At 35.5% G+C, this 56,013-nt stretch overlaps 1 protein-coding gene across 1 annotated transcript; it reads right to left on the reverse strand.

Annotated features, from left to right (window-relative positions):
- Positions 1-2,254: 2,254 nt before the first annotated feature.
- LOC132133243 (OTU domain-containing protein 7A-like) lies at positions 2,255-38,565 on the reverse strand. The gene is made up of 12 exons (XM_059546037.1): positions 38,430-38,565; positions 34,046-34,176; positions 25,626-25,808; positions 25,182-25,400; positions 24,268-24,369; positions 23,968-24,095; positions 21,136-21,248; positions 15,800-15,927; positions 15,100-15,249; positions 7,093-7,207; positions 6,301-6,385; positions 2,255-6,001 (listed from the first exon to the last, which is right to left on the reverse strand). The coding sequence occupies exons 2-12, from the start codon at positions 34,128-34,130 to the stop codon at positions 4,484-4,486; spliced, it is 2,826 nt and encodes a 941-aa protein (XP_059402020.1). The 5' UTR covers positions 34,131-34,176; positions 38,430-38,565; the 3' UTR covers positions 2,255-4,483.
- Between the last annotated feature and the right edge of the window lie 17,448 nt (positions 38,566-56,013).

Consider the following 56,013-nt stretch of genomic DNA (forward strand, 5'->3'; position numbering starts at 1 on the left):
TTTATAGTATCAACAATCGGGAGAGTCAAGATGTTAAAGTGTGGACTGTGTACAAAAGTACACTATCACTGACTTGTGCTGTTATGTACTGTAAGGCACAATAAAGCATTGACTGCTATATCACAAGACCTCTTAACATTCAATCTTATAAATGCATGACAGCATGCCATGCCCCAGCTAAGCACAATGCACTTTCTCCTTCCTGTCCACCAATGCAGGAAAGACATGGATCACAAACAACACTGTACCAAAGCACTGTGTGACCTTATACTGTCTCTCTCTCCGGTTTTATTTTTCTTCTCACATTTTTCACATTCTTTTGAGAAACTGTAAGCCGGCAAACAGAAAGTCGGATTATTGATGAGAGACTTCTGAGAAAAGAAATGTATGAAGTTTTGAAGAGGGCTGCACACAAACACAAACTAGGTCATGGGAGAGCCGTACAGGGGCCGCTCTGCTGATTGATAGATAGCAATGTGTCTTTCTCTCTCTGTGCATGCTGTCTTGAAAGGAGATGAGTTCACATGCCTTCTTGAAAAGAAAAACATCTTTCTCCTTCTATACTTACCCCTCGACAGGTCAAAGCACTACACGTATATCAGTAGTATTTTGGTTTTCACATTCAGAACATAGAATTAGCAAAGTACTAGAAATCTCAATGTGTTCTTGAAAGTTTCAGAAGACATCTCAAATTATGCTTGGGTCTGCCAAGTTTCCAATCAAACGCCAGAGATTTTAATATGAGCTCAAATACTTCTCCTGGTTTTACGTGGCAAGTTCTAACAACTGGGAGGTGGGGGCAAGTTCCAACGATCGGGTGGTTTTGATAATCATAACAGAAAGCAGTGCTACACTACACAACTGTATGACCTGGCGAATTCCGACAGCAATCCCATGAACTGTAATGATTGTCATGACAGGCCAGGAAAAACATTACAATTACTGAACAAAAGATTCGAAAGCTCATGGATTGGTTTTCACTATCTTCAACAACTGACAGACTGGAAGTCATCCATTTACAATGGAGGTACATGGAATTCCGATCATACTGTAAGCGTAAGTGGAAATTTTGGATCTGCTTTAGACACATTGCAATGTTTTATATTTTCTGGCTTGACCATATGAGACTTCAAGACTGGCTGTGATTCTAATTGTTGGAGATAGTGTAAATGCGGCTTTAGGGTATGCGATAGCAGTCAGTGTTGGTGTTGTATGCCAATGCTTCTGTATGATTAATGTGAAATAAGGGCAAAGAATCTCACTGTTGAAACTACCACAGTGCCAGCCCACCCTAAGACCACCATGCCTAAATAAAACATAAATTAGATCACTATTTTTACTTAATTTAAATAAGTGTAATACTTGATACTGTTAAGTATCTCTTTGAAATCCACTTATTATACTATAGTGAACAGATTGTGAAGTCATTTTAAATCTTTATGACAGCCGAGACATGGTTCAGTCCTAAAGCAAGTGCCCTCGTTTCTGCATCAGCAGCATTATATCTTCTGTACCATGTGCTCTTAAACCAGCTCTCAGTTAAATGTGTGGGTGTGTCTGTGATCCTTTTGCAAAAAAATTTAGACTATCCTGTTTCATCTCACACATGATGCAAATGACATTTGTCGATAACGGATAAGCCATCCTCATGTTTTCCAATTCAATATATTTTGCAGTCTCAAAGGGAGAGGGACTTAAAATATGCATGACTAAAATCATAATTATTTACCTCCCAATCTTTAAAGTGACCTGATTTGTGTTTTAACTCTCAGGCCTCTATAAAAATCTTTTGTGTGCAGTATGCAAAGAATGTCTGTCTTAAGTGAACATACTGTACAACACAACAGAGAGTTCACTGTTAGGGCGAGACTTTTCTGGCAGATGTTAAACAGGTGACCTGTAGGGCAGCTGTTTGGTGCTGTTTTTCATGCTAATGCCATGGTCCACGACTGACAGCGACTACTGCAGGGATATAGAAGCTGAAAAGCACTAGATGCAAAGATTTACACCTAAAACTACACCTAGATGCAAAGTTTTACGACTCTATTCCAGTTTTGCGGGCTCAATCATACGAGAAGTCAGACATTCTAATGTGGGTGTTTAATACTGTAGACTGAAACAACAGCCTGAGGCCCTGCTCAAATTACAGAACTTTGAGGAAAAACACACACACACAGACACGCAAGTCTGCTACCACACAGGCACACACCTTTCTTCCACAGAAACAATTTAAAGAACCACACAGACACCATAGTTAACAATAAACTAATCTTATTTTGTATCTTTTTCTCCTGCTATTTACATTGGTAACTAATGTGAAAATTAATAATTTAAAGTAGTGTAAAACTCTCAAATGAATACAAAATCATATTTTACAATTCTAAAACGGTGAGAGTCCATGAGCTTGTCGAATATAAAGGAGGCCGAGGAAAAGCAGGAAGTTGGGAAGTGAAGCGTGGGAAGAGAACAAAGCAGTGGACATCCTTGGCCAGGAAATACAAAACACTTATAGAGACACACAGTTTGTTACCTGGACACCACCACACAACAAAACACAACAAGCGCTGCTCTTATAGTAATCTTGTCCATGTAGAGGAAAAGCACTTGATTTGGCCTTTGCTTAGCAGAGGCACACAAAGTAGCTAACATGCTAGTCACACTAGTTGAATTGATTGGTGCAGTCATCTTTAACATCCTGATTTTCTAAGCACACAATGAGAATTAGCGCTTCAAACAGTTGAACAGGTGTATGTTAGTTAGTCAGTTAGTCGATAAGCATGTTGTTGTCTGTGATGGTTTTTGCACTGCTGTGATCAATATAAAAAAATAATAATAATAAAATTAAAAAAACAAGTAGGGTTGTACCACAAAATGTAAAATTTTACATTTAGAGATTTGGTTTGGCAATGTGTCCTAACCAGTCGTGATACAAACTGCCACAGAATAAATTAATGAGAGATTTGGTGCAAACTAAAAACGTATTAAATTTTTGTCCATCGCTTGGTTTCACTGGGTTGCTTCACCCACCGTACAATCTCACAGGTCTATTAAACATAAAATATGTTCTGATTGGCAGTGAATTTGTTGTCACTGAATTTTCGTTTTCATTGTACACATGAAAATTTCAGCTACTAACATTCCACATTGCACCTAGTTAGGACATTATTTTGCACTGCTATGTAATCTATGAGTCACAAAAGTAACATGCTTTCAAGAGGTAGATTTGTAGGTTTTAAATATCCAATTTTACATTTATAGATTTAGATGCTTCTACAGTATGTATATGATAATCACAAATTGGGGGTTAAGAGTAAATTTTCCTGAGGACAAACGAAATGGAGGTGAAGGACCATTTTTGGTACATTAGAGGCTAGCATGGCAGTGAGTGTTAAAGAATGTTGATGAGCAGTTGCCAATTTCTTATAGCCAAGCTGTGCCATCAGTGATAAAACAGTTGACAAACACAGTTTCATAAGCTTTCCAACTTTAGTCCACCGCAGAAGCATATAAGGGTTTGCATTTCATACATACATCCTAAGGTAAGGTGGTTCTTGTAATTTAGCATTCGCTAGCATGACTGTGTTATATATTGCAATTACAGAAAGCAATGAATGGAAGTCAAATGCTTACTGTTTTGGATGTCACGTTTAAGTAGCACACAATAGTGAGGTTTCATTTGATATCATGATGGAATGCAAACCCTCCTATGAAGAGGCTTTATATTACAATATAGTACATGATAGAAAGTCAGTGTTTACACTGTATATACACACTCTGATATTCCACAAATTTAATACTTTCCACTATTATAATCCCTGTACAGCAGACCTCTTACAATCTTATCTATATCCCATAGAATCATATGGGGAAAAGTAGAATATGGCTGACGTCATGAATGCATAGATAAAAGGGGGAGGGTTGGTGGTTGTTACCAAACTTATTGCTTTCAAAAAAATAACAAATAAAATCAGAGTGCTGAACAGTGCATCTCCCTCCCATTGAAATTATTTGCAATGCACAGCAAAATCAATGTTATTGGATATTAAGATTCCAAAGAGCTATGCTGTGAAGTATTGCATTATAATGACCTCTAAACAGAGTTTTCTCTTACATGATTTGGGAAGCTTTACATCTCTTTCTGCAGGTACAAGGAGCTTTACGACAGACTGAGCAAAATTCACAGACAAGAGCTTTTACTCTAAAACAAGTAAAAGTATGAATTAAATTGGACATAGGACAAACAATAACACAATCTCTGGCCAAAGCTGTAAACTGATTCTGGTTGCACTTCCTGTCATTGTCAAGCAGTGTTTGTTCGCTATTGAGAGTAAAGTAACAAGAATACAAGGAGGCTGATCTTAAATATAGTAGGAAAATGTTATGCTAGTTCTTTGTATCGCTTGCGAAGTGCAAAAAGGTGGTGCTGTTGCTGTTGGTTTCACACACATTGGGGGTGGCTATATATGTGTGCGCATTTGCAGGTCTATCCTGGTCGGTGCACCTTTATCTCTCGTTCCCTGCGTTTCAGCTCCTCTCTATAACAGTATGAGCAAAAGTTCTCTGTCTCAGGTCGGCCATAGAAGGTGCAGTTGTCCCTCCTGCAACGTTTCTGCTGAAAACAGTACATTGGGCAAACACCACTTTGCCCTTTGGTTTTGTCCTGCCCCAGCCAGGCATGGGGCGCTGGGTCCTCATCTGCAAACTCCAGACAGTCCCGGATATCACCAGTGTTGAAGCCATTGGTATAAGTGTGGGACTTTTGTTCCCCAGGCATGTTGTACGGGAGGCTGTCTATGGTATTAATGGTACGGATGCCAGACATGCGGGCTGGGCTGTAGCTCTGAGAGGACAATGAGCGGTTTTGCTGGGGGTAGGTGGCACAAGTTTTGAGAGTGCTGACCATTGGCTTGTAGGACTCCTCTTGGTAGCTGGATGACTGCACATTGACATCCCTGAGATGGATGACACTGTGCCTCTGGATAGGTGGCGTATGGCTATAGTGAGCTGAAACAGGGACTGGTCCAGGTTTCTTAGCACCGTTACTAGGGGAGGAGAAAGGGACAGGGGACATGGAGGATCCTGGGATGGACGCTGGGATGGGTATCGGGATAGGGGAAGCAGCCAGCTTTGGGCTTCCCCTTTCTTGGACCTTCACACCCTGGGAAGAGTTATGGCTAGTTAGCAATACTGGTGAGCAGCTCTCAGGTGGAGAGCTATCTGAATGCTCCCTTTGGAAAGCACTCTCCTGTTCAGGCTTCTTTAGTGCCACTCCATTGGCCTGAGGCTTCTTCTCAGTCTCAGACTTTCTCTTCTGTTCCTGCTCAGAACTGAAGCGTTCTTGGGCACTGCTCAGGTAGAAACTGATCATCTCTTCATGGAACTGGTGTCGGTGGCTGGTGAGCAGCAACCCAGCAAAGATGAATTTGCGCTCACCCTGCATGGCTGCCCGAAGTATGTTAAGGCTGAGTTTAACATCTGTGCTGTACTTCCAGTTGTCCAGTGTCCGATCACCCGAGTTTTTGCCTGATCCTGGCGGTCTCTCAACAGGTGAGCTACCAGAAGCACGGTCTGTAGGAGAGGGACTAGTTGTCTTTTCTGAGGATGATGTGCTGGCCGACTGGCCTGACTCCTCTTTGCTCCCTTTTCGTGTTTTTGAGTCCTTTTTCTTGGATTTCTGCTCTCCGTTCTCTACCGTTCTACCATTTGTTAAAGTGGACTTGCTGATCTTACCATGAACAAGTCCTCCAAGGCCACCCATATTCTTCTTAAGTTTGATACCCAGAGTCTTGCTGAAGCTGCCCAGTTTGTTGGCTACTGAGTCTGCCCTTGTTTTGTCTTTGTCCTTTCGCTGCTTGTCCTTGTCCTTCTCTTTACTCGACTTGCTGTTATTGATGTTGGAGTTACTGCAAACAGACTCCCGGTCTGAGTCCATGGATTCTGCCAGAGACTGTACATCCTCACCTGCAGAGGCAGTGGGCGACTCGGGCTGAGCCAAGGGAGCCTGTAATACAAAGATAAGCCATGAGGACTCAGAACTGTAGTCACCTTTAGCTAATACTGTTCTCAAAAAACAAACAAAAGGGAAACAACCATGCTCCTGGAGGGCTACCATCTTACAGAGTTTAGTGCCAACCTTAATTAAACAAACCTAAACCAGCTAGTTAATGTCTTCAGTATTACTTGATATAATACTTGACATAGCCAGGTGTATTGTAACAGAGTTGGAAATTAAGTCTGCAGGAAAGACCCCAGGAGTAGGGTTTACAACCCCTGTCAAACAATAAATGGACAACCACTTACCCTTGTTTCAGAAGGAATTCTAATCCATGTTACATTCATGTAGTTGTGCAGAAGGTTTAGTTTAGCTTCCAGTGATAGAATAAGACTAGTGAGAGAGGAGAATATAGTCAAACATCTCTTCTAAAACCAAATTTGTAGCTCAAAAGGTTTATCAGCTCGAATGAGGCATTGAATATTCTTGTCCTCTCTTATGTGCCAGTGAAGGAATGGAAGAAATTACAAACCATTTGAAGCATGCAACTAGGAACTCAAATCAGTGCATAAATCTAGTCACCAGAGAATGACAGCTTGTAGTCATCAGTCCATAATGAAGCCAATGAACTGGGGGCCAAATCATTACTGTTACTTCAGTGCAGATGTTTGTTTTGGGTCTCTGTTCTTATTTATTTATATGCTTTAAATGCCTGACCTCCACAAAGTTACTCAGATTTGAAAACATTCTGCACAAGTCATCTTAACCATAAGACTAAACGCAAGAATATGCAACTGCTAAAAGTTCGGAATATGTACAGGCTTTAATGACCGAATGAGGATTAAAGACATGTTAATCAAGAGCCGATCGACCTCTATGAGGATAATGTGGCTTGGCGCCATGTGCTGAGTCCTTCTGGAATGATTTAGATCCCTCATATGGTAAATATAACTTATAGATAGAGGCTCTTGTTTGGCCTCAATTTACCTTTATTTTAATTACCCCTCATTTAGAGTGCCTGATTACACGTTATTAATTTAATTTTGCTAAGCTTGCTGTGGGGTAGATGGAGGATGAGAGAGAGACAAAAAAGGTCTTACTTTGCCAGCTTAGCATTGTCATTGTCATCCCTCCCCCACTCCCAGTCCCTCCCAGGGTCCACTGCGAAGTGCAGTGCTAGCAGCTTGTGCTCAGAGTCCGTCAGTGGGATGACGGCTGAAAGAGAGGGACAAAAAGACGAGAAGAAAGATTTTGATGTGATGTTCAAAACCAGGTTGCAACCAGTTTCCAAACAGATTGAAACAAACAGTGGGTCTAGTTTTAACTGGATACTAAGACTAGGGAAGAGGTGTTCTTGTTTAAATTACACTGCTTAGCTACTTTTAAAGGAATAGTATACCCAAAAATTAAGGGTATGACATTGTTTGATTTTACTTATTGGTCTATTTCTTTTAAAGAATCATCAGTTTCTCCTTCACTACAAGGTATGACAAAACTGCAAAAATGTAAGAGGAACAAAAATCATACTTCCATGATTCCAACACCCATATGACAGGAAAAACATTTCAACATTAATCAAGTGGTATGTTAACCATAAGTTAAAAGGCCTGGGTGCGGCACTGTTTCCTAAAAAGAAAACATCACAACTAATTCGCTTTTCCCATCACTGTATTTGTCATTGTACCTGACTAGACTTTTCAAAGTACAAGCACCAGACAGAATGGAAGGGAAAACAGAAAGTGGGTTTAAAGAAGAGAGATAAAGAGAGCGATTCAGTTCTAGTGACTGTTGGAAAATATAGCATGTTTGAACAGAGGACTTTTCAATCCCTTCTGTCACAACCATACAGTCATGAACCTGCACACACTGATAGAACAAACTGTCTTCTCTCCTCATGAACAGCCTGCCATTTGGCAGGTAACTGCTGGGTAGAACTCACAGTGTACCAATGATGAACATACTACTCTTCGATGATTCATTTAAATGACACTATGCAGAGTAGGAGTGAGAGACATCGAGTCACAGTAATGAATAAATGTGTGTGTGAAAGAAAGAAAAGGTCAAGGAGAGATAAAGGGTTTGTAGTAGGGCTGATCAAAAGTAGGAAAAATTTAATCATGATATGGTTATAAAAGATTATTATACCACAAAATTTACAATCAATATTTAGGCTTATGTTCAAGATACACATTTTTTATAACACTTTACACATTTTAAAAATGACATGATCTCACACACACACAAAAAGCAAATGATACCAGATATATGGATTGAGGAACATTTTAAAACCTATTATTAAAAAACAAAAACAAAAAAAAAACATAGCAGTTCAAATCACAATATGTCAAAAATAGTCACTTTTTTTTATTATGTAACCCTAGTGTGTAGAAAAGTGTACCATTTAGCCATTTTCCACAGTAAGACATGAGCATTCTTGAAGAACACTTCCTCCCTGTTGAATTTTCAATCAATGCACGACTTTGCTTCCCACCCGCGTCTTTTAATTCACAATCCTGGCAACAAGAAGCGTCAAAAATGTCCAGCTGCTCTACTGAACATTCATGCAATCCAGTCCACGCTCTAAGATTTTCCAACTTTAATTCACTTCTAGCACATTTTGTCTTGAATATGTACATTTCATTCAGTTTGTGAAAGTAAAAAAAAAACAAAAAACAAAAAAACAAAAACAAAGGAATTATCATCAACAATGGAACAACCAATTACAGCTATGGAATTACAATCTGTATTGTATCATGGTACCAGCACAGAACATTTCTGCAAGGATTTTGGGAGGATGACAATAGTTGACAACTACGAACAATTTCTCCAATAGAGCTCAACCAGCAGAAAGATGAATCATCACAATTCAAACTTTGATTTGAAGAAACAAATTGAAAATGGTGAGGTACAAAAAGGCCAAATGAAAGATTTCGATGTAACCTTCAAAAGCAGAATGCATTTACTGCAAACAAGGTTGTAACCGTTTTCAAATCAGAATGAAGCAAACAGATGCTTACATCAGACAATTTTAGGCTTGGTACTAATGCTGTTTACACACCTGGCTCATTTGCCGTATTTGTTTTGGAACCTGGCACTTTTTCTCCCTTAGTACGATTGCTTTAGGCATATATGAACATATATGAATATATGGCATATAGTCTGTCCTCAGTATTATGGGTAGTGTAGTTCTACAATAGGAATTTGGCAAATAAAAAACATTTAAAAAATGTTTTTTAAATAAAGCCAATATAACACTAACCAAAAATAAATCATTGCTTTGCAATCTCAAATCTCATATACACTATTTTTCTTAAATGGGAATTTTGTTCCAAGACCTACAAAAGTTGATCCAAGAAAACATCTAAGCTGCCAGAATCATTTACTCCAACTATGACGTTCTTTTCACTGTTACTGAAACATAAACTGCTGGCACAATTGAGGCTATGAGGTTTTTTTCCAGCATTTTGTGGGTCAAATTCTTGGGGAGTCACACCAGGACAAGAAAGAGCATCCAAAGTCCAAACTGAAAGAAATGAAGGTGGAATTCCCAAAGCAGAGCACATACTGTACTGTTCAGAATAACACACAAAATCGTACACGTGGGCATGCACTCATACATAAACTTAACCAACAAGTACCCCATTGTGTTCGCCATCACACACAGATACAGTTTCCCACCAGAGCGGGGTCAGACGGTGAAAGCTGGAGCTATGTGGGGTTGTGTCCTGACTCCTACATGCAGCTGTCCTCCTTTCTTTGGCCCAGCATACACACTCACATGCTTCAGCTCGCACTGTTGTTACTATTTGGGCCAGTTCCAGGTCCAAACACCATCACTGCCAGTTCTACCCCGAGGGTCTAAAGCATAACGTATTTTGTATCCCTTCTGGCAGTTGTGCAGATCTGTCCTTGACTGACCTGCCTCACATATGTTCAAAACTGTGAAGTCGAGGCCCCTCTCTCAAGGAATAAGGGGTGTCGATTCCTAGAGTATTTGTTGGTATTTGGTACCCCTGCATTGTCTGTCTGTTGTTTTATCCAAAATACTTTGACTGGATAAACATGCAAGTGATAATGGAGGAGTAATCAGGAGATAACGAGACTGTAAATTAGGTCTTTCGCTGAGCGCTGAGATGATAATACACACAGAAGTTGTTGACAGACAACATTGCTCGTGTATTCTGACATGCTACATTACAAGAGCATTACATGCAGAGCTTATTCCATTGGCATGAGGGGGAGGTTGATGTATGCCGAGTGGGTCTGGCTGCACGGCATGGCACCGCCTCAGGAAAGTTAGCCAATGAGCGGGAATAACTGTCATGTGAGGGATGTGTGATATAATCCTTTTGAGAGTGACTCCCAAGGCATTATTTGCCGGGATCGTTGTGGTTTTCTTGACTCTCCCCCCTCTGGTGGGTGATATCAATCACTGCAGTTGCGCCCACTGAGGAAAACAATTAGTCCGCTTTAGTCACGCAAACCGTGCTTGTGCTTGATGAGGTGTGAATTCAGGAGTTATCAATCCCAGTTGTGTTTTTTACAGCTACTGTGAACAATAATCACGCAGATAAACAAAGCTTCGTTGAGGATCTCCATAACATGCGTGGGAATGTGATTGCCTACATATTTTCCAGAGCCACATAAAACACGCAAACTGTATACGGAAAGATCCGTAGGCCTCCTGATGCTTACGGCTGATTACGATGTGAAGAATCTGGATGTTTTTAACCCAAGCTTGGCGTGAGAGTTGGTCATGGCACAAGAAGGTTTTTCATTCTTTCAAGATGAAAATGTAAAAGCTGGCTGCTGAATGCCAAAGAAAACAGAAGTATTCGTAAAGCTGGGCAGGCGTGTCTTAAAATAGCAACGCACGTTTCCTATTGGTTGACTGCTGTCATAATAAGTGTAACCACAGAAAAATGAAGGTGCATTAAAGCAATACTAGCATGGCACGTCACAGGGAAACCATTCAGTATGTCTGCAATGTGCAGGAAAATCTTGTGGAAAAACCTTCAAAAGGGCCTTAAATCACCAAAAGAGTTTAAAATCAGTGACATATTACAATTACCCTGTGGTTAAAGAAAGATTACAAGTGGAAAAAGAGAAAAGTTGATGAAAGATATTTGACCACATTTTGTTCTCCTTCACAAATACTTTTAGCTAATCTTAAAAAACAGGGAAAGGTTTTGCTATCTGTATAGTGACCAACGGATGATTTCATGAAAACAGCTTAATAAAGGGGCTAAATAACATTTTATTTACAAAAAAGGCAAAAATGATCCTGTAAGCTGTAGAGTCACAGTTTAGCAACTGCAATTAGCTTAATAAAATCAATGTAAAGTCCCTGCAATTATATAATACTAAATGTGTGTGCAAGCGTGAATAAAAGTCTAGAAAGATTCATTCTTTTTTAAGAATGACAAGAATAATGAGAGCCCAACGTAATGTAAACTCATGTAAAGATACCATGAATTTTCTCCTGTGTTGGCACATTTCCTATTTAAACAGGAAGTCTGAGCTAGACATACTGAAAGGCTTGTCCCTTTTATTTATATTTTTAAAAAGTTTGAATTCATGTCAAAGCTGTTGCTGATGCTATTTACTATTGCTAGTCAGAAGAATGTGGTATTAAGGTGTGGGGCATTTTCATTCTAAAGGATGAGAAAAAAGAAAAAAGAAAAGAAAAAAGAGACCCGCCCACAAGTGCAGTATGAGTCACCAATATTTTTGGAGACAAAATAGAATGTGCATATATGCTAAAAACAACTTATTCTAAACTTTATACTTACTTTCCTAAATACACTAATATATAGATGTTTGCTTCAAAGCTAGCATACATCGAAAGCCACAAGAGAAAAATTTCACAGGTCTTTTGACACAACTCTCTCTCTCCCAAACACACACACACAAGAGTCTCAGTGTTCTCGGGAAACCGCTGACACCTGAACACACACTGGGCAGACGGGCACTCCCTGGCAGACCCCAGCGGAAGATCCGGGGAGGAGGGGTATCACCCTCCAAGACAGCCACACAGAGACAGACTCTCCGTCGGGAAGTGGAAGAAGGGAGCTAAGGGTTTAGGAGGAGCAGATTAGGGCCTAAACCACATGTAGTGGGTGGCTTGGACTGATCTGCCCTAAATGGCAGAGGCCAAGCGGTTCTTTAGGAATAGAGAGAGAGAGAGAGAAAGAGAGAGCGAGAGAGAGGGGGTAAGTATAGAATCAGGGGAAATGATTCAGACGGAGATGCCCTGTTGTGTGAGTGTGTGCACTTGTGTAAAGGAGTGGCAAATGTGTATTTGAGGCCACATGGCGCTAACAGTCTCCAGACATGCAGCTACAAATGACCTCATTTGGCTCTGAAGAAACTAAGGCAAGCGCTCCTTCACCTCAGTGTAGCATGAGCTTTGATTCAGAAATATAGGTACTTTTGGAAGATTTAGATTTTGGGTCCTGACATTATAAAGTTGTTAAGAGTTTAAAAAAAAAATAATAATAATAATTGTTCAAACTTCTCATTTTTCTTCAATGATTTTTCTTTCCATTTAAGAAAAGAAATAACTAAATAGTATGTGCACAGTACGTTGTCAGTTTGTGTGGATCTATACAACTTGTGTGTGATTTTCATACTTGTTAAACTTCAATGATAGTTTAATTTTACCATACAAAACTGCAAATAACTTTTATAAATTAATTTTCCATTAGGTCATTCTAAAGGAAAGTTTCTAACCTGTCAAAACTTATCAGTCAAAGTAGCTCAGGTCGCCGGTGGTGTGTTTAGTTTAAAATGTACTAAATGTAATGTCACTTTTATACTGTATAATATATAAATGACACACTTCAAAAAAAGATTGTAATCGCCCTGTTTCCTGTATAGATAAATTACACACTTCACAAAAAGGTGGAGGTATTCCAGACGGGAGTGTGCAAGGTGTTTTTCTTTTATTTTCCGAGTAGCCATTCATTCATATCCTGGAGAAATATGACTATAGTCAAGGCCTCTAATCTGTCAACAACCCACTGCTTTAAACCGACCACATGCTTTTGGGGTCAATGGGTACGTGAGGGTATGCGAGGAGGTTCCTGTGGCTAACAGAGGGACAGCGCGCCATCTAGCGGGATAAACACTCAACCAATGGTTCTCTATGTCACCCAGACATGTTATTTACATAAACTACAGACAATGCTGTCTATATTCATTTTATAGTACAAAATATGGCAGGTCGATTAAGTTCTTTAGAGAGTTATTTATTGTCAAACTAACATTCAACTGAGGCTAGTTGTCAAACTTGTTTTTTTCAAATGAATATTTCTCAAGGTTGGTTCATTTCTGAAAGTGAAATTCAGTTTTGACTGTAAAAAAATAAATAAAATAAAAATAAATTAAGATTTTCCACCGTTATTACAGAGCATGTTTTCACAATATATGGGGCAAGTTGTCATAATGGAACCTGCCAAAAATAGACTATTATATGATTTGGTATAACAAATATTAAACATTATAAAAAAAAAATATATAAAATATATATATAAAATGTACCCCAATGAAAATTAGATGCCTTCCTGGAAAAAGTGGATAAAATTCACAAAAAATATTCAGATTTCAAATGTTTTTTAACTATATATTTGAAAACACTTCTAGAGAAAACACACATTTGAGTAATTTCATTTTTCAAAAATCGAATTATTCAATATGACAACTAGCCCCGGTGTCCCCTGCAATATTCATTTGATTTTTTTTGTGTTGTCTAAAGCCACAGACAAGGTTTTGCCCATCCTTGGCAGTTGGTGTGAGTTTGTTCCTGGCAAATGGCCTGACTGTGAGACAACTGAAGTGTGTGTGTGTGTGTGTGTGTGTGTGTGTGTGAAAAGAACAGCTTGTACTGTACTAACAGCTTCAATGAGTCAGTGAAACGAGGCTTGGAGAGAGAAAGAGAGAGAAATACACATGCATGGATCTCTGCCTGCATTCCCATTCAGCCCTAGACAACATCAGCATGTTGTGTGTTGTTTTACGCTCAAACTGGCACCACTACAGACTTCTAAGGGGGCGAAGCACATTATAGTGCACATAACACTACACTGCACAGATCACAAGATAGACCATAATGGTCTAATTCAGACAGGCAGCTAATAATGTCCTTAACTGGGAGCCAGACTCCCTGGGAGAGTCTGAAACACTATATTAAACAGTATAATTCCTTATTTTTTTCTTCCTCTGTCTCAATCTCTGATCGACTGGAGTCTACGAAATGTGCTTTTAATAATTGATCAAAGGTAATTAGATCAGATGCAGGTCTGCATTATTCATTTAGCACGAGATGGATTCAAGTCCATTCTTTGCCTTAAATTTCTAGCTAATTTTAATGGAATGAATGAATCCGCAAACAAAATAATTACACTTCAGGGTAATACACTTATCTTACATTCAGAACTGCATACCAATATGCTTTTCATACTAATTCTACAGTATACAAAATGTGCATATTATGCAAATTTTCAGCTTGTATGGATTTCAAGAGGGACGAATGAACTTGAAGTAATACTATGTGGGAATTTCAACATAAATTTTTTTTAACAAAGACATTTTATTATTAAATGTAAAAAATTGTCACCTTAATCTAATCAAATATATTAAATGCTACAGATGCATTAAGTTACCACATCACAACATTATAATGCACATTATAAAAATGGTTATTCTTTTTTTTTTAGTTTCTAAGGTTTACATTTAACAGTGTTATTATTCATGAGTATTAGATGAGGGCAAAGGTAATCAAAATGTAAAAATATGTGAAAATAAGCATGCACAATTAAATATCCAGTATCAATACTGATACAGTTTCTCCATATGTGTCCATTTAATTGTCTCAGACTTGACTAAGTGGCTTGTATTTACTTCTCAACAATATCTACAACAGATTTTAAATTCACTAAATGATTGACTGTAAAACTATTTCATCTACTTAGCATTCCAGCCCTAAAGCATCCGACTGGAATTAACTGTAAAACCATTCGAGTCTAGATTGGATTTTATATCAGTTAGACCCTGGCTGTATCATCTCATTATGTCATTGTTTGATTCAGTCTGCTGTGATTGTCTACCTTGCTCTCTCTGCTGGTCTCTCTGCTCCATGGACACCAGGGCGGAGAAGTGGGCCTGGTCGTAGGCCAGGACCAGCGGGGAACAGTGACAGCGGTTGGGAGGCACCTCCAACGGCAGGTACAGCCCTCCAAAGGGAATGGGTGCAAAAGCTGCAAGAAAGCACAAAAAAAGGATCTGTGAGTTAAATGCATCAGTCCGAATTTGCATCAGTTTTTAATTGATTCACTGAAAAGATCTGACTGAAAGATTAGTTTGTTCATTAAACTACTTCTCTCATGAGCAATACAAGGGGAACTATAGGGCAGACAACTTACATTTCAAACTGTTTCTCACATAATTCTTTCATATGAATTCAGACAACTGGCAATTTAGGGCTCAACTCTAAAAATTTTGAAGTTTGTAACAAAATCATGGTTTGGAATGACATTAGGGTGAGTAAATGGCAGAGTTTTATACTAATCCTTTAAAAGTATTCAAGTATGTTATTACAGGCACACAAAGTTGAGTTATCGGGTGTGTAATAACACCTAATAACTGATTTAATTGGTTTTTAACTAATAAATGAATTTGTTTTCCATTGAAACAGGTTTTAAATAGAAAACACTATAAGGCCCCCTAGGGGTATGAATAAAAAACTACACATATTCTAGCTGGAAAAGCTAACGTGGTTGAACAGAGCTGTTGGATTGGGAGTCTTACCTTCGCCTCCAGAGTCTCTGAGCATGGTGTCAGCGATCACCACGATAGGTCTTCTCAGAACATGGGCCAGTACAAACACATGGAACTCCTCCAAGCTCTCGTAAACTGGGTCTTCTGAGTTATCCACACTACAGGAGACACATACACATACAGTGACATATTTGACAAAAAACAATAGAATTCTTTGTTTATTGGTGCAAGTACGAAAATTAAACCAAGGTACAGCAGCTTCCAATTCACCATATTTTTACCTCTAATGGTCCACAATGAATATACAACCCGAATTCCGGAAAAGTTGGGACGTTTTTTTAAATTTTAATAAAATGAAAACTAAAGGAATTTCAAATCACATGAGCCAATATTTTATTCACAATAGAACATAGATAACGTAGCAAATGTTTAAACTGAGAAATTTTACACTTTTATCCACTTAATTAGCTCATTTAAAATTTAATGCCTGCTACAGGTCTCAAAAAAGTTGGCACGGGGGCAACAAATGGCTAAAAAAGCAAGCAGTTTTGAAAAGATTCAGCTGGGAGAACATCTAGTGATTAATTAAGTTAATTGATATCAGGTCTGTAACATGATTAGCTATAAAAGCTTTGTCTTAGAGAAGCAGAGTCTCTCAGAAGTAAAGATCGGCAGAGGCTCTCCAATCTGTGAAAGACTGCGTAAAAAAATTGTGGAAAACTTTAAAAACAATGTTCCTCAACGTCAAATTGCAAAGGCTTTGCAAATCTCATCATCTACAGTGCATAACATCATCAAAAGATTCAGAGAAACTGGAGAAATCTCTGTGCGTAAGGGACAAGGCCGGAAACCTTTATTGGATGCCCGTGGTCTTCGGGCTCTCAGACGACACTGCATCACTCATCGGCATGATTGTGTCAATGACATTACTAAATGGGCCCAGGAATACTTTCAGAAACCACTGTCGGTAAACACAATCCGCCGTGCCATCAGCAGATGCCAACTAAAGCTCTATCATGCAAAAAGGAAGCCATATGTGAACATGGTCCAGAAGCGCCGTCGTGTCCTGTGGGCCAAGGCTCATTTAAAATGGACTATTTCAAAGTGGAATAGTGTTTTATGGTCAGACGAGTCCAAATTTGACATTCTTGTTGGAAATCACGGACGCCGTGTCCTCCTGGCTAAAGAGGAGGGAGACCTTACAGCATGTTATCAGCGTTCAGTTCAAAAGCCAACATCTCTGATGGTATGGGGGTGCATAAGTGCATACGGTATGGGCAGCTTGCATGTTTTGGAAGGCTCTGTGAATGCTGAAAGGTATATAAAGGTTTTAGAGCAACATATGCTTCCCTCCAAACAACGTCTATTTCAGGGAAGACCTTGTTTATTTCAGCAGGACAATGCAAAACCACATACTGCAGCTATAACAACAGCATGGCTTCGTCGTAGAAGAGTCCGGGTGCTAACCTGGCCTGCCTGCAGTCCAGATCTTTCACCTATAGAGAACATTTGGCGCATCATTAAACGAAAAATACGTCAAAGACGACCACGAACTCTTCAGCAGCTGGAAATCTATATAAGGAAAGAATGGGACCAAATTCCAACAGCAAAACTCCAGCAACTCATAGCCTCAATGGCCAGACGTCTTCAAACTGTTTTGAAAAGAAAAGGAGATGCTACACCATGGTAAACATGCCCCGTCCCAACTATTTTGAGACCTGTAGCAGAAATCAAAATTGAAATGAGCTCATTTTGTGCATAAAATTGTAAACTTTCTCAGTTTAAACATTTGCTATGTTATCTATGTTCTATTGTGAATAAAATATTGGCTCATGTGATTTGAAAGTCTTTTAGTTTTCATTTTATTAAAATTTAAAAAACGTCCCAACTTTTCCGGAATTCGGGTTGTAAGTAAGCTTTTAGACTTCACCTAGCAGACTACATACAACTAACTACATTAGATACTGAAGGCAAAATTTTGGATAATCATATTTTCTAAATCCTTTATAATGAACTACGCCTGCATTCAGAATGGACTACAAACTATATAAGAATTTGAAAGAAATTTTGGATAATCGTATTTTCTAAATAAACTGAAAGGAACTATGTTCAGAATGGACAACTTGCATACTTCAAATGTGTACTGCACATGCCTTATTTAAAAAAAAATACTATGCAAAGCATGTATAGCATGTGAAATATGCTGTTTTTATAAAACAGAATGACAGAAATGGAACTGTATGTTGAAAAAAATAAAAAATTATTTGAGCACTTATCAGTACTAACCTCGAAACCACACACACACACACGAAACATCTATGCTGCTTTCAGAAAACAACCAACAAAGTCACACACAAACACACACACACACACACACACACACATAACAATATAAAATATTGCACCTAATTATGTCACGAAAAACATTTTAAAAGTATCAAATTAAAATCTATCACAAAGTATTGATATAAGTTAAAAAGAAAGCATCTGTTCTAAACATTCTTGTCATATTGTGAGAGTCCGACATAATAAAAACCTTTCTTTTTCCATTGTGCTTTCCAAAGCTTTTAACAGGCAAACCTCTCCAACTAATATCCTTCATGCACAGTACCATCACTAACTGGATTATTTATCATCAAGAAGAGTTATTTATTAATGCATCCCTCAAGTTACACTGTCTTTTGAAACTGTACTAGACTTTAAAATACTGCATCAGACTTACTAAACATTGCATATTACATTTATTAGCTGAATAAACTGACAGTTCAATCTTTCGGTTCTTTTACACAAGTCAAAAAAGGAGCCGGTTCATATATAGCTCACTATTGTGAGAGCACACAAAACCGTGATCGCTCTGAGAAAAACAGGAAGCTATATTTTTCAGAAGACTCTGTCTGAGGCATGACCTGAGACCTGGCGGTTGATGCTTTCACTTCCAGTCAGTGTGACTTCAGAAGGCAGATTAAAGGTAAGGGGTAAGTTTCCTCCTGAAGCAAGATTTGGTCGAAACTCTTTCAACCGCAGTGCTTCAGTTGACACTACTGAGAGGAGAAACCAAACCAAACTGCTGTCTGCCAGCGCAGAGTTTCCACTACGCTGATCTGTGACCTGAGATCAACTGATACACGCTCAGTTAAAGGAGAAATAACTTCTGCAGCACCAGCATCACCAAATGGAACTGCAAAAATATGGACTGTTTTCAAACAGGTTACCCGAACATTCATCTTGTCTGCCATTGGTCGAACAAACACTCCAAATCAATGCTACTGGCTGAGCTAGTGTTGCTATGCTTGGCTGGTCGGAATACTCAAACAACAAAGAAATGTTTTGAAAACATTTCCCTTTTGAGAGGAATCAGGAATATATTTGTCTCTGCATGTGAAGTTGAGAAAGAAAAAAAAAATATGTTAACAGTGAAAAAATACACATTTCATATTTAAGGTGTGTTTCTAGTTCCATGGTTATAGAAATACAGGACAAAAAAACAAAAACAAAATGTGAATCGTATTTTCTAAATCCACTACAAATCTTACAGAACTAGTGCTATTCAGAAAGGAACTAGCATAATATTTCTACACTACATTACACAGTATATACTGGATATTACTTTAGAAATAAAAACAGCATACAATAACAAGAAGGATAAATGCTTCAAACATTAGCATGCTACTTTGTTGTTATCCTTTTGGAAAATAAATGGATAGTTCACCCTTTCCTCACTCTCAAGTTGTTCCAAACCTCTATGAGTTTCTTTCTTCTGCTGAACACAAATGAAGATATTCTGAAGAGTGTTGAGGTGCAAATACATTAGGACAATGCTGCTATCATTGACTAAAACAAAATATGTTTGTTAATTGAAAAGCTAATGTTGGATTAAAAAAAAAATAATAATAGTAGAAATGTTGCCTGGAAGAGGCTGAAGAATTTAAACTAGTACAGTAAATAAAACAAAAAAAAACTAAAGCTCAACTAAAAATACAAAAAAAAACTAATAAAAATCACTACAGCATATACATTTTTTCTAACATGAATTAAACCAAATGAAAATTAATATATATATATATATATATATATATATATATATATATATATATATATATATATATATATATATATATAAACTATAATAGTACATAAATAATATTAAAGTAGAATTGCGTTGGACACTGATTTTCATTGTACGGGCAAAAAACATTTTTCGAAATATATTTGTTTGTGTTCTGTAAAGGAGAAAGTCACACAGGTTTGGAAAGAAATGATAACATTATTATTATTATTATTATTATTACATTTTATTTTTATTTAGAATTTTAAACAATTTATATTTAAAACAAAAATCCAAATAGTGTAAAATATTTTTTGCAGCGTGATTTATATAATATTATATATGAAATATTATATATATATATATTAAAAAAAAAAAAAAAAAAAAAAAAATATATATATATATATATATATATATATATATATATATATATATATATATATATATATATATATATATACATCGGCATATTACTTTTTGTTTATTTCTCCCACTGGAAATGGGAGGTCATGTCAAGCACATTGCATTGTGGGATACAGTGTTTCACACAGTTGCTTCATAATGCACAATTTGGCCACTCTTTCGGACACAGAATTCAGAAATTGTGCATACTGTGCACACACTTACCGTACTGCAGAAAGAGTAGCAGTGTGGCAGTTTGCTATTCTGAATGAAGCCAAATATAAAGTAACACTAGGTGGCAGTGTCACACTTTTAAATGAATACCAAGCGATTTTTCAACTATAAAATGAGCTCAACTCACTGCATTCTTCTCCATGCATTATAACAGTCCCCCGTATTGAAAAAGGTTCTTGATGGGTTCTTTGTGTGTTGTTTAATGGCATAGTGTCCATCTAAAGATCATGTGCTAAGTGAGGATACTGGATGGAGTTGATCTCTAGCCTCTTATGGCAGTCTGAATGCAGTGTGAGTGGATCTGTGCTGAAAACTGTAACTGGGACATCCCATAGTTTGCTATCAATCTGATTGCATTTATTTGTATTTTTTTTAAACTTTGAACTTGGAAGTGGAAATTATTTCACATCACCTGTGACATACTGCCTTGCAAAAATTTATATACATAGTAACGTGTATACCGTATGTGTGTTATGATGGGTAAACGTGTGTAGGAAGCTGATATGAAGGGTTTTTTATTATTCTGTAGCATAGCATTCGATGTAAACCTATTGTTGTACATGCTTACACAATTTGCATAGGTTGAAGTGTTTGTTAAACGTCTATACAGTAGGTGGGAATGGAAAGATGTGACATAACAAGATGTAACTGTTTGTTTGTAAGTGTGTGTGTGGGTGAGCATTACCCTCCACTGGAGTTGCCGTTCTTGCTTAAGTGTGTGCGCGGCTCACTGGAGGCCAGCTTCAGCAATTCGTTCCACTCTCTCTCCCATTCCTCCTCAGTGTACACCAGCCCCGACTAAAGAGAGAGAGAAAATATCGCTGATTTACAGCGTTTCCCACAACATTACTTGATATTACACCACAGATGTCCTATTTTATATCCATCACACCCATCTAAAACCGCCAGAGCTCTTATTATAAATTAATATTCTTGTTTATTTAAAACCCATTAAGCTCAAGAAATAACCAAAAATTAACAATAACAATAACAAATAATAATAATTTAATACAAAAATAATTAATACGCTTTTAATATTTTTTGTATGCACATTATATAGAGATATTTGTATTTATACTGTGTCTCAGGTAGAAAGACAAATTACTGCTATGTATTAAATGTTCTTTTTAAAAACAGGCAATTTATATACAATCTTATACTTTTATAATCTTAATTAAATTGTGTACATATAAGTATTGTTTTATTTTTAATATATAATTCATATTTATTGAGTAATTTATATTATGGAAAATATTTAGAAAATATTTTTAAAACATATTGGGAATTTTAGATGTGATTTTTAAATATCCTATTTTACATATTTTCTATTACTAACACTAGACAAAAATACTAAATGCTACTTCATACAATAAATGTGTGATTAAATCAAATACAGTTATCGGTCATCTGCTAATATTTTCTGTCAGTGGTGATTGAGCAAAAAAAAAAAAACAGTTTAATAACTGTCTATAGTCTCATTGCTAAATTTCCCATTATCTGGTAGTACACGTAATTTTTGTATTTGACGGTGCTGACACACTTAAATAGAAAAGCAGGAGGTTACATAAATGTAAGCGAAAACCGTATTGACGTATTGAACAAATTTAAATATTTTCCTCTGCACAAGCACCTTTTTCAGTTGTATAGACTGTTTTATATCAATATGCACAAGTTCTTTAGGAAACATACCCACTCGTTCACTCTCCTCCACCTCTCACACAAACATTTCCACCACATCCACACCCACTTGTTTTATACGACTTTAAACATTGATACTTGTTCAGCAGAAGCTGATTCAAGAGCTTCAGGCCTTCAGGACAATGAATACAGTGCAGCTAATAAAGAATTCAAGGATTTGCTATCGATCACAATGCTGATTTCCTGTCCTCCAGTATGCTGTTACAGAAACAAGCTCTTACGCTAAAAGCTGTGCAGGAAATACACAAGCTAATCTGCAGAGGTGTTTATGGGGAGAGCCATAATGAACCACAGGCTAATGTTTACGGATTCTTACCAAACTGCTTAAAAGAAGTGCATGTATTGTGCTTGTAATATCTAAGTAGGCACCTAAGGAAAGAAATGGAGGACTTAAAAGAAATATGCCTGTGTAAACATGTGCCTGTGTAGCAATACATTTTTGCATGGTTTATAAGGACAGTTTGCGATTTATTTACATATTTAATAAATCAAAACAGTATGTTTGAGAACCTGTGTAAAAGATGCTAACATGGTAGCAAAAAGTTAGCAGGCAAGTTAAAAAATTGAAAAACAACAACAATAATAATAAAATAAAAAGTAGCTCAAACCTTTTTAATTGCGTTTAAGTGGGCAGCTAAGAAAACAAAACATGGACTAAACATGCATAAATGTGAACCAATAAATACAGTATTAGCAGTGAGGAAATAGGCAGTTTATATATGAAAAAAAAATACTTAGTGGTAAGTTTATGTTTTGAAGTTTAAATATATCATAACAGTATTTTTGGTAATGTTTGAGTAGTTGTGTAACAGATGCTAACATACTGACCCCCGCACATGACATGCAAGAAAATATAAATAACGATTTACTAATTCGTTCCCTCAATGTACTAAAATGTGCACAAGATTACTATTTCGTTCACTCGATTTGCTAAATTGTGTGCACAATTTACTAGTTCATTTTCTCGATTTATAAATTGTGTGCACGACTTAGCAAATTGAGAGAACGAATTAGTAAATTGTGCGCACAATTTACAAATCGAGGGAACGAACTAGTAAATCGTGCACACGATTTTGCCTGCAATTTTTTTCCTGCATGCCATGTGCGAGGCTTTGTACTAACATGCTAAAAAAACAGATGCTAAAACTAAGTAGGGTAGATACAAAATGTAAAAAAAAAATTATGTCAGGGAAGTTGATTAAGCTTTCATCTTCTGATCATAACAGAAATGTGAGCGATTTAGAACAGAAGAAATTTATAATAGTAATAGTAAACAATGATTAGTATACGACATGGATTTTTTACTATTTTTTTAAAGCCCAAAGTGTATGTTAGGTTATATGTAGAGTGTGTGTGATATAAATGTAATCATCAGCATAGTTTATGCGTACTGTACATGGCAACCCAGATTTTTCTCGCACATGCAACTTGATTTTTTCCCCCGCACCATTACCATACTTTGTCCACAAGGTGGCGATACTTGGTTGTTGTTTTAAAAAAAAAAATATAACGAATGAGACAAAGCAACAACAAACTACTTGAGATGCAACAACAATAGACGCCAATGTTGTGTACTTGCTTGAGTGGGTTAAGACATACACACAACTCCAGTTCAATACAGTACAAAGATTCTTTTATCGCTCATAACTTCTGGAGAGAAACAGCTCAAACAGTGGACCAAGACTGAACATTTTAATGCACATGGATGTCATTGCACGTTATCAAATGGAGTACACATTGAATGGTGGAGCATTTGGCTACATGCATTCAGTAAACATTCACACCAAAACTGAGTATGATTTGCGTGTTAGCTGCCAACCTCTTTGTTCTGTTGAGTCTGTTGCCACCTCCACCTCCTCTTCAGAGCTTCTCTCTCCGCTCCGCTCTTCATCATGGCATACAGACTCTTCCTTAGCACCAGATCCCGGTCATGGAAGCCCCACATTCCTGGAAAACACGGATAGCCAGACACATGACACCATATTAGAGAGAAACATACAACAGTGAAGTGATTCTATTTGAAGGAACATCACATGAAACCTGAGAATGAATGCTTCTCTCTTGTCCAGATATTGCAGGTGTTCGTGTAATACATGAAAGTGAATTCTGAAAGTCTCACCTAAAGAAGCTGCATGCAGAAGACAGTTGCCATCTCCTGTTGTTGCTAACGGTAGTAGCTTCTTACAGCTGGTGCACATGGTGGACCACCAGTTTAATCGACCTACAGTTTAAACACACTGACATTACTCAAACATGGGCTAATTAACTCCATCCAACATCCCATCGCATTCTTGAAAACCTTAAAAAGTTACTAGTCATACTGTCAATTATCTTTATTTGATCATCTCAGACACTATTGGGTGGTTACTGCTAGCATTTCGCTATAGTATTTAGATTGCACAGACTGGAAATGTGTCCTTGCAATACTTGATCTTTGTAGTTTATGTAGTTTAAACACATGTGCCAATTTCTTAGAAGCTTTGAATTCATGTTGGTTTCATGATTTTATATCACTTTCAGCAAACTAACCTAACCATAACTAACCTTTTCTAACCTATGACAGCCTTTGTGAATGGGGCTACATGGATATTTACTGTTTTTATTTATTTATCTTTTGATTGTACTACACGACTTAAATTTGGAGGACAAAAAATATTTTATTATTACTTTATTATAATAAATATTTTACTAAATATTAATGAGCAATGATGGAGCATAACTGAATGAACAGATAGATAGATAGATAGATAGATAGATAGATAGATAGATAGATAGATAGATAGATAGATAGATAGATAGATAGATAGATAGATAGATAGATAGATAGATAGATAGGGAAGTGTAGGTCTGTCTTCGGTTCGCTTGGCTTTGCTGTTGATTCAAGATGAGGGATTAGTTTAATTCTGTTACTGCTGTATTGTGTTGACTCTAGCAATCGAGTTTTATGCAATCTAAGCTGACATTAGTACTGATCATAAATCTGTGTTTGCCATCACTGCCACCACTGATCTGAGAGCAATGTTTGGCGCTCACCGGCCTGCTCCAGGGCCACCATTGTGGATTGCTCAATGAGGTCACGCTCAATGAAGCTGCGGAAGTCCTCGCTGTACACGCTCAGGTCGGGCAGCTGGAATGTGTAGATGGGCATCTCCAGGGGGAACTGCTCCCTGGCACAATCCCCTGTCACCTGCAGCCGCGCCAGAGACATGATGGCAGAGCTGGCATGGGAAATGCCCCGAGACAGACGTTTCTCTGGAAGAGAGAGAGAGAGAGAGATGAAAGAAAAATCGAATTATTTATAAATATTTCAACCATTTTTCCTTTCTTAACAAATGTTCCAGGTCTTGTTAATTATTTGTTCATCACTATTGCAGAAAATAGAAAAACAAGAAAATATAGGACATGAATTACGAGAAAATATTGTGAAAACACAACAATAAATCTCAACAGGAGGAGTTGTTAGAGAGCTTCGCTCACCCTGAGTGTTGTCCTCTTGTTTCTGGGGGCATTGCTCAGGCTTGCTGATGTGCTGCGGGGTGCTGCTACGCTCCGGCTGCTTGTAGTAACGGCCCTCATTGAAGACGTGGGGCAGGTTGGCAGTGTGAACCTGCCGGAGCTGCTCATAGTCATTGAGAGCGGCGCTCAGGTCCCAGTTTTTGCCTGGTCCACCAAAAACAACACAATTCATGATACTTGGTGAGATTATGCTAATGCTTTAGCGTCAACAGTCGTTTTCAAACTGAGAACTGTCATGGCAGAGGAGGAGAGAAAACAATCTTGCTGGAAAAGTTAAAGTGAATTAAACTGTCAACATATTTGTAACTATGTAACTTTACAACAGCACATGCTACAGACTCTTATCACCCCCCTCAGGATCATAGTTTGTTAAAAATGATAAGGCAATCACATACATGCTCTCAAAACAATGCTGTGCACCAAATATCCAATCCTTATTTTTTTTAACACTGATAAATAATATGATTAATAATGAAACACTTACAGTTCACATCAAACCCTAAACAATGGAGTCCTACTTCACATCGAGCCTGATAACAAAGAGGGACAAATCGCTTGTGCTTTGAGAATTTGATGAAAAAACAAGGATTTGTTTTTGGCTCAGTTCATTTTGTCTACAGATAGAGAGAAAGTTCATACCAAGCAAAATGGGAGGAAATTCACAGGAACGACAGAGAAGTCAAACCCTCTAATGTGAAATGACAGTCATCTCAAGACTCCTACACACACACACAGCTGCTTCTATGTCCTCCAGCGACTGTCTTATCTCTGTAACCTAAAGGCCTTGCAGTGATCAAAGAAACAGGTCTGTCTAATCATCTACAGAGAGTTGTCTGTGTGTTTTGCCTATGCCGTGGAAGACAAATGTCTCTGCAAGGATAGTAGAACCTGAAATCATCAACATAATGTACAATTTATTTTAGAACATACTAAATAATGTACCATGTCCCTAGATTTTAATACCTAGAATTTAATGCCTGGAGATGCAATTTTTGGTAACACTTTAGAATAGGTAACTTCAACATTTCTCTCAATTAAATTAATTTGTTGCTTATTAATAGTTAGTAAGGTAGATGTTAGGTTTAGGTATTGGGTAAGATTAGGGATGTAGATTAAGGCCAAGTAGAATAAAGCATTAATATGTTCTTAATTAGCACTAATACATGGCTAATATTCTAGTAATACGCATGCTAATAAGCAACTAATAGGTCTTACCTATTCTATAGTGTTACCCACTTTTTAAATACATTTTTCATGTAATTTGTTTTTTTTAATACATCACATTTAAAGAATAGTTCACCCAAAAATGAACATCTACTGAACATTTTATCACCCTCAGGCCATCCAAGATCTGAACCAATTTGAAGAAATGTAGCATTACATCACTTGCTCAGCAAAGGATCCTCTGTAGTGAATGGGTGCCGTCAGAAAGAGAGTCCAAACAATGATTCTGTAATCATTTGAAATCTAGCATCCATTTTATTTCGAACTGGCTCCCATCGGTCAGTCTGGACAGAGTTATTACATTCTTCCTGTAGCCTATGTAGTACCAGAACCCACATCAATCAATACAAATCTCATTGTAGTCTATGGATTTGTGAATCTTTTGACCAGTCAGAAATTTTGAAAGACATTTTAAAGCTTAATCGAATGACCGCTCAGCACCTCTGATACATGCGTTTCACAGATTGCTAAGCATTATGGGTCTCAATCAATGTGCTGAAGGCAGTTTCCTGTTGATGTCCCCTCCTCTGTCTGTCCTTTACATATACAATGGGATTTTGCAGACATTATCACATATTGTGGATACATTCAGACCACATAAATATAAAAAGTTAAATCATTGCTGAAATAGAAATATACAATATACTGAATTTATATATCTTTGTACAATGATTTTATAATTATATAATTATATAATTTTATAAAAAAAATTCTGGTTTATTTTAAATTTTATTTTTTATTTCTATTTTACTTTATTACACTACAACTATATTATATTATATTATATTATATTATATTATATTATATTATATTATATTATATTATATTATATTATATTATATTATATTATATTATATTATATTATATTATACTTATTAATTTATTATCTTTTTGGATAAAAGTTAACACACTGCAACAAATTTCTTTGTCTGTTGTTCAAATAACAAATTGAGCAGGCGGAGAATGAAACTGGACAACTCCAATTTGGTGCTTTTCTATGTCTTTGCTAATGAACGAAGACATTCGAAGCGGTTCTTCGGCAAGATGTTCTTTCAGTAATTAAACTTATTTTCCCATTAATCAGCTGCTCTGCTTTATTTACGTTGAGAAGAGTGACATTGTATTCAATTAGCCCTGAGATGTGAAAGGACAACATGTTAAATATCTCACAGTGACAATAGCCATTTTTGTTTCTGAAATGAAAAGCTTACTTTAGACTGACTACACACTGAATACTGTACACTATAGATTGTATTCCACTAGTACAGTATGTGAAACAACATATTATTCAAGAACAAATGTATCGAACTGTAGTGTGCAACATGAATACAGAAAATGTGCATGCACAGTATACTGCAGAAACAATACTAGTAGTATTTGCAATACCTTATCAGTCCTTCAGAGGACAGTACACCCCTGGCAAGCCACAAATAAAGCTTCATTAATGACACAACTTCAAGACTTTTAGTTTTATCTTTTTGTAATGTGTTTTTAATCATAAAAGTGGAATCACCAGCATGACATGTCATCTCTCAATCACAACAGTGACTGAATAGAGCACAAGGCTCATACCGCAATGTCTGCCAGTGTCAGCTGACTCATTTTTCCCAGAACACCTCTAACCACACAAAGCCTGTGCCTGAGATGAAACGCTAAGGCCCTTCCCACTCGGCTTTCCACAACAGCTTCTGTGACGGTGGATCCACAGGGAGCCGATGGGGGCTTGAGACAGACAACAACAGCAAGGTGGGATGCCGTGTTAATGATGAGTGGCACTGACAACTGGGGACACATCCTTCCCCTGCCACCATCTATCAGTCAATCAGACCTTAACACACAGCTGCAGATCATTTGAGTCTTGTGGTAGATCTTTGATCTGATCTGAGAGCAGTTTTGTGTGGTTTGGTGGGTGAAACGATCAGTGAGAAGCTTAGTTCTCAAAGAGCTCCAGCTGTTGGTCTTGACAAAGTGAAAGAGTAATATATTTGTTGTGAATTTATACTAGTTTTGTAGTATAAGACAAGCAACACACCTTTGAATCTCCTAGCATGCTAAAATCTCTTTGAAAACTGTAGCAACCGCATAGCACTGTTTTTGTCAACCAACCACACCAACAGGTGTCAGTACAAAATCCAAGACCACTGTATTAATAAATACACTTTTACAGTAGTTAAAGGGAAGCTTCACTCAAAAAATGTAATTTTGCCATCATTTACGCACCCTCAAGTTTTTCCAAACCTGTATGAACACGAGGGAAACCAACAAGTTGCTGGTATCCATCAACTTTCATAATAAGGAATAAATACTGTGGATTTCAATGGGTTCCCGCAGCTGTTTGGTTACCAGCATTCTTAAAAATACCTTGTCATGTTTAGTTTAAAATAGTTAAAATAGTTCATCATGTTTTTGGAATATGAGAGGGAGTAAAGGATGAGAGAATTTCCAGTTTGGGTTGCCATACTCTTATTTTGAAGTTTGTTAAGCTTGTAAATTGGAACTTTAAACCCTCACTTGGGCATAATAAATGTGACAGAAAATACACTTCTGATTGTTTTGGAGAAAATCTGGCTTATCACTTTTTTTTATAAAAAAAAAAAACTTCTTAAAAAATGTAGCTAGCATCACTGCTTTTATTATGCTAGTTACTCTCAGTCATTAGTTCATAAAGCAGTTTTACCAAGAACTCTCCACAGACATCATGAGCATCTAACCCCAGGATCTTATGAAGAGTGAGAATTGACTTCAGTACACTACAGAGAAATACTCCAGCCATGGTAAATATGAGGCTAGATCAGCCTTTATTCTGATAATACTGTATCTGTCACAGTGTCTGGGTTGTGTTCCCTGGGTTTCCACTAGGTGTCCTCCTTTCTCACGGTGTCTGTCACCTTATCACTTCCTGTTTCCCTTATTTGGTCACCTTCCTCCTGTTGAGTAATTGATTGTTCCCCACCTTTCTCCTGTTCCCTCATTATCCTTCTGTGTATTTATACCCGGTCTGTCTGAGTCTGTGTTACAGAGTCCTTGTTTAATGTCTTATGTGAATTCATGTCCGTCAATCTGTCTTGCCCGTGCCTTGTCTTCTTGTTCTGTTTAGGTTTGGATGGATGTTTTGGTTTCAACCCCTGCCTGGACTGTTATTCTTTTGGATTAACCCTTGAATAAAGACTTACCTGCAATTGGTTCTATCTCCGTGGTTTCCTGTATCACCGAACGTGACAGTATCATCTTACAGACTTCAGTCAGAGAGCCACCATTTTTAATATGACATGAACAAAAATGAGTATGTGAGGAACATAAATACAGTCTTCAGTTCAAATGAAATGAAAGTTTGTCTCTCTTTTTTTTAATCATTGATTTCAGCTAGAGTACTTTGTACATAATATCCCTTTCTCCAGTGAAAAAGGTGTCTCGCCTGAATCAGGAGAGATTTTAGCAGAGTTCAAGCACTGTTTACAAGCAAAAACAGTCCAAATTAGCTCTAAACAAATATGTTGGTGGATTCTGGTGAGAAGACAACATCAAGACAACATCTGAATTGAGGTTGTACTTATGAATTACGGACTTCACAAGACATTAACTGATGGACTGTGGAATTGTTCATAGCTTCTGAACATCTGATCACAAATTATTTGGAAATGCCCACAACCTATAGAGTGCAATAGCTGTGTTTATTTCCAGACCTAATAAACCACTTTTTTTTAGATACAGAGTACTATATGTTGTGCTGGACTGCAGAGGGGCCATTTATTTGGGATCTAGGGGGAGGACTGAATGCACTTCATACCCTTTTCATTCATAACCACGGCTTGTTAGAGGCAGGGTTGTTTTCACTGGAGAGAAATGTCAGCGGTGGGGGGGGGGGGGGGGGGGGGGCATTAACAAATGGCTAATTCTGAATAACAAGCTTCAGCGTTTTTACAACAGCCCCTCAGAGAATAGCAGCTAGTACTTATCTGAGAACAGCCTTGTGGGTTTTTTAGGACAGGCTGGGAGAGGGAGGTGTTGATCCTAAATCTTTTTCTGAGGAACATGCTTGCTAATAGAATTTAATAGATATACAGTACAGACCAAAAGTTTGGACACACCTTCTCATTCAAAGAGTTTTCTTTATTTTCATGACTATGAAAATTGTAGATTCACTGAAGGCATCAAAACTATGAATTAACACATGTGGAATTACATATGGAATCATATACATAACAAAAAGGTGTGAAACAACTGAAAATATGTCATATTCTAGGTTCTTCAAAGTAGCCACCTTTTGCTTTGATTACTGCTTTGCACAATCTTGGCATTCTCTTGATGAGCTTCAAGAGGTAGTCACCTGAAATGGTCTTCCAACAGTCTTGAAGGAGTTCCCAGAGAGATGCTTAGCACTTGTTGGCCCTTTTGCCTTCCGTCTGCGGTCCAGCTCACCCCTAAACCATCTCGATTGGGTTCAGGTCCAGTGACTGTGGAGACCAGGTCATCTGGCGCAGCACCCCATCACTCTCCTTCTTGGTCAAATAGCCCTTGATGCCTTCAGTGTGACTCTACAATTTTCATAGTCATGAAAATAAAGAAAACTCTTTGAATGAGAAGGTGTGTCCAAACTTTTGGTCTGTACTGTATATTAATGCAGAGTCCTCAGAGAAAGGTTTCAATGTACAGTACATTAGCACAGAGATAGTAGGGCTGCTTATGCAACATGTAAAATAGCTGGTTCAGTACATTCACTCTGATGCACGACATGATTTATGAAGAATAAATGCTGGATCAGACAAAACACTCAGCAAACTGCTTAATCTATGGAAATGTATATGAAGTACTTGTATCACGTGTGTGTGTGTGTGTGTGTGTGTGTGTGTGTGTGTGTGTGTGTGTAATACAACCACTACTTCATATGCAATGTAAATAAACGAATGAATGAATGAAAACATAAATAAATATTGTACAATGTAATGATAACCGACTAGACTAAATTAATAATAATAAATAAAAATAATAATGCTTAAATGCTACAATTGTAAAACTGAAAACAATTATAAGTAAATAAATTATATATTTAAAAAAATAACATTATACAAATTAAAAAATTAATAGGATTATAATACATAACCTAAAAAATAAATGAATAAATAAATAAATACAACAATTTAATTATAATTTATATTAATATATATTGACATGAGATTAAAATAATATTACTGCTTAAATACTGCTAAAAAACCTTAAAATATTTTTATATATATTAAATAATATCAAATATTGACATTATAAAATGTTAGAAATATACATTTTTTAATGTATTATAATTTATAAAGTATAACAATTATGTACTTATTTCAAAGCTATTATGATATTTTCAGACTATTTTAAGCATCATTATTCAATAAATACATTCCACAATACTCTAATTTAATGATAACAGACTAGACTAAATTAAGTAAATAATAATATTTAAATGTTAAAATTGAAAAATGGTATAATAATTTATAAGTAAATAAATCATGTATATTGTTTAAATGATATAGCACATTTTAAATGATAATAATTTAGATTATTATCTGAATAATAATTTAGATTATTGTACTACTTAAACTATTACATAACATATTACATAAACAAATAAATAAACAATAGTACAGTCCAATTTAATAATAGTAATAATTTATAAATAATACTATACAAATAATAGTATCATTTATTTATAAATAAGTAATATCATAGTACAATAACATTATAAATAATAGTATAATACAATTTAGGGATAACATGAGAGGAGATGAAATTTTTCTTTGTACATCTTTTCTCAAAATGGTGCACCTCTTTTCTTCTGCTGGCTCATTTCTCTCCCCTCGCCCTTGACTTTTTGTTTGTTGATATGTCTCTCACTCTTTCTCTCTCTCTCTCTCTTTGGGCCGTCTCCTCGGGACAAACTGCACTTGTGGCCCTTTTCTCCTTAATGAGTTCCACTCAATGGGCACAAAGGCCTTCTGGGGGAGCCTGGTCGTAAAGCCATCAAAGGCGCCCTAAATCTGCCCCGCCACCCAGCATGCCATGCCCTTCCTGCTGCCAATCACAGCAGAATATAGACCAGCAAAAACCTTTATTGCAGCAAAATCCAAAACCTTAAGACCTTCAAGTGAGTCTGGAATGAGTCGTAAGTGCCATCAACAAGCCAAAGGGACTAGACTTAAAAAACAGGTCTAAGGAAACTGTGCTCGGACAATAGACATCATGAATAGCTGTACATCGATTCTTTATACTGGAGAAAACGACCTATAGCTTGAATTAAATCTCAAGCACAGAGCCACTGTATATTTGACAGTGCATTTTGCACTTGACTGAACCATAAACCCGATGTAAGCACACATGGGACAAAAATCAAGCCTAGACACACAGACAAAGAAAAGCAGAGATGCACATCCCACACAACTGTCCCAGCAGCACCGTAAATCTAGAAAAGCTCAGCAGTTTACCTTACTATAACACCAACAAAACTACTTTTGAAGCGGTCATATCATACGAAATCAAACTCAAATTACTCTTTTAATTTATATAGATTTCAAGTGTTTATATACTAGTATAAATATACTGTATATATCCATACATCATTTTAAGTTTGTACTTCGTGGTCAGTAATGTTTTTTTTTCTCCATTCAGCAAGGATGACATTTATAGACATTTATAATGTTGCAAATGATTTCTATTTCAAATAAATGCTATTCTTTTTATCACTGCATATAATATAGCTGACATTCTTTACTGTCGTTAATATAGCCGTATATAGTGTGTATACATGGCACATTGAGAATTACATTCTCAGCAAAACAAGATTATATACAGTATATGCAAATTACAATTAAACAACTGCAGAAACATCTACAAATAACTAATAAAATAACATAGCATACTAAATATAGTACAAACACATGCAACAATAAATATACTGTTACAAAAGTATTTGGAGTGGCATTAGTGGATCATGTTCATCAGACCGACCCGAATACTTTAGGGGCCCTTAAATGAAGTATCCTCACCCTTAAATGTAACATTGGGTGTCTACAAGAAATAATAACCAGCAATACACAAAACCAGACATCTGAACAAAGTTAACCTCCAGAGCCCCTTATTAAAAAAGAGGGAAAAAAAGTGCAGATCAGGTCTCATACCTTCCAGCAGGTCTCGTGCCAGACCCGGTTCTGCCCCTGTGGACCGAACAAAGTCTGACAGGACCGCATCCATGTCCAGAGTCATGGGATCATGTGGCTGCGCTGCCTGCCCTGCAGCTTCACGCTCTCATCTACACAGAATAAATCACAGGAATTATCATGTAAATCAATGTAGGACATCAAAATTAGGACAAAACAACAACTAAAACAGAGACTGAGCACAAAATGCAGCATTACCAGTACATCAAGCTATTATTTACAGTTTGATCATATTCAGATTAATCAGAGATGATTGCAGCCTGAGGAATGAGTGATATGATTGAGGAGTGACTGCACTGAAAAAAGAAAAAAAAAATGGTGTAGGATTTACCAACCCGATCTCACTGCAATTCGTATATAATTTACGAGGTTGCTAATTCGTATGACCACACTCGTACAAATTCATACGATTTTTGCCAAATAATACGTATTTAACGAGTCGCACAAATCGTATAAAATCGTACAAGCGAGGTCGTACAAATTTGTACGAATTAGCCAAATACATACAAATTAGTCATGAGATATCGTTGGATTTACTTTGAAACATTGTTTGTTGAAACATACTTTGAAACACAGTGTTTTTTTCTTTTCTCTCTGTCTCCATATTATGGAAGTCAATGGCTGCTGTCAACTATTTGTTTACCCACATTCTTCAAAATACCTTTATCCTTCTACTGAACATGAAATTATTATTTTTTCTTTTTGAAAAACGTTCATAACCAAACAGTTTTTTCGGACCCCATTGACTTCCATAGTATTTTTTTCTATACTATGGAAGTCAACGGCTACCAGCAACTGTTTGGTTACCAACATTGTTCAATGTATCTTCTTTTGTGTTCAACAGAAGAAAGAAAGTCATACAGGTTTGCAACAACATGAGGGTGAGTAAATAATGGCAGGATTTGGATTTTGGGTGAACTGGCCCTTTAAGTGGTGGTGTGTCAGTAACCTGTGGCTTGCATGTTTTTGGGTGTGGTCTGTCACAAGGCCGTGTGAATGAGTCACTGCGCTGGACAGAGGACAGACTGGTGTGATGTTTCAACACTGCGCTGACAGTATGAGGGCTGCGTGTGGGGTTTTTCAGCTGGAACACATTGGCTGTGACATTCTGCAGAAGGCCTTTTTGTCATTGCCTTATGAAATGCGCTGTTGTTTGATTCTGGTGGATCAGACTGAACCCAGCTATGCTGGCTGGAGGTAGGAACACCTACGGGTTAACAGCAATAACAGGACTGTTTATCCGTGCGTGTGTGCCGTGTGTCAGACGGCCCGACCGGCGGCCAGCAGCTTCCGCACCATTTACGAAGCGTGACACAAAAATGAGAGGAATGTGAAGCTGCCCACAGTGGAGAAAAAGCGTAACTGCCCACTACTGAGTGCAACTCACAGACCTGAAAACAATGCTTTCTGAATATGGATGGGTCACGATTGTCTAATATAAGACAAAAATTGTATTATATGTGACCCTGGACCACAAAATCAGTCTTAAGTGTCAATTCGAAATTGTGTCGTATACATCATCTGAAAGCTGAATAAATAAGCTTTCCATTGTTGCATGGTTTATTAGGATCAGACAGTATTTGGCTGAAATACAACTATTTGAAAATCTGGAATCTGAGGGTGCAAAAAAATCTAAATACTGAGAAAATCACCTTTGAAGTTGTCCAGATGAATTCTTAGCAATGCATATATATATATATATATATATATATATATATATATATATTTACGGTAAGAAATTTAGAAAATATCTTTATGGAACATGATCTACTTAATATCCTAATGTTTTTTGGCATAAATTAAAAATCGATAATTTTGACCCATACAATGTTTTTTTGGCTATTGCTACAAATATACCCCAACGACTTAAGACTGGTTTTGTGCTCCAGGGTCACAAATAAAGACTGTATGAACTACTTAAGAAAAGAATATAAGAAAACTACTAATATACACATGTATTATATTAAACTGTAAAAAAGAATGTAATAAGTCTTATAATGAATAACTGTATTAGAGGTTTGGTAATGTTAATAATGCTATAGGTTTTAGGTAGATTACTTTTTGTAGTCTGTTACTGATTTCAATTTACATGATGGATGTTTTAGTCAGTAATCCTACTTTTGGATTACTTTTAGATTACTTTTAAATGAATTTGCTTATAGATTTAAATGTGATTACTGTTATATAAAATCATGATATAAAATTAAATTAACACTAGGCAATAGACTTTAATAACAACAACAACAAAAAAAACTGGGGACAGGAATAGAATACACGCCGACATAAATGAGAAATGACAAACACTGAGGGAGAACTACCAAATAATTATTACACACACACACACACACACACACACACATATATAATCATACAGCTTCCTTAAAACGATTAATCGACTAGTAGTACAGGTTTTTACAACCAAAGCAACACAGCAGTGCATGTTAAATATGTTCAATGGGATTTCATGCTGATGATGCACTGCTAAAACATTTACGCCTGTGTTTACGTACTTGCTGAAGTATTTGTTCGCCCACTAATCTAAACCGAAGAGCCGAGAATGAGCTTCCTAACAATACAGAGTAATCCACTGCACTTTGAGTAAGATTACAAACCCTGAAATTACTTTCTGCTATAGTCATTAGAGAAGCCTGACTAACCCTGCAGAATTAAACATCAGATTAGACCATTCGCTCTCTAAGAGACCCAGCACATTAACAATACCAACTCTGTGCTTTTTGATAGGTCACCTTTGTGCTGTCATATGTTGTCAGGTTTAAATAGATGATAGAATGATATAATCGTAAAGTCTGATGACCTTAAGACAGCCTGCCATTAATATATAATGTGGTAAATTACAAATATATATATATATATATATATATAACATACAGTATATACATACAAATTAGTGATATTTTAGTATCATTGAGATGTTATTATAGTTTTTATTAATATTTAATTCAGTTTTTTAGTAATCTCCATTTTGATTTTCATTTTAGTTAATGTTTTATTAATTTTGATGTGTGTTTTTGTCATTTTTCTCTCTCCTTTTAAAATGACTAAATGTTTTTTTTTATTATTATTATTATTTATTTCAGTTTATTTCAGAAGTTAAACTAAATTAAACTGAATGAACCCTGATACAAATATGTATTGTATTATAATGGTGCATTTGCAAAGTTTTACTCATTTATAATAATATTGTATATAATTAATTATGTATAGTTTCATATATAATTGATGTTTATAATCATCAACATCATTGATGTCATAAATATAAAAGTAAAAAGAAAAATGTTATCATTATTTTATATTGCCTGCAATTTTTTTTATAATTGCAATATAATTATAAATAAGTTTGACAAAACTTTGTATTTAACAATTTCTATAAAAGTAAAAAAGTTGTATTATTATTATATATGTTATTATCTGTAATGTATATTTTTCATATTAATCATAATATAATATAATATAATGTGTATATCATTTATATATATAAAAGTAAAAATGTAAATGTTTTATTATTATTATTATCATCTGTATTTTTAATTTTTTATAATAATTATATGTTTTTATTGTACCATAACATATTCAAATACAGCATTTTTGCATTTTTTTCAACTATTGAAACAATGAGTACCAGTTGTTCATGATTATTGAACACTGATTTTAAATAATAAATAAGAAAATGTATAAGTTAAAAAATGTATAAGCGTATAAATAACATTTATAAGTTTACATTTATTTAATAAGTATATAAAAGGTACAGACAGTTTCAACGACAACAACATAAACAAATTGTGGCCCAAACTTAACATCCGGTAAACTTCTGCAAAGAATCAACATGACAACAGAATCCTTTTAGAATGGATAAAATCTGATAACAAGTAAAATAAATAAGTAAATTACATTAGCCAGCAGATTAAAACTATGACTTGCCTATGTCTCTTCACATAGTGGTGATCCAGAAATAGCGATTTCAACGGCTTTACACAAAGCAGTACACAAACGCTGCTTTATACAGGCAAGATGAAATGAAAATGACATCTAAAATCTTCTGAAGACAGTCGATTTCCTTCAGAGATACAGTGATATAAAAACACCAGTGCGACGTTTTGATTTTGAAATGTGCAGTGCTCATGTTTATTCAACAAAGTCAAAGTCTTTTGGAAAATATATTTTTGACGGACAGTTTTGATATTGTGGAGTTTTGTTAAAGATGTATGTTAAAAGTTAAACTATACAGAAATTTGTCAGATGTGATGACAGATTCTGTGTGGGCTTTGTGAAGTAACTGTGAAACCATCTGAATAAACACTGATCGCATGAATAAAGGCATTCTTACTTTCTGTGTTCTCAATGGGAGTTGAGCAGCCACCTCACCACCATGCTTATGTCTGCGGTCACACACTCTCTAACACACACTCCTCTCGTCTAGTCCATGGCTGGCAGGAGGGGAAGACTCAGGCACAGATGCAAACTTAGAAACAGAGAGCAAGATAGAAAACGATAAGTTAAAAAAAAATCTCACATAAACTCTAGAGCCTTATAAACCACAGTAATGTTGTCTGACTTTAGCCACATTATGCAAGCGTGACCCAAAATCCCAGTGACCCTCTTGAAACACCCCTACAATCTCATATTGCAGCCGTTTGCTCATATATACCCTTACAAACACAGTGCATGAAGTGTAGAGCACCTTTAGTCCAGTTTGAAACAGAACTGATCAGTTAATGGAAAGGAAAAAAACCAAACAAGTGTTTGTTAACGTATGAGAAAAGGCTAAATATTGTATTTATTTATACATATTTTAAGACTGAAATTAATAAATACATTTCAATAAACTGGGGAAAAGTACAAAATACTTAAAGCACTGTTTGAATAAACTGTTTTAAAAAAATAAATATTATATATATATATATATATATATATATATATATATATATATATATATATATATATATATATATATATATATATATTTTTTTTTTTTTACTTAATGATTATATACAAGTTTAATTATATATTATATTATATTATATTATATTATATTATATTATATTATATTATATTATATTATATTATATTATATTATATTATATTATATACACTCATTGAGTGTGTATACTGTGAGCGATGAGGTCATTCTACAGACTGTGTGAACCTATGCGGCACAAAAAATAATATGCATACACAAAACAACGCTATATTTGATGCATCAGCAGGCCCAAAGTCTCCCACGGCAGCAGTTTTTACAGCAAGATCCCTTTGAGCTGCTGTTACCTCAAGAAGCAAGAATCACAATACATAATTCACAGCTATGCATGCTGTACATTTCACTCTCCTCCCCTCGGAACAGCGGCTCGCAGCTCTGACAGCCCATTAATAGAACGGCTGAGTCTCATTTCACAGCTTTAGACCGGAGAAGAGTGACAGGCAAAGAGATTGACAACTACATTAGTGTAAGGGTCAAAGGTCAGGGCTTTTAGGGAAAGAGGTTGGTAAAAGAAAGCCTTTCAAGGGAACTTCTATTCAATTAAAAACTGACAAGACTATTTTATTCATTTTAAATTCATTTTAACATTTTAACCAGATATGCTGCTTCTTTAATCTTATTGTTCATTATTAAAATCTAATTTCAGACTTTTAAGACTCTTTCTGAGATAAAATCTATTAAATCTGTTAGTCTTTCCTTCCTGTGACCGGCAGCCTAGAGAGAACCCACATAAGTTTATGATGAATTAAAAGCTAAATACAGTTTAATGTGTAGCCAAAATACAAATAATTAGCACACACACACAAAAAATTATAATTATGCACAATAGTGTACATTTAATTATAATCAAGCTGAAATATGACAGCACTGTTGTTCTGAAATGCCTTAGTACTATCAGCTACTTATTCAAAAGGATGAGATAAAATATGCACTCTTACAGCTGTCTATAACATAAAATTATTTCAATAATAAAAAAAATACAATACAATAAACCATAATGTAAAAACTGTCATAATTCATCAACCGCAGAAGATTCACAATCACTTGGCATAAATGCACAGTAATCATCGATTGAAGTCAAACCATATCATGATCTGTATTTTTCCATTCCCAAATTTAAGACATCAAAAAATAATTAAATATTTTTTTCTTATGGCTTCTTTAATGATAATGATAAAAATGATATATATATCAGCTCAATAAAAATTTAGATTAATACCAAAAATTAAGTAAATAATCACATATATCTTTATCATGATTAATATTTATTTCTGCCCTCAGATTGAAGACATTAATATTATAATTTTTGAAAGACATTTGATATGGCATTTAAGACATTTAAAGACTTTAAAAGGCAACTGGCTCTTTTAATTATTAAATAAAGAAAGCCTTTAAATGTCTAAATGAAGAAAATTAGGAAAAACTTGCATAGCAGATCATACTTTGTTTATCAAATATAATCCCGCCCCACACGTGTATTCATAGAAGCATGCATATTCACCGAAAACAGGAAACAGTTTGTGTGCACATCACGCTCCGTTTACCTGAGCGCACAAGGACCTGCGGACTTCTAGTTTTCATGAGCCCATGTCAACAAGCTTGAAAAACATTCACAGTGAAATTATGAGTGAGAAACAGAAAGACCCACGCTCTCACCTCTACCAACGGTCTGAGCTGCTGTAAAACACTTTCCACAGCCTCACCTCTGCCACAGTGCCCACAGTCAACAGAGAAGCCCTTGTCACCATCAACAACAGCCACGCACTCATTCATCACATCTCCCTGTTCTCCCGCTGATCATCAACGTTTCCACAGCTAAATTTAACACTGTAACCTTCATAATTGTGCTCAGAGGCTGCAAGGTTTATTTTCAGAGCGTCAGACGTCTGGCAGCGGTGGAAAATGTGCCATCACACCCAACTGATATGCAAAGCAAGTGTAAGATTTATGGGAAGCAATTACTCAGAATTGCTCCACAATATGTACTAGGGGTGTGCAGCAAAGACAGTATTTGTATCTGTATCAATCACAAAATTATTCGGATCTGTATCTGTATTGAACCAGAACTTCGTACAGTATTTGATTTATGGTTTTACAGCCATTGTTATCACTGGACAAATATGCAGTGTTTAACTAAAATATTATTATTATTTTTTTTTTTCGTGCTTCGTACGTAGTGCGGTTGTGCTTCGAGCAGTGTGAGTTCGAGTCCCAGCTTGGGGACCTTTCGTGATCCAATAAATAGATATTTAAGTATCTAAATTAAAACAGTAAGGGTTCCTACGCAATTTAGAAATATGGAAATTGATAAGTAATTTCCAGGAAATGCATGAAAAAAAGGCAACTGCAACACTGCTATTTTATTTGAGCTTATTTAATTCATAAACTCTTTTAGCTAGTTTGCACACTTGTTACTGCATTGTAATTTTAGAGGATTATGTAAAACAACATGAATTCCTTTGGCTCACCAGTTCCTACAGAGTTAAAAAAGTATTTCACTTAAGTAATTTGCAGGTCTGGAAAAATTATGAGGAAAATAAGAGAACACAGTGTGGAAAACTATTTTGACTATTTGCCCTATTCAGTGTTCTAAAATATAAAATTAAAAATGTTTAAAAATACATTTATCATACAAGTAGAAAGATTTCATGCCCAACATTTAGTGAATGAATTAATTCAAGACTAACATTTCAATATGTAATATTCATTAACTATTTAAACGAGTCGTTTTTGAACTTCACTAAACAAATGTGCATATGCCACGCAAACCAGCAAAAGTTAAGGAAGCAAACATGTAGGCCTAGTAGAAAATGTATCTGTATTTAAGTTGATTATTAGCCTATATTCGGTTGGTTTTTGAGAGACAGAGACGCGCAGAGACGGCAGCTCGGCTATTTGATTGGCAATCGCGCTGTGCTTATTCATCCGTGTATCATACCGTAGCCTATAAGGTTTAAATAGTAGAACAAATAGTAGAACATGTATGATGTGATATTTTGTGTAATTTTAGCCCTACTCTTGCCAAGCTCTGTTCTAAGAGATGTACGGCGTGGCAACAGCAATGCGGTGTTTGATTTGTTGAAAAACTAAAGTAAAAATTTAGGTTTGGATCACGCACTTTCAAGTCTATGTTAAAACATGCAGAAACTAAGAAATACATTTTTCTATTTAGATATTTATTTTGTAAAATGAATAGTCTGGTTTCTACAACTTACACTTTGGAGCAAAAATCTGGCTTTAAACTTTAAAGAAATAAAAATGTTGCATTTATCGTGATAATTATCGATATAGACTGATATGATTTTTTTAAATCTTTTTTTTTGGCCATATCGCCCAGCACTAACACTATATATATATTTACACAGTATATAAAATATATAAAACCATGCAATGTAAAATGTACTCCTATATGGTGTGTGTGTAAATTAATATTAATATTGTAGCATTATAAATTAATAATTATTATTATATTATTTAATATTAATTATTATATTATTATATATTATATATATTTGATCTGAATATATGATTCTATTTTGTGTAGAGAACCAACACTGCTGTCTTGTCTATAAAACTTGATGAATGCACATACTCAAACGTATCCATTGCTGATCTATGAAACTTTGCTAAAAACAGGTTAAAGAGGACTGCTGACACTCATGGACATAATGAGCCCCATCCATCACTCCTGCAGACACAGCATCTACACAACAACATCTCTGTGTGTGTGTGTGTGTGTGTGTGTGAAAGCTGCATTATTCAAGTGTTTCTTCACCAGCGCTGCCACAGGTGCTCTTAAGGTACATACACATCTCTCTCACACACACACACACCTGGCTGTGTTCCCTCACACTGAGTCTGCAACATGCAGCTGATTACCTCATAGACCTGCAAAGCCAAAGACACACAGCTGCAGGTCTAGCAACCCCAAGGAATTCTGGGATACACGCCCAGTGATGAATATAAGACTCAGGACGTGTCATGCAGTGCTCATTCATCCATGTGTGCTTTAACAAGGCCAGACTCGGGCTTTACAAAACTCTGCTTTCTATAAGAGCCTCTCTAAGAGTCGCACACTCACTGCAAACAAGGAGGCTTTCAAACCTCCTCATGACTTGCCATCTACTTCACTCAAAGTTGTTTTTATCAAAGTTAATTTATTAAATGAGTCCCAACTAATCATTAAAGGGATATTGCAAGTTCAAGTTAAGTTCTATTGACAGAATTTGTGGTGTAATGTTGACTACCACAGAAAATGATTTGGATTTATCCCACATATTTTTATTTTAGTAAGAAATGTGTTCTTGTAACATAAGGCCATTTCCAACTATACTAGCAAAAGTATGAAAAAGAACCATGTTTTTTGAACATTTAATGCATCAGAGTTCTGTTTTTGGACATGCACCCATGAAATACAGTGGACTAACGTAAAAAAAAATTGGTTAATAAAAATATACCACGGAATTACCATGTGTTACCATCATAAGTTCATAAAAAAAAAACATGATTCTGCCTTCTTGTCTCTGATTTTTCTCTAGTCTTGTGGCAGGATCATGACAGGCCCATGTTTTATGTGCAAGCACATGGCCATTTGTTTGGGCCATGTGCTTGCGTTGTCTCGTTCCCTTGCCCCGCCCCCCTTGTTACCCTAGTTTTGTCTTCATTGATTTACCTGTTCCACCTGTTGTGTTCATTAGTAGCCTCCCTTTATAACCTCGTGTGTTTCTCTGTCCCTTTGTCGGTTCATTGTTTAAATATTGTCACGTTGTTTAAGATTGTCTACTGTTGCTACCAGTTGTGATTTTGTCAAGTCTTGTCTAAGTAATTGTTTGATCGTGTTTTAGTCATAGTCTAGTTAAGTGCAGTGTTAGTCTAGTCTTGTCTTCCTTCGTCTGTCTAGCCCTTGTTTTGCCCCCTCGTGGGTTTTGTTTTCCTGTTTTTTGTATAATAAACTGTGTTGCTGTGACTACTGTCTGCATTTGAGTTCATCCCTCCACCACCCATCCTGACAGTTTAACTTTTTAAATTAAAGTCAACATGAAACAAAATAAAAATTTATTTACGCTTTATTTACGCTCAATTCAGTTAATTTTTTCTGGTCTTACTGTGAATGATCCATCTGTATATATATATATATATCACACACAAAAAAAAATACAATTACATTTGGCTGTAAAAAACATTTACATAAACAACAAATTTTCTAATATTTTTCACCCCAATTAAAATGATGTCACCAATCACCAGTCATAAAGAGACAGAAACAGTAATAATAATAATAATAATAATAATAATTGTTTAAATGATCAAATAAAATTGTAATAAAAAATGAATTGCTAAAAAATATATTTTAGTTAAAACATAATAGTAATTAGCTAAGCCTCTGAAATTGTCACTTTTTGAAACCCTGTTTAGCTGTTTAACTTTTAGTAAAATGAGTTTAAAAAAAAACACTATTAAATTCGAATGAAATACAGTACATTGGCAGTCGATCTACGACTCTTCATGCATATCATGTGCAGGGGAAATACATTATACTTTTCAATAAAGCTCTTCACACACTATTTCTTGACCAAAAGCAATTTGAAAGTGGCACATTGTTCCCATGTGTCCTGTACACGATTGAACACACATAACACAACACTGAAAGAGCCACTCGAATAACAGATAGATTGTCAGGATGGGCACTTTTGATTTGGGCCAGTATGTAACCACTCAAAACATCCTAGCAAGACTTAAGCAATGTTCAATCAACATTTTACATTACAGATATTCAGTCTCAGAAGGGTTGTATAACATTTTAATTGCTGCAGTTAGACATAACTGAAAACAAAGACAAAAAAAGAAAATAAATTTGTGACCACTGAGATCACAAAAAAAGATTTTTGCATTATTGACACACTGTTTTCCTAATGAATGTTGCTCAGTTGCTTTGACACAATGTATTTTGTTTAAAGCGCTATATAAATAAAGATGACTTGACTTGATTGACAAAGCAATACTGACATATCATAATTATTTATTTATATTTTACTTATTTTAATTTTATTTTACTTCAAATTTTTAACACAATAAAATTAAACAATTATTATTAATACTATTATTCCTACTAGTACTACTATTATATGAATATTAAAATTTCATTGTGTTAAAAAGCAGAAATAAAATAATTATAAATAACTAAACAATTGCAAAATAGATTAAATATAATAATAATACTATATTATTATTATTGCTGTTATAACTAATAATAATAGATTAATTTTAATTACATAAATTATGCTATACTAATAAATAATTTATTATTAAATATGATAATATAAATGTATATATGAGGCAAATGTTTGTTTAATGTTGTGTGAAGAGTTTTATTGACAAGATTTATTAGTATATTTCCTATTATTATGTTTAAATTATTTAATTTCTATTGTGTTAAAAAGCTAAATAAACTGCTAAACAGCTAAACTGCAATTATGAAGTTGAATCCCTGTTGACATGCGTATCGGCTGTTAGGTTCTGGCTGCACATTGTTTGCAGTTCAGGGTTTGTTTGCACTGCTGATATGTGAGAACTTAACTGAGACTAGGCGCAAACACAGCACTATTCCCATCAAACATTATCCATTAACACTGATTTCCCATCTGCTGCCTCCTATATATGGATATTCATGAAGTAGGCGTGGCCTGTTAATGAACCCGGTCAGTTCTAGAATGTGTTTGAGGATAGAAGCTAATAACAATCAGCTGATGACTGATGATTAAAGTATGAAATCAAAATATACTAGAACAGATTCTCGCAGAGACACATGAAGGGGCACGACCTGAAGTGTTACTCTGGAGGACAAGGAGACGTGTCAGCAAAAACTGTGCTAGTTATTCTCTGCTGCTGGTCAAAACTAAACTATTCAAATCAAAACATGGCATAGACCTAAATCTCAACATATCTAATCCAAAACTGAAATAATATGGTGTGGATAATTTGCTAATTCAGCCTCAGAATCTGTTGCTCGTCGTGTTAGCATGCTAACATCCAGAAGCCTGTTGCCATAACTGTTAGGCTGCAGATCCCAAATGACGGCTAATTACAGGCACCTAATTTATCCATGTTCATTGAGACAAATCAGAAAACACTAAAGTGTAGAGGGATTTGAAAGAAGAATCAGCACCTTCCTGTGAAACTATGCCTCCTTTATATTTAGCAACAAGCCTGAGAAGATTCAGCCTCTCAGACCTAGTTAGAGAGAAACACTCCTCTGTTCAAAAGAATCTATCAGTGTATATCAATACATTATGTATTTATTTTTATATTAGATATATAGCCAGAAGTGTGTATCTATCTATCTATCTATCTATCTATCTATCTATCTATCTATCTATCTATCTATCTATCTATCTATCTATCTATCTATCTATCTATCTATCTATCTATCTATCTATCTATCTATCTATCCATCCATCCATCCATCCATCCATCCATCCATCCATCATCCCTCCCTCCCTCCCTCCATCCATCCAGCTAGCTAGCTAGCTATCATATAGTTAAATCATGTGGATCAGACATGCCAACACTCAAAAATCTGACTCTATACGGCTAATAAACAATCTGCTATGTTTGAGTTTGTACAGTTAATTTGAACTAGAGCTAAACTATAACTCCCATGCATATCTAACATGCAAACTGGTCTTAGCCACATGCACCTTGTGTCTTGGTAAAGGGTTAACAATGTTAAAGGGTTAACATAACAACGCTTTAAAGCACAGCTTGTCTCAGGTGTGAATGAGTTTCTATGGGCCGCACGGCCTCATGGGTTCACCTCGCCCCTGTGTGTTTTATTTTGCTGACTAATATCGGTCGAAAACCCAGCTGCTTGAGGCATCTCATTGTGTCTACTAGCCCAAAACAAACACTACAGCACATACTCAGTATTTTCCTCACTATACAGATGGTCTTATATGATTCGGTAAGCAGTTTGTCCAATTCCAGTAAATGTTGAGAACAACACATACTATTCCAATTGTCTGATTTGGCCTCCACACTGTTCTCCACCATCACCCTGTCTTAACCTGTCAAGACATCAAAGCCTGAAACAACTTTAGGTCCTGCAGAAGCATGTGTTGTGTGTTTCTGTGAGTTGAGATAGGTGAGGCGGTGCAGTATTACAGCCAGTGGCCCACCGGACGCCAGGCACACCAGATGGAGTCTCCACACCCCTCTTCTGGGCTCAGTTTAGTGCCAGCTTTTCAAATCGGACTCTAATGTGCAATCTAATAAGGGTGATGACATAATATTTTCATCAGTTTCCGCTACTCTTGGTTTCAGAAAATAAATTCAAAACAAGACAATTAAGTATGACATCATACTGTTCTCAGAGTTATCGCTAAAACATTTCCAAGTGTAACAAAACCAGAAACCACTTTGCTTTATAGGATTAAGATGTTAAAAAAATAATAATGGATATTTTAGTTGAATTCTGGCTCTAATCTTCTTTATAGTTATATACGCATTATTAATGACAATTTTAATAACATTCAACAATACAATCTTACAGTAACATGTTCTGAGTTAGTATTGTGAATGAATGCATATATTCTTTTATGCATTTCTCCATGACAATGAGATCTTCACAGATACCAGACTTATTCACACTTCTGTTTACACATCTGTCATGTGGTTTATCACATCATTGCTTGTGTCATAAGAAAATAGGGAGCTAATTTCATGGACTCAATTTGTCAATACAAATATAAACTATTGAAAGATCACTTGATTTCTAAGTTACAGTTTTGTGGCCTTAAGTTCATGTGCGTTAGGTTTGAGGCTGACATATACACTGAAAATGATTTCTGAATGATAATGTGACATGGATGTGACTTAAGACTGGAATAACAGCTGCTGAAACCAAAGGAATAAATTATTATTTTATTTTGGGCCACATTCATTCTGACAATTTTTAAAATAAAAAATAAATATAAAATTTTCAGAATAAAACAAAATCAATAAAATACTATATATCATTATTTAATGACATTGTAATATATAATAACTACAGTAGATCATTCAATATATAAATTTTTTATTTATATATCTAATTATATATTTATATTTCCAGTTGCACTCTGGAAAAGTATTTTATAATTTACAATTATTCACTTATTTTTTTATAATATATTTAACAAATGTATTTATATTACATTATGACAATATTATGATAATATAATCTTACAGTGAAATTTTCAGTTTGTATTGAAAATTGTAACTGAAAAGAAATAACATTTCTCAAGTATCGACATGGTAAACAAAAACAATGGTATTTACAAAAACAATATGGATTGTAGAATTCAAATATTTATTAAAAAAATACTATAGTTCAATAGTTAAATATAACAAAAGCTGTTTATTAAAATGCAAAAGTTATTTTAAATTGTAATATTATTTCACAACATTACTGATTTTACTGTATTTTTGATCAAATAAACGCAGCATTTGTGAGCATTATTTTATTTTTAATTATTACACACTTTTGTCCGGCAGGGTATATAATGCATGCTCCTAAAAGTTGACAAAATTAACTCTTACCAGATACATGCACAATTAAATAAATAAATAGAACGTATTTAAATTAAAACAGTTTAATTATTTGTCTTCCAGGGAAAAATGATAAAAACTATTTATGACTCATCCTGCACTACACAAATTTTTATCCAATCAAATGCTTCCCAGAATGAGAATGTCCCACCCCCTAAAACCTCCTGTGATTAGCCAATTGTGTTTGTTTTTAAAGTTTCAACAGGAAATACCTCAACAAAGGGAATCAAGTGATTTTAACGGTGTCTTTAAAATAAATAATTGCTAACACAACACACACCTTTCCTCTCTCTCTCACACACACAAAATAGTACTTTCAAGACATCACAATTTTGTACTATGAAGAGCCACTACAAAGATTCAACCAAAACATGCTGGTAGGACAAGTTCTGGTTCTTAATGGATGATGAATTCAACCATTATCTGTGTGTGGGCTGCAAATCAAGTCCTGGATAAACAGTGCATCAGATGTGACATTTTGTTCCAGCCTGATGTCATGATGTCTGGTCTTAACACTTGTTCTCTACAAAAGACTGATGAGGTAAGAGGCTTATTCAGTACACTGAGTTTGCGGTACATTTGCCAAACCAGATATATTATGATAATTTGCTCAGCTGTAAACTGAAAACCTCTTTTGAATTTCCTTTACAAGATAATGTTGCCACACAAACTGTGAGTCTAAATGGTTGAAAGGTCAATGAAAGCCCCATCTCACAATAAAATAGATTTTTAAAAATGAATCACAGCCGTAAACACTCTCAGAACACTTAGACTGTGCTGATGGCTCAGCTGTGCATGAAAAATATTATTATAGTCTGTTATTATAGATATTATAATATCATCATTTTCATGGATATAATACTTGCAATATGAAAATATGAACTACTATACTAAACTAATCTAATAACTGTAGGCCACATGTTCTGAGTGGAATTCAGTTATCCTCTCAGAAATATGCATATTTTGTCGTTTTTGTATAATTTATGAATAAATTTGTTATCATTATTATGAATAATAATAATTTATTTAATAAAATATTAATCATTTATTTAAAATATTTAAAGTTATTTATTATATTTCAAATAACAGCAACTGAGCTGAGAACCAGGACGGTCTGATTTATGAATGAATCGCTTGGCAGGTTTTGTAAACTGACTCAATTGATTAATTGAAAAGTTCTGACTTGAAAAGATTCATTCATTTACCAATCAGAAAATCAGCCCGATTTATAAGTGAGTCATTTAGACTGATTTTGTGAACTGGATCAACTGATCCATTGAAATATTATGACTCAAAAGCTTAATTCATTTACAAATCGGACAACACAGCTCCTCTAATAAACTCAATTGTCAAGATTTTCAGTGAATATATTCTGTTATATGTGTAAAATCGTATAAAATGCACTGTTTTCTGACTATACCGAACTGTTCAAGCATTAGTTCCCTAATTTCTGCAAAACTAAATTATTAAAGAGATGAAATGGATATAGACCACAAACACATCTTATTATTATAAGCATATGTTCCAGAATGTTATACACACCGTGGAGTTTGTAAAGGGATACGGTAACATTGGACACTGATCCACAGTCACGGGACGCGCTTCTGCTGTCGGAACCCGCTCGAAAGCAGCAGATTCAATGACTGACTTTCAATGCAGGGTAGAAAAGGCTATTCAGCCTCTGAATCAATCACTCACTTCCCATCTCTCCTCCTCCAGCCACAATGCTAAGCTTGTATGTGTGTGTTGGTATGGATGCAAAAGCCAGACATGAGTAAAAAGAATACGTGCCGGATCTGATGAGAGCTCAAACCATTATCAAGAGCATTTAAATGAGTTTGGTAATAACTCCAGTCATACAAGCAAACAATTGATTCAAACCTCTCAGTGTTCATTATTTCACAGCCACTGTTAGATAATAATCAGGATACCATTAAAGCTTGATGAGAATATTTAAAAGGATAGTTATTTATATATAGTTAGTTACCCCTATGACTTTCTTTCTTTTTTTTTTCTCTATGATTTGTTAATTAAAAGTTCATTATTTTAGTGTAATTATAGTACACTTTAATGAAAAAATATATATTTCGTTTTATAATGTCAGTGTTCATTTCAATTTCATTTAAAAAATGTAATTTTAGTTACTTTTGTTATTTTTTTATTAATTAAAAAATGTATATGTTATTCAGAACACATTTATTTTTATTTTTTACCTATATACAATTACAAATTGGTCTGTTTCTCACAGAAAGCTATCACATTATATCATGTATCCCATCATGTCAAAAGAAGCAGCATATTGTGCATAAGTAGTCATATTGACTACTTTTACAGTATTTATTTATTTATTGTCATTTTCAAGCTTGACAGCCTTGATCTTCATTCACTTCCATTATACTGAAAACAGAATATTCCTCAAAAAACATAATCTTTTGTGTTCCAGAAGAAATATCTGGAACAATGAGTACGATGACAGAAATTTATTTCATAGTTCTTTATTAAAGGAGAACTGAGCATTTTGGCTGATGATTCTGACAGAATGATGAAGAGCTGCTCTGAAATGACTGATTAGCCTTTACTAGCTGAAAAAACATCTATCTGCATACTTGATTCATTTTCACAACTGTGGCATTTGAGGAAATGGTTTCATTAATTTTAAATGGGTTTATTAATGCAAGTTCATCCGACACATTAGTTTCAATGTGCAGATCTGCACAAATATTCCCAAAGATCAATGAGGTCTGCTGCGGTGGATCCATCTCGTCTCTCGCGCGGCGTGAGGCATTAAATGCCGGATTTTGGCGGGTTCAGAGTGGGGTTAAGTGTCATGAGCAAAGTACTTTTCGTCAACCCCCTCCTTCCATTACCAACTTTATCTCTGTCTCTGACTTGTGAGGCACGTGACGGCATCTCGGTATGTCTGCAGCCGCCAGTCAGACCCTTCTGGGTGTGTAAGTGTTTGTTCCACCAGCTGACAGAAAGCTCAAAAATACAGTTCTCACTGCAGCAGCAGATGCTGCAGCCAGCATCAGGCGTCTCAACAAACCTGATGGAAAGAGACTGAGGTTGAAGGTGTAACCATGAATTTGGAGGCCAGCAAATCGAGCTCAGTGTAATACAGCAGCACTGGCTTACACTTCAGCTTGTGTAGACTTTAGCATGCCTATATTATTCACTTTTTAATTATGTAGATGTAAAGAATAGTTTTCCACTATAAAGAACCTCTTGTCCAGTGGAAAGATTCCATGGATGTTAAAGTTCCTTCATGGAACCACTGATAATATATATATATATATATATATATATATATATATATATATATATATATATATATATATATATAAAATCAGATTGTTCGTGCAGTTCATAAAACCTCTGCATTTAAATACCAGATGGTACATTCCTGTTATGCAGTAGATTGTCATGTGCCAATGTCTATATATGATGGAAATTATATCAATTAATATTTTTATATAACTGTATAACTATGGGATGGTTTGAACTATAATATATATATATATATATATATATATATATATATATATATATATATAACATTTGGCAATGTATTAATAAACATCCCAGGTGTTACTTGGGAAAAGTCTATTAATTTGGTATCTATTTATACATTTTTCCTACATGGTCATTTTCCTGTTAGTCTTTTATAAAATCACTTCAGCTGACAAAAGCCAGGTCCTTAATAACATCATCATCCGAAAAAGTGACATAATGAGTTTGATTTTAGTGGGAAATTACATAAATATCAGCAAACATCAGCAAAGATAAACATAATTAGCATTAGCATTAGCATTGACATATTAGCAAGGTGTTAGTTGGATTGTCTCACTCTAAATCGTTATGATGACATGATCAAAATCTTCTTTACCACATAAAGTCAGTTATAAGCAGTCCTTTCAGATGAGCAACTGCACTATTCACTCTGATATTTCCTATTTTAATCATATTTAATAATTAGCGCAATTAGAACATTTACATTTATGCATTTAGCAGATGCTTTTATCCAAAGCAACTTTCAGTGCATTCAGGCTATGCATTTTTTTAAATAAAAAAATAAATAAAAATTTTGTATGCAGTAGGCTGGCGAATTTGAATTGTCCCAATACTTTCTTCATTTCACAAAGACTTGGGCATATCAGGGGTGTGAAAAGGAGAGAATTTCCGATATATTCATAGGCGGAGGGTTAACCAACTCCTGGGTAAGGCTAAAAGCAGCCATAAACACATAAACATCATAAACACGTAATTTTAGACAAGAACCAGACAGATTCCAATTTAATAATAAGGTCAGAAATGTATAATTATATAATGTTTCCTTTCCACGGTGAATAAATTATGTAGAGAGTGACATTATCACTATAACATTGATCTATCGCGAATTTAAGCACTCTCAAAAAAAAAAAGTAAAAAAATCAAGGAAATGTCCAGCACAAATCTGCTTTGAGATTACTTTTTAAAAGTAATGATCACAGAGAGATTTGTGAGTGCACAGGACACAAATTGAGTGAGAGGAGAGATACGTTTTAAGTGAGAACTCTCTCCGGGCGAGAGCAGCGTGTATCTGAGAATGCGCGTCCAGTTTTGTGCGAGAGCAAAGGAAATCTGCGTCATTTGTCAGTAAAATAACGTCATAGCTTTGTTGTTTATGATTAGCAAGAGTCCAGACTCATTCAGCGAACGCGCATGCGTTCAACAACACTGAGTTTCAAAGAGGACTCATCTGAACGCTTCTGTTTTTTCATTGCATTCCTAAACTCAATTATCAAACAGAATTATGTGTGATTGGTTAAAATGCGCAACACTGTAACAACGCCTAAGATGAAATACATGCAACATGAGCAGATTTTAATTTAATGCAGCAATCGACTGTCTATTCATGTTCACTTTGTTAGCAACAGACCTAATAGATTATATTTGTTTGTGCAAAGGCATTTTTGTCCAATTAAGTGTCATTTTTGCCCCAAGTCCCCGTGGTCAGGGGAAGGCTAAGCCTTACTCACGCTCCACCTATGGATATACTCATATACTTTTGGTTCAGCTGGCTTTTAATGGATGATGTCATTCATTGTATCGACACATGAACTCTTGCTATTTCTTTTTGCTCTTCCCTGGGAATATTATTTTGTTCATGTAGTTCAAATCAATTTCCATGCATAACAATTAACTCCAGGCAACTAAAAGTGTCCAAAATCATTTCCAAATTAAATGCTCCAGTAAGCACAAAGATGCTGATTTGTGTGAAAATTCAATGACCAATTAATTATCACATTTGTCAAAAATCAGTAATTGAGCTCAGTTTGTTGTTTGGTTTTATAATGAATGGAAAAACACATTATCAATTACGATTCATTCCAAAATAAAATCCCTAGCTAATGCCTGTAAATGGTGATATTTTCCCACATACTGTAAAACAATTACTGTCCAAAAAGATGTAAAGTAAGAAAATGGACATAGCATTTTTGTTTTAGCTTTTTCATATGCATGGCTACAATCCAATCCTGTTCTAGCAAGGATTCTGTGTTTGAGCCTGGACTCTCCACGGATTGGCAAGGGAACAGACAGAACCAACATGGCTTTGAACGCAGCGGTAGGGTTGTACGGCTGCGCCAGAACCAGGCCTCTCCTTTTCTTTCGTTGCATCTCTCTCTTGTTTCTGTCCTACTTTTCAGCAACAAGAGCTTATCTAATACAACATTGTTTGACCCAAATCGAGGGGTCTATCAGGTCATATACATGTCATAGACAATTCCAAAGATTTCCCCAAGTGGAACGTAGTTTGTTATAGAGCGACATATGGAGCCAAGTGCAATTTCACAGCTGGATGTCGACACAGAAGAGCAAGTGAGGTTTCAACAAAACATTTTACTCCAGCATGTAACAAGTTTAATGATTATGGCTAGAAAATGGATGTTTTATATTTCTTATTTAGGGCCCTATGTTTTCCAGAAAATGTGGACAAAACTTTAGAATTCAGTCATAAAAATGCAATTTACAATTTAACACAGAATGCCACTGACTTTTGGATTATTAAATCAAAAGTAGGGCTGTACAATGTTATATGGACAAGTGTCTGTGAATATTAAAGTGCAAAAAGAGTGCTATTTAAATATGAATCTCTTCTGCATGTATCTGTGAATGAGCTGAATCAAGCACGCATGACGCTCCTGTCGTCTCAGTATATGAGAACACAAATACATGAACTTCAGTCACAGCTGCTCTGCGAGTCATTTCACCAACGCCATTTCATTTGGTAAAACTATTATATCATATACACACAGAAGCTCAAAGGTCTTCATAACAACCTGTCAAAATAACCGTTTAACTTATATTATGACAAAGAAATATATAAAAAATAAGAAATATTTAAGAATATATTACTGTTGTATGGAGGAACAAACTTTTCAAAATAATAATAATAATAATAATGATGATGATGATGATGATGATGATGATTTTTTTAAGAAGTATAATTTTTCCAACAGAAAAACCCTTTTGTGCCTCACTTTGTTTGTTTGGGCCCTGTATATATATATATATATATATATATATATATATATATGCACACACACACACACACATATTTATTTATATATATATATATATATATATATATATAATTATTAAAATGTTCAAGTTTTATTAGTTCAATTGATTAGACGTTTTTCATTATTAAAATTCAATGAAATTGTATAACTAGCATGCTATCAATCAATTAGCCATGCCTTTTTATTCTTTTTCAATCTAGAAAAATCACCAAAAAAATTTAATTGAAAAGAAAGGATTTGGGAGGAAAAAAAGTATTTCTAAACAATAATATGCGTTTGAGGGATGACAAATGAATGCTAGCTTGGTCGTTTTTGCTAATGTATGTTAGCAAATACACAAGCTAACGTGATCTTGACAGCAAAAAGTAATGCCTTTAAAGACAGAGATCTTACAGCATCTGACTGATGACATTACCCTGTGTTTACAGACAGTGTGGGTGAGGGTTTATCAGTTCTACACTTTGCTGGTTCTCCATTGCCTGAAGAGTCGACTTCAAAAATATGTAGTTAGTTTTGGTGCACAACAACTCGCTGTTATCTCCTGAGAGAGTCCTGATGGAAAACAAAGGCTCAGTGGGACATTGGGTGGAGATGACGTGTCTGTTGAGCTCGCTTTGCCTGCTGCGTGTCAGTTTGTGTCTGGGCTGTCATTTTCTTGCACCCATCCCCCATGACAGAATAAACACCACAGTACGAATGTCACCGCTGGCCACCAGCCCGTCATGTGCGTGTGTTTATCCAACGAGGGTGTGTTTGTGCCAAAACTCCCTGCGTCCCTCTTGATT

This window comes from Carassius carassius, chromosome 50 (genome assembly GCF_963082965.1).
Source record: "Carassius carassius chromosome 50, fCarCar2.1, whole genome shotgun sequence".
In the NCBI taxonomy this organism is placed as follows: Eukaryota; Metazoa; Chordata; class Actinopteri; order Cypriniformes; family Cyprinidae; genus Carassius; species Carassius carassius.

What these genes read in the sequence shown, in the direction of transcription:
- LOC132133243 (XM_059546037.1), bottom strand. Translation starts at nt 34,130, where the DNA reads ATGACTCTGGACATGGATGCGGTCCTGTCAGACTTTGTTCGGTCCACA. An exon ending in TCTGCATGCAGCTTCTTTAG is followed by an intron (nt 24,096 to 24,267) that starts GTGAGACTTTCA and finishes CGTGTTTTCCAG; the next exon opens with GAATGTGGGGCTTCCATGAC. An exon ending in AGACCAGCAGAGAGAGCAAG is followed by an intron (nt 7,208 to 15,099) that starts GTAGACAATCAC and finishes CCTCTCTTTCAG; the next exon opens with CCGTCATCCCACTGACGGAC.